This window comes from Dipteris shenzhenensis, chromosome 9 (assembly GCF_047967505.1).
Source record: "Dipteris shenzhenensis isolate YYH24624 ecotype China chromosome 9, Dip_SZ_1.0, whole genome shotgun sequence".
Lineage (NCBI taxonomy): Eukaryota > Viridiplantae > Streptophyta > Polypodiopsida > Gleicheniales > Dipteridaceae > Dipteris > Dipteris shenzhenensis.
In genome coordinates this window covers 15557569-15629657 of record NC_141604.1, presented here as the reverse complement: position 1 = coordinate 15629657, position 72089 = coordinate 15557569, and the positions used below count along the sequence as shown (strand labels likewise).

The window sequence follows — 72089 nt, the reverse complement described above, 5'->3', positions numbered from 1 at the left end:
TTGAAAGCAATGCTCTTTGCAAGATGCTTACATGACTTGATGGTGTTGTGTGTTGAAGGATTATCCAAATTGTTGAGGATGAGGATGCTCATTCCTTGAAGAATGCACAAGATGATGGTTCTTGGTTCACATTTGCCAAATATTTGCAAAAAATACTACTTTTGTTTCAAATTTGCATAAGTTTGTTATGATTATCATTCTTCGTTTGATGATGATTTCACATATTGATGAATCTGATCCTTTTGATGTACCCACTTGAGATGTGTGCTTATTTTTACAAAAGATACCAATCAAAAAGTGTCCCATGTGGATCCAAGTAAAGAGCCTTTCCAAGTTAGAATGCCAATCCTAAGGAGGTATATTATTTGTATAGTTTTTTGCCAACCTCTTTACAATTCAAGAAGATTCGTATTACATGAACATGCCTTAGTAAACAAAGTGATTTAAGTACATAGAGAACATAGTCCTTATCTACCCCCATGTAACGTGAAAGTTAAAAAAAGATATCTTCATGCCACATTCGGTACAAGAGTTATAAGGGGGTTATATGTATAAGGTATGAAAACTTATCAGTGGAAATAAAACACAAATTTATATCATAAAGGTGATATGTTAGGTCCCATTCATATAACCCCTTCCCCATTTTGCGGTTGATCAAAATTTAGCTCCTTCTTTCGCGCTACCTCATTGGCCATTACAGAGACACACAATTCTTCATATGTCTATGTGTGTGTATACATGTATATAAATATTAATATATGCATATGGGCCATGGCTAAGGAAAAATTTAACGAGCAAATTAGGCATCTCCAGAAGATTTGAAGTGGAAGGAAAAGGCCTTACTTTCTGTTTTCGCTTTGAGAGTCGGCCTTTGGTGTGTGGCGCTTACACCCACCCACCATACATCTCATGGAGAACTCTTCCCCCAACGGTGCCACTTGAAGCAATTGAACCCCCAATTACTATTCATGGGAGCGGAGAAGATACTTGGGCCATGTTGGATTGAGGCATGGGGGACTTGCCTTGCTTAAAAAATCACCCCGCTAAAACTCCATTAACTAGAAAGACATGGGGCCGACGGCCGAGGCGCATGCAATGCACCATGGGCGGGCGTGGGATAGATTTTGCGTGTGATTTGTGCAAGGGCTTTAAGTGTGTATTAGGTTACGTGTGATCGAAGGGGTTTGGCTGGAACCGCCAAGCAGGCGGGGTGGGGGGAGGGGGCATGGGAACGGGGGCCTAGGAGGCACAAACGCCATAGCCAGGGAACTATACAAGCTTTTTGTAGTGTTGGAGAAGAAAGCTTTTGTAAGCATTTTTGTAGGCTGTGTGTTTCTCATCCTCTGCTTGCTTCCGAGCTTCCTGCCCTGTTTTGGATCCCCTCCTTTCCTGCCAAGGTGGATCGCACCTCTCTCCAGCAGCATGAGGGTCTCCGTCAAAACCCTCAAGGGCAACCACTTTGACATCGATGTCCTCAATTCCGACACCGTAACTCCTTCCCCCTCTCTGCTTCTCCCCCTTTTCTGTTCATGTTTTCTTTGCCTTCCTTGTTTTGTGCCTGTCGGCTTCCCTCAGTCTCTGTTGTTGCCGCTTTTTTGATTCGATTTGCAGCCCGAGACTGCAAATCGATAGTGTTAGGATATACAGTAGCTCCCCACTTCGTGGCCTTTGCTTCGCTTATGTTCTGCCGGCGAGACATGCCGTGTTAGTACACTTAGCTTAGCTTGAGCTTGTTTGTGCGGTGGATTCGCACTCTGTAGATCGTATGCGGTTTAAGAAATTTAGGGTTGTAGAGCGTCTTAGATACTTCGGCTACGTAGTACGTTTACCAGGGAACAATCGGAGGCTAAGATGGACGCAACTATTGGGTAGAGCGTTCGTTCTTGGAAATCTGTATTTTCATCGAAGAGATGATAGTTCTCGCAAGAATTGCGTCAGGTCATAGTTGTTGAATTGCTCTAGGGATAATGGTTTGTCTTTCGAATGTTTAACCAGCCTATCGTTTATGCAGGTCATGGCAGTTAAGAAACGAATTGAAGATATTCAAGGGAAGGAGTTGTTTCCTTGTTCCCAGCAATTACTTATTTACAAGGGCAAAGTACTGAAAGACGAGACTACGATGGAAGACAATAGTGTGGCAGAGAACGGCTTCTTGGTAGTAATGCTCACAAAGGTACTGCTCTTATTGGGGTATTGTTATTCGCCTTCACATTGTTTTTGTGGGGTGTGATGCATGGTACTGGGTTGGGTAGCACAGATCATGTGCAGGATGGATTAATGGGACTCTTGAGTTATTCTTTTTCAGCAAATATTAGTTCATGGGTGAATTAGAGAAAGCTTCAGTTTTATTTTGGAGGATTCCTTGGTTGAACTCCCTGATCTATATGTTTGATTTATTCCCTGATCTATGCTCTCACAATTTTGGACGAATTTTGAGCTTTATGTCTGAAAGTGTTGGGTTGCTTTCGAATCTTTAGGGTTAATTTGGTAGTAAGAAGACATGCCCTTGTAGCAGTAATTTGTTTGACTTTTTAGTATTAATTTCTCTCCAGAACAAAGCAACACCGTCTGCATCATCCGGAGCTGCTTCGGCAACAGGTGGCCAGGTATGTTTATGGATCTTTCAGTGTGAGGTGGGATGGGAGCTCTGCCAAGGGACAAGTTTTTGTGTTCAGGGGTTGTTTATTGAGACTTTCTGCATGCAGGTATCTGGTGCAACTTTGCCTCCTGCCCCAGCTCCTAGTCCTGCAGCGCCTGCATCCCCAGCAGCCGGTGCCCCATCTTCCGCCCCCAGTCCTGCTCCGTGAGTCTCATTCATCCAAAACATCTTACTCGAATCCTTTTTCAATGCAGCTTCATGGGCCTTCCTTACTTCAGTGTTTTGCTTTATTCTTTTGCAATATTTGATGCACAGATCCACAGTTGCAATTCCTGTATCAGCTCCAGATGTAGCATCTACACAGTGAGTATAACTTCCATTTACTAGTGAACTGTGCTTTTGGTCAGAAGCTGGTGTTAGGTAAATTAAAGTTTTTTGCACTTGCTATCAAATTTTCCATGCATTTCTCGGAACAGCAGAATGATACAGTGCATCACAGTGGATGTAGCGGGCGAATAGCCCTGATCATGAAATTAGTACGCAGTGGTCTTGAAAACTAGGTATTATATGCTGACAGTCTTTCCCGGATTTCGATTGCAGGCCTCCTGCAGATGTATACGGCCAAGCTGCCTCCAATCTTGTTGCGGGTACCAACCTTGAACAAACTGTTGAGCAGATTATAGACATGGGTGGTGGAAGCTGGGACCGAGATACAGTTGTACGGGCTTTGCGTGCTGCCTATAACAATCCAGAGCGAGCTGTGGAATACCTCTACAGTGTAAGCCTCTTCGATTAGAACATTTCAAAGACCTTTGAAATATCAATTTATTTAGCAATCACTGTTGCCATTTTAGGGTATACCGGATTCAGCAGAGGTAGCTGTTCCAGCAGCGTGGCCTCCAGCTGCCGCTCCTGCTGCTGCTGCTGCTGCTGCTCCAACTGTCACAGGGGTGGCTGCTCCTGCTCCCGCTCCCGCTCCAGCACCAGCACCAGGTCTTGCAGCTCCCGCCGAGCCTGGTCTCGGGGGAGGGCCTAATGCTGCACCACTGGACCTCTTTCCTCAGGTGTGAGCCAATAGTATCAATGGAAGCAAACATAATTTTGTGATGTGTTTATAGCTTTCAATGCTCAAGCAACAGATGGTTTTTGCATTTTCATTTAGTCCTGTAGTATGGGTTTCAGGGCATGCCTGGTCTTGGTGGGGCTGCGCCAGGGGCTCTGGATTTTCTTAGAACAAATCCTCAGGTATGCATGGCAGCGTTTCAATCCAGATGTCAAGGATAATAACTAAGGAATTGATAGATGCAAGTCAGTGGTTAAAACAGCACATTCCACTAACACTCCGAACGTATGCCTTTGCAACATAGGAATTGTGTATCTAAAAGGTGGTATTACTTGCGATGCATTGCTAAGCTTTTTACTATGTACGGAGTTTGGTTGTCTGAAAGCTTTTGTCAGTTTGATATCTTTGTAGTCAATAAACTCTAAGGGGGTCATCATCTCTCTGAATTTTGAGGTTTCAGCCTGAAAGGCAGTTGAGCTGCTCATTTAGTGGGAAATGATATACTTCCGATGTATCTTATCAGTTTCATTCAGGGGCATATACTCAATTATAGATGACAATGAGGAGGCAACCTGTTACTGTTGCATTGAAGCAGGTAGAGCCTTGATGATGATTGTACTTGCTACAAATGCCGGGATGTATTTGAGTCTGTTCAACAGGCAAATTTAAGATCTCAACGTATAGGTGCTTGAATACGTGAGATCCTGAATAAACAATGTGACTGAATGTGTTGAAATCGAGAAACAGTTTTTATCATTAGCATTTTTGATGAAGAAATTCAAGTCTCAGAATATGCACCCCAGCTGCTTTTCTATTCATGTTTGATGTGCAGCTTCTGCATTGTTCAGGGGTCTCCTGCTGCATTGTTCAGGGGTTCAGGAGAATGAGGAATCTTTTCACATAGGACATAGGACTGAGAATGATTCAATTGAACCCCATATCAACAAAGTTTAAAATGGAAATTTCCAAGGGCAGGCTATATACATAATTTTGTGATGTGTTATAGCGGACACATTGTTTTGCCCTGTAGTAGCATGGTCTTGTCCAGGGGATCTGGATTTTCTTAGAACAAATCATCAGATATGCATGGCAGCATTGTTAAGGCAGCATTGTTAAGGCTAACAACTAAGGAATTTAATATACATTGGTAACAATGTTGTGATGGGTGACTTAACTGCTGATTAGGAGTCAACAAGTATGGTGGTATTGCTGACAGGCTGTTATTAAATAGAGAGCAGACAAAGGTTATGACTGTGCTTCAAAAGCCGCACCCATCTCTTATACCACAAGTTTTTTAGTTTTCATGGATTTTGAGAGTGCTGGATATAGGAGTCGAGTCCTGGGGCCTACTTAAGAGGAGGCTTGATGGGCTCAGGTATAGTATTGAGCCTTTAGAGTGAGTTGGGGTTACAAATGAAGACAATTGATCCAAGGTGTCTTTAGACATTTTCCTTTGATGCGAATTGTGACTAATGTGCATTTTGCACGCAGATTGGAGTGGTGTCAATTTAGCTGAGGTTCCAACTTAGGATCTATCAGAGCAGGTCGGGATTCATTCCAACAGCCATTGGCAGCTTGTTCAACCTGTTTGGCAGTCCCTGGACCTCTCATTTCTGATGGTATGCTGCTTTTCTTCACACCCGTGAGCGTTTGTGGCCTCTCCGAGCACTTCTGTCCCGAGAACTTTGCATTTGGCGCCCGAAGATCACATTTTGGAGCAGCTACATTTCGAAGGTGTTTTCGTGCTTTCTCGTGCTGCGGGTCAGTGATAGAAGACATTTGGAGATTGCTGAAGTGATCTAGAGGTCCCTTCTTGAGCCCATTCCTCTTCAATTGGCTTCCCTTCGCCTCGTTCATCGAGTTTCTCTCCATTGGATCACCCTGCTCTCATCTCCAAGCTCATGGGAGCACTTTTCTTGTTGTAAATCTCATTTCCAGCCTTTTCTTGGCATCCCTCACTGCCATTTGCTGTCTTTTTCACTTATCCCTCAAGGGTGAAACCCTCTACTCACATTTGGATCCAGCCTTTTCCTTGCTATATTTTCGAGTTACATAATTGGGTAAGCCTTTGTTGCATTGGTTCTTTCCAATTTCTGTAAAACAGCTCTCTCTTTGCTTCATTTGCATTTTGGAAAGGCCTCGTGTTGCCTTTTGGAATTTTTTTGCAATAGGTACATCTTGAGACACCATAGTCTTTTTGCAGTGAAAAGCTTTGAAGCTTGAGCAGTGTTTTACCTTTTGATTTTGAGAGGTTGCCCTTCTCTCATTTGCCTTGCCAGTTGGTGCATTTGCTTTGAATTTCAGCACCATGTCTAGTGGCAAGGATGATTTGTTTGGGATGCTTGGGGCTGAGGACAAGCTTGATGGCACAAATTATCCCATGTGGGCATACATGATGGGGTATGTTTTGGTTGTTGAGAATTTGTGGAACATTGTTTCAGGTGCTGAGGTCAGGCCTACACGTAATGTAACTTCTGGTTGCAGCTCCTGCCTTTGGTACTACGGGTACTGCTTCAAGCTCATCGGTGATGTGTCTAATGCTACTTCTGGAGCAGCTACATCTTCTATTGCTGGTACTTTGCCTCCTACACAGGAGCAGATTCAGTGGGATGGTCGTGATGCCCAAGCACATGCCTTGATTGCTCTTTCAATTAAAGGAGTCACTATCCCTCATATCCGGTCTTTGCAAGACATCAAAGCAATTGTGGGATCAGCTTGCATCCTTTTATTATGTACGGATTGAGGCGCGGGTTGTTTATCTCCGCAAGGAGTTGAAGGACTTGAAGCTTGAAGAGGGTGGTAATATGGATGCCTATGTTACTATTGTGGAAGATTTGAAAGAGTAGTTGGCTAACATTGATGAGGTGGTGCCTAATTCTCAGCTTGTTTCTAATACCATACCCTTGATGGGTTGCTTGACTCTTGTCAGGGCTTTGCTACTACATTGAGGTTGGTTTTAGGTGGCAATGCCAACCATTATTCCTTTGGACAGCTGGTTGCCCTCTTACTTCAGGAGGAACAAAGCCATGCAAATCGCAATGCTTCTATGGCTAGTGATCAAGCCTTTGCTGCCTAGGCCCCAGCATAAAAACAAAGGCAAAGGGCCAATCTATTAGAGCGCTTGTACCCTAACATGAGATGACTAACTCTAACATGAACTACTAGCAAATCTATTAGAGTACCTGTATCTAAACTTGATGCATGTACTTGTGGGGTGCCATTGGTCAGTGGTGGGTGCTCCTTTAGTGGCATGATCTAAGAGCCAATCTATTAGAGCACTTGTACCTAACATGAGACGACTAACTCTAACATGATCTACTAGCAAATGTATTAGAGCACTTATACCTAAGCCTAAGCAATGCTCTAGCGCATGCATTTCTTTGGACATACCCTTGCCACGAGCAAATCTCCCATAATGGCACGCCATGGCACACACTGCTACACCTGTCTACTTACTAAACTCATCGACCTATCCTTGCCCTACTGTAGATAAACATAAGGCCTTATTTAAGGCATACAAAGCACCAACAAAGCGCCACCTCTAGCAAAGAGTACTCGCAAAAGGAGATCGTTTACTAATCGACATGGCTGCCCCACAAATATAATTCAAGATGCAAAGAAAGTGTCCACGCCAAGTAATAACATCTGCTCTACTCACAACGTGACCTCCAATCACCAAATAATGAGGTGACAAAATAGGGAAACGAGCTCTTCGAAATGCCCAAATAAAGGACTTTTAGATGGTTGCAATTTTTTTTAAATGTTTCTATGAGACAAATATGGAAAAGTAAGCACAAATGGAAGAATTAGAGGATGGATCAGTTAGGGCATCTAGGATAGTTAGGATGCCTAAGAAAGCTAGGGCAATTACGACACCTAGGTACTAATAGCACCTAGGATAGTGTTTACTAGTTCAGTTGTAGCCCTAGCTAGTACGCATGCAATGAGCTAGAGCACAAAACCACAAGATGGTAAGATGGAGAACCACAGCATGTGAAGGGTAACAAAGGTGTGTAACAAGCTCTATGGCTAGTCAAGCTTTGATAGATGAGCAGTCCTTGCAGATGACAAGGAGCATTGAGCAAACAATGTAAAACTCCTTCTATAGGTGAAACATAAAGATGGCTGACAGAGTGGGCCACTGAGCTGAGAGCTTAAGGCTCAAGCAAAGTGTAGGCTAGAGCAAGCAATGGAAGCTCAAAATGAAGGAGAGAAGACAAAAACGAGATGCTGTAATGAATTGCTGCAAAACTGAGTGGAGGCTCAAGAGAGAGCCAATATAACAAAACCCTAAGGCTAAGTGCCCTAACTGGACTAAGTGTCCTAATTGGTACATGTACTATCTATACCAACTGACCTAACTGACTGTAAATAGGCCTACAAGGCACATACCAAGGAATGAGTGGCACCTATGGATAGCCCATAGAATGGCCTATGCATGAATTGAAGTATCTTGGACACGGCTCAGAACACCTGAATATCTTATGTCATGGTTGCACATGTTCATCCTATTAAAGGGTAGCCTCAGTAGGGCTGTTCTGAAAGCCAAGTGTAAGCAAATGAGCATGTACCTTGGAGTACCAAGCGTAGGGTGCATGCTTCCATCCATAGAGGGCTTTTTGTAAGCGGCAGGAAAGCTGTCTTGATATCACGCTGATGTACCTCCCAATGAAAGTGTAGTGATCCTGAAGTGGGGGCAAAAGTCTCCTCAAAGTCAATGCCTTGCTACTGAGCATAGCCCTTAGCAATAAGACGGCCTTTGTAACGGTCCATGGAACCATCAGCTTTTTGTTTCATCTTATAAACCCACTTAGTCCCAATGGCATTCTTGCTAGGAGGCAAGTCACATAACTCCAAAGTGTTATTTTGATAAATAGAGTCCAATTCAGCTTGCATAGCGTTCAACCAACATTCATCCTGAAAGGCATCCTTATGGCATAATGGTTCTTCATTGCAAGTTGTAGCAACCAATGCACAAGCAACCAAATTAGCATGCTCTATCTGGATAGCTGCTCTAGTACGGGCTGGCAGAGGAGTATCATGTTTGCTGTCTTTTAAAGTGTCAAGGAGCCAATGGGGGACCTTCTTGGGCTCCTGAATTTCAGCTCTTTCTTGGTCAAGATCCTTGTGCAAAATGTCATGAACAAGCTGAGGCATATCAGGCTGTAAATGGGCTGAATATCATGCTGCACATGTGGCTGCAAATGACCAACAAGTGTAGGAGGAGAAACCTCAAATATGACCTCATCATCAGGATCTGATGGAAACAAAGGCATCAAGTTGTCAAAAGATGCCTTGTCGGTATTAATGTGAGCAATTTTCAGCCCCCTCTCATTCTCAACCAAGGCAATGAAATGCTTGAAGCATGCAAAAACTTCAGATTTGGATTTCAAAGCGAAAATCCAAGTATACTTGGTGAAGTCATCAATGAATGTGACAAAATAATAGAATGTCCCAAGAGCTGCAACCTGCGTGGGTCCGCAAACATCACTATGAACCAAATAAAGCTTGCGTGAGGCACCAACTCTCCCATCCTTGGGAAATGCAGAACGGTGCATCTTACCAAGCAAACAAGGTTCACAAACATGCTTTGAAGACACATACATTTTGGGAAGATCAACAACCATACCATCCTTATGTAGCTTCACCAAAGCCCCAAAGTTGAGGTGTCCAAACCTCTCATGCCACAAATGGGTATCTGCCATGGTAGAGGAATAAACAGCAAAGGCATCTGGCCAAATCGTCCAAACTCTGTCATAGGCATCAAGTCTATATAGCCCTCTAGTCAATGTCCCAGTCAAGACCATGGTTAAGGCATGTGTAGCATCGTAAACCGCACATCGAACACCATGAAAAAGAACTTGATAGCCACAAGTAGCTATGGCTGAAATAGAGACGATGTTCTTGCGAAGGCTTAGAACATAAAGCACATTCTCTAGAGTGACTAGACCACCAGAAATAGAAGTAAGAGCAACTTGTCCAATGCCTTTCACTACATTATTGGCACATTATTGAGCATGCACATTAGGTGCATGCTCAAGTGAGCTGAATAACTTCCTGCAGGAAGTAAATGTGCTTGCTAGCACCACTATCGAAAAACCAAGCATCAGATACATCAGAAACCTGCATCACGAACATCATGTCACATGAACATCAGGATTATACTGACATGCAACAAGAAAATCAATGCTGATCTTGTGCAAAGTTAGCTGACTCATGTCTATCATCTGGTGTGGGAGAACCAGATACTGCAAGACCAGACTCTTTCTTCTTCTTCTCAGAGGCAATTCTCTTCCTGCATTCATAAATGTCATGCCCAGGTTTCTTGCAATAGTCGCATCTCTTCTTATCCCCCGAAGAAGAAGCATCATGGGAGTGACCAGCATGTGAATGAGGGGGTTTATCAGCTGAAAGCATCATGCTTTAGAGCATCTCTTAGGCTAGGTACAAGCACTCTAACAGCTAGGCTAGTTTTCGTCCATGTTGTGGCTTGCTGATATTGTGATAAATTCTTTCTATCTATCTTAAGTGGTGCATTGCCTATCAAGTATTTTTTTGCTTAGATGTAGTTTGGGAGAGACTAAAATGAAATCATATGGCCTTCACAAGCAGTTGTAGCGTGAATAAAGAGAATGTGTGCTACCTTTTTATCCTTTCGTGCTAAGCCTTTGTCATGCCCTTCACTTCTAGAGTGTCGATAGAAAATACAAAGACCTTTGTATAAATAGATGCTCAAGTATGTGTGGGTGTGGGATTGTATGTCTGAGAGCTTTTTTTTATACTATGGTCTACACCCACTGTTGGGCACTGTTGACGCTGGTGGGTATGTCATAGTACTAGTCCTTGCTATGCCTGATGGAGTTTATGGTTTTTAACGCTACGTACGACTATCATGAGATTGAAACTGCACTATGTGTTGTGTTTTTAGAGGATGTGTTTGGGCACATTCTTGGATTCAAGAATGTGCCCAAACACACACACACACACACACACACACACACACACACACATATATATTGCAAAGGAGAGACTTCCATTAAGTATGAATAAAACCCACGAGAGCAAGCTCAAAGTGGAAATACATCATGCGAGAAAATGCCTCATAAAGAGTTGAAAAACAACCAATATGCCATCTCAACCCTGTGATAGACTTAGAATAAATATGCCATCTCAACCCTATGATAGAATATATATATATATATATATATTCCAAAGGAGAGACTTCCATTAAGTATGAATAAAATCCACGAGAGCAAGCTGAAAGTGAAAATACATCATGCAGTGCACGAGAAAATGCCTCATAAAGAGTTGAAAAACAACCAGGGTTGAGGATGAATATGCCATCTCAACCCTGTGATAGACTTAGAAAAGAAGGTGAACCCCTTCATCTCTAAAGAACGCAGCTCTCTTTGCAGGGTTGCGCGAGAGGACCCCTTACATGCTCGCCTAGATGACCATCAGTGTATGTATAGTGTCAGTCCATATACTAGCCAAGGGTGAACCTGGGATCCATTCAATGCCACTTTACATCTTCATCTCTTGTTTCTCAGTTAGGGAGAGAGGGCTTGTATGTGGGTGTGCTGGTCTAGAGAGAGGTGTATTTGTGTCTTTTCTCAGTGTTTTTCTGTAGTTAGATGGGGGTTAGAGGTTGAGTAGTTGGTTTGGGCTTGCCCAGTAAGGGTGAGTCAGGGTCGACCAGCTAGGTCAGGTTTATCGACTAGACTAGGTCAGGTTTATCGACCAGACTTGGTCGGTCGAGTTGGTCAGATCAGTTTGTCTAGTTGGCCATGTCAGCAAGTGCCATGTGGCCCTTGTCTTGCACACATTGTAGGTGTAGTTCCAGCCCACAGTTGGCGTCATTTGAGGAGTAGTTCTTGGGATAGTCTTGTGTGCAGTGTCCAACATATCTTGTGTAAGAAATCCTAGATTTACTATATTTAGAAATGTGCTAAGGAACAGAAAAGAGACTGAGATAGCAGAGAACAAGGAATAATTGTATTGCTTGAATATCTGTAGGGTGGATGTTGTTGTGTCATCCATACAATTGGGCCTCTCTTATATAGAGAGAGTGAAGAGTCACACATGAAAAGGTGTGTACTCCAAAGGGTATGTGCATGAAGAGGTGTGTACCCCTTGTGAAGGGTGTGTCCCTTGATGAGAGGGTACATTACAATAGGAATGTCTCTTCATTAGAATGTCTCTTGTGAAGGGTTATGCCTCATTAGGAAGTGTCCCGTCGAAAGGGCAAGAGTTGTGCCTCTTAGGAAGTGTCCCGTCGAAAGGTCATACCCTTCCACAAGTGTCCATTCATCAAACCATCCATAAGTCTAGAAAGAGAAAGGAATACGTCACAGATCGTGACATCCCCTCCCACTCAAAAGACGACCCTGGTGGAGATAATGAACTGATGTAGAAAATATCATGGGAGATGCTGAAAATACTGCTGTAAAAGATCAGGGTACCGCTGTAAGTCTTCATCAGACTGCCAAGTAGCGTCGGAGTCGTCCAGATCTCGCCAAAGAACAAGGAATTCCGTGATAAGTCGATGTCGAGTCTCTCGCTGTCGATGGTCTAGAATACGCTCAGGAATAAGGAGAACATAATCGTCTTCGATTTCTGGGACATAATCACCTGCAGGAGGAATTGCTTCATCGCCTGGAATGTACGTCTTTAGCCAAGAAATATGAAATGTTGGATGGATTTTACCCCATGATGGTGGTAATTCCAATTTGTAACTTAAGGTAAATTTTTCTTGACGATCCGGAAAGGTCCATAGTATCTTGGTCGCAACTTAGGAAACACAGACTTAACCGTCTTATAGCGATGTGGGGCTACAAATAATAGCACCATGTCACCAGTGTTAAATTCCAGGTGACGTCTATGTTTGTTGGCAGACCGTTGATACCGCTCTTGTGCTTTTCGCATATGATCCCTGACTTGCAGTAGAATGTCTTGCATTTCTTGAACCAGTTGATCAGCTAGGGCCACTCGATGTTGAAGTACAAAATTTGTTGGTACAATCGGAGTGTGTCCATAAGCTGCTTGGAATGGAGTCATGCTGATGGCACTATGGAAAGAGTTATTATAAGCAAACTCAAGGAGTGGTAGATACTCTTCCCAGGCTGCGAGGCGTGACTGAACATAATGTCGAAGCATTTCTTCCAGAACTTGGTTGACTCTTTCAGTCTGGCCATCTGATTCTGGGTGGTAAGCTGAACTGAACAGTAGAGTAGTACCCAAAGATTCGAACAGTGAAATCCAGAAGTGACTGGTAAACTTAGGATCTCTGTCGGATATGATATTCTTGGGTAATCCATGGTGTCGGAAGATGTGTTGTATAAAGAGTTTGGCTATGTCCGGGGCCTGTGCACTGCTTTTGCAAGCAACAAAGTGTGCCATTTTGGACAAGCGATCAACAATTACCATAATCTGAGTGTTACCTCTGGAGGATCGTGGTAGTGTTGTAATGAAATCCATGGAAATACTTTCCCACCTTTCAGTTGGAACTGGAAGAGGCTGAAGAAGTCCTGTTGGAAGTCGTCGACTTGCTTTCATTTGTTGACAGGATAAGCAAGATGTAACCATTTTGATGACATCTCTTTTCATCTGAGGCCAGTAGTATGTTGCACTGAGTAACCGATAAGTCTTATTGATGCCTGGATGGGCAGCATAAGGAACTACATGATGCTCTTTTAACAAAAGACGTCGAACATCCTTGTCATGTGGTACACAGACGCGATCTTGATAATACAGAAGGTCGTCCGTATAAGAATACGATGAGAAAATCTTTTGTTTGGAAGTCGAAGGTTGATCTTTGGAAAGAACCTGTACTGCGGTGCCGAAGTCTTTATCATTGAAATACTTTCCTTTGAATGAATTCGGAACATCCACAGATAATGTAGACCCCACTAGAAAGAGATGTACGGATTGCACGCTTTTCTATGGGGTTGTATGGATGCACAATGTAGTACGGCTATATGGGATTTGCAGGTCTGTGTACGGGCACATGCTGTGTACGGCTGTACGGATATTGTATGCAGTTGTATGACCAGTGTTACCATACGGGCATGGTCATTGCTTGTACGGAGAGTTGCCAGCGTGGAGAATATGTCCTGTTGGTATGCATTAGCTCGGGAATGAGCTTTGTTTGAGGCTCCGGCTGGTTGAGAGTTCACACATGCTTCTCAGAGATGGCTCTTAGTTGTGAGCTGTTTTGGAGAGCCACTACACGCAGGGAGATGCATGGTTGTTGCTTATCTGTCACGAGGACGTGAAAAGAGGACGTGAAAAGTGATGTAAAGTATCTTCATAACTCAACCTATGCTTAAACCGGGGTTAATTGAGGTTAAGTGTTGTAATGGTTTGGCCATGAGGGACTGGCTAGAGGAAGTGCACACTTCCTAGAAGTTCCTAATGGCAAAGTCTAGGTGCACCACTAGGTCCTAGGGGCAAGGCAAAGGCTTTAAAAGAGGGGTCTAAAAGTTGGGCCTAAGCCAACCAACGTTGTCCTGGGTATGGGGGTTAGGACTTTAATGAAGGGGCAAATGGCAAGGAGGAGGTGCCATTTGTCAAGCATGTGTATGCATGCCCTTCCCCCACCTTCCATCTCTCTCCCCTCACTCCCCCAGAGGTGTAGGACGTTTTCAGTTGTTCTTGTGCAGTTTTTGAGCTGTTTGAGCTGTTTCAAGCCTGTTTTCAGTCATTTTAACATTGTTTTGACTGTTCCAAGGCTAGTACACACTTCTAGGAAGTGCCAGGACTCATTTTTGAACTTTTGGAAAATTTTCGTACGGACTGCACGGACGTCCGTACGGTTGTACGGAATCCGTACAGACATGTTCAGCTGCCTCCAGCAGGTGGCCGGGGTTGTCTTTTGCTGTGCTGAACCTTTGTGCACATGTTTTTGGCTGCGTGAAGGTGTGCTCGAGCTGTTCTGGACCAGTGTAGGCTGCAGGAGGAACTTTCCCTGTTGCTTTTGGCACCTTCTCTTAGGAGAACTCAGGCACAGATCTCGAGGCAATTATTTCGGGGCAGATATGTGAACCATCTTTCCTCTATAGCTCTTTCTTGTTCACCCTCCGCTCTCTACCTTCATTTCTCTCTTGTCCTGATTGCTGGAAGACACCTGCACCCTACGGGGAGCTTGGATAGAGGATAGGTGCGAGGAAGGAGCTCGCCCCTCTGCCACAGACAGCGGGAGTTGGTTCCAGGTTCGGTTTTTCCTTGTTCTTTCTTGCTTTGCAGCTTTTTGCGGTGCATGTGTGTTGTGTGCAGTTCTTTCAGGACTCCAACAGGTTCTAGTAAGCACCCAAAGGCAAGGGTGATCTTGTGGAAGGCCTAAGGACAGTGTGGATGCATGTGATAGCCTTGAGGCTGCCTTGAGCTCAGTTTGCTTGTGGTTTGGATGCCTGAATGTTGTGTCAGATCAGAAGTGAATGCCTGAGTATGCCTTGCCAGTGGGAATTCTAGTGGTGCACTGGGATTAGATGCCTTGAAGACAAGTAGAGGATTTGCAGAGAGGAACAGTGCAAGGTTGAACCCTTGTTGTATGTACCAATTTCATTCCTAAAGAAATAAATAAATACCGGAAGGGGCGCCAAGTATTTGGGCCAATATGGTGTCTTGTACTTGGTTTCATTGAGCAGGGGCACTCTAGCCTCCATCCAGTTATTTCTCCAGTTGTTTCTAAGTGGTATTGTTTAACGTTAAGTGGTTGGAAATGATGCAATGTGGCTGTGAGTAATGAAAATGCAATGCAAGTTCTAGTCTACTGCCCTTTAGGAAACTGAAGGCCGGTTACATATCATAGAGAGATTCAGGCTCTCGAGGTTGTGGCTGGTTTTAAATGCTATCATTTATTCCTTTGGGCACATCAGTGGTCCAGTGGGCATGTGAGGTTGGCAAGGGAGTTGTGTGATCCTGTTTGGATTGCTAGTAACAGCTTCGGGCTTCTGCTACTGGGAAGTTTGCCCAGAGACTCCGGGTCTTTAGAAACCCAGTATAGCTGCTTATACTTGGGCACTGATGACGACATAAGTGTTGCTTTGCTTGCTAAATATGTCTTTCTTTTGTTTTTCAAAAAAATTATATTACCCCTTTTTTCTTCTCTTTCATTTTCTGTGTAGATTTTTGGACTTTAGAACAACAAAATTTCTAAATTTGTATGATTGGATAATTCTAGTCGTACAAAGGTATATATGGTGTGAGCAGAGCCAGTTTGTGTCATTGTCTTGAGTAGGAACATTCTAGCTCCCATTCTACTGGTTGTTTATTTGCTGAATAGTTCAAGTAAGAGCATTGGCTGGTTAATTGTCTATTACCAGCTTGTGCGGGATGGTTTTCATGACTGTCAATTCAGATATACCTTAGTCAATGAAAATTTGTGTTAACCATGTCATTGGGTCATGATTTTGAGCCCGGGAGGGAAGTCGGACATCAAGAGAGAACCTGTTGGTACGTGTTTTCCATGCATTGATACATTTGCTTTCTATCTATCTGTTCATATATTTTGCTGCACTTTGATAGGTCAATCACAAATGGGTTTGGTCAACAGCCATGCTTGTAGTGAGGATGATGACGCCATGTCTTTGTTAGTGGGACATTGTGAGGCCTCGTGCACTGTGGTTTCATGACCGATGCCAGGTGCACATTCAACTTCCCACGGCTTGGAAAGTACATACATTGGCTAGTAGATCAATCACCAATGAGTTTGGTCAACAACCTTGCTTGTAGTATGAGTGTGATGATGCCTTGTTTTTGTTAGTGGGACACTATGGGCCTCGTGCATTTTGGTTTCACTTGGTGCACATTCGACTTCCCATGGTTTGGGCGGGAGATCCATCTATCCATTGTAGCCATATCCACTTTTGGAATCTATGCCACATAGCATGGCACACATGTAGGTGCCTCACATGTTTATCAATATACCTCAGCAAAGTTGTGTCGCATATGGGATTCTTTGAAAAAAAAGTTGTCGCATATGGGAGGCGTCTATTCTATCGAGCTTCTGCTTGAGGATATCATATAGGATGCGTGTCCATGAATGCAGTTAGGAGGAGTGGATGACAAAGCTAGAAGACCACTTTTGTCCCAAGAAAGAATGATTAGGACAGGATCACTTATGTTGGGATGCATTTGTAAGTTATGCTCACACTTGGTGGCCTTGTGTGAGAGACTCTTTAGGCATATTAGTTTAAAAGTTTGATGGTGACCACACTCCGACTCATCTTGGAGCAATACTTGGCTTTGTTGAAGAGTACACAATAGTTTTGGAGACTCTTCCTCTTTGTGCAAGACATATCCGAGAGAGGATAGTTGCTATGTTTCATTCTGGGCTTGCAACCCTATTTGGCAGGGTTTATGAGCCTCATGTCAAAGCATTGCATATTGGAATGCATGGGAGACTGAAAAGTAGCCTAAAATGCTTGAAGAGGATGACAAGAGGTTGCAGCAGTTCCATTTTCCAATCAATTGCAATTGCACTTAAACTAAAAAGCAGCCAAAGGTTATCATGGGCAGCAAGAAGGAGCTCAAACTGATGCCTTTGGATTGACGGAGACTTTTTACTCATTGATGAACTATTACAGCCACTTCTATTGCGATTTGTGTTGTTTTTCTTTGATGACATCCTCACATATACAGCAAGAGCAACCATAACCATAGGTTTAGAAATTTTTTGTTGCATCAGCTATATGCTTAAGCGATCATTTTGGAAGAAGTCGTTGAATATCTCGGCAACATTGTGGGACAAAATGAAGAAAGCGGACATCTCACAAAAAAAAGTGTGCTCCGCCATATAAGCCCACTTCTTTGAGGATTTTTGGGTCTTCAAAAGGGCAGCTTGTTTGTTAGAGATTGCTTAAACAAGGTGCTTTTGAACGTGTGAAATTTGCCTTAACTCATGCCTTGTGTTGATGCCCATATTTTTAGAGACCATTGGATATGGCAAGTTCTAGTGGCAAAGAAATAGGAGCAAGAGCATGGTTACCACTTGGATGACGAGGAAATGCTGGCAATTTTCTTACCTTTCAAAAGTGGCACCATTGCGTGCATGGGAGCAAGATCAAAGTCAAGACGGGCCACATGAATTTATTTTTGCTTACAAAACCCCAATTTGTCTGTCACTTGAAGAGGTAGTTGACTTAGGGAGTCTTGCGCGCTTTACATGGAATGCAAGAATGGCAAAGAACATGTGGTTGTAGAAGCCTTGTCTAGCACGTGTGGTTGCACGTTGTCTAAGTGTTTCGTCTCTCGAGTCTCTATCAACATGGGATCGATTGCATGTAGGAGTAGATTGCAGAATTTGAGGGTAGCAGCCATATTTGTAGACTTCCATGTCTCAGATGCCATAGTTCAAGCTGCATAAATGGGGAGAGGCTTGTTTAAAGCACTTTTCTGTGACACTTAGAATTCTTGGACCAAGAATTTATCTATAGGGATGAGCCCATTTGAAGCCATGTATGGATGCAAGCTAGAATGCCTTCCACAATGGTAGACTTACTAATAAAAATTAGTTGACTTGGAAAAGATTGATGCTCTTTTGCAAATGGCCCAAAAGAACTCCAAGATGGCTAGGCTATGCAAGCCAAGCACGTAAGTGAACTTGTGAGCATTTAGAGTTGAAAGTTGGGAATTTTGTCCCATAATGGCTCTCATGAGAACAGGTTTGCCTCCTTGAAGGGTAAAATTAACACCAAGCTGGTCCAAACGTCCATAGAGTTGAAGAAGTAGCATATCAGCGGGGGCAGCGAGGGAGGACGGGGGCGGGGGGGAGGAGGGAGGGAGGGAGATGGATGTGTCTTTATAGGCCTTTTAATGTGCTTTCTCCACATTTATATGCCTCTTGATGTGCTTTCTTGCAACCTATGGCTTTCTCCCAACTCACAAGCAACTTATGGCCTCGTCTTGAGAATCGCATGGTGCTGAATGGGGCCTTCTAGATAATGCCTGTCCTTAGTGGCATCAGCCTATAAGTACTGTGCGGAGTGCTTGATGCATGTGACACCTTGCATATAATTGTAGGTTTATAAGGGTCTTGCGGTGCCCAATCTAGTAACAAGGACATTGAAAACATGTCAAGATTGATTAGGATTTGAGAGTTTAATAAGGATATAGTGCCCGTCTCATTCACTCCTAAGATTTATGATGAGATCAGATCAAAGCTTATTAGTACTTGGTGGATATGCTGCTTATTCTGAAGATAATTTGCTGTCATGGCTCAGATTGCTATCCAATTTAGGAATGATCTCTGTTTTTACCATGTCACATTTCCAGGTCCTAAACGTATGTATGGCTGGGCTTTGAAAGATATTGTTTTTTTCTATTTCATCATGCTGCTATTTCAGGTTTTAAGTGACGTGTAAGATTATCTTGCTTTAGGATGCGTGAGGATTATCTCCGCTAGTCCCTGCTATACATGATGGAATTCATGGTTTTTAGGCTGTCATAATCTAGATATGTCTACTTAATGTGGCAGTACTAATGTGATGTCCGTGTAAACAGTTCCAAGCCCTCAGGAGCATGGTTCAAGCAAACCCCCAGATTTTACAGGTGATAAGTTGGGAGGCATTTTCTTCTGTATTTTAAAAGTTGACTTGAGAGAGGGCAGCACCTTTTAGACTTCAGTAGCGTGAAATTTTTTTGGGGGGGGGTTGTGCAGCCGATGTTGCAGGAGCTTGGGAAGCAAAACCCGCAACTGCTGCGGTTGATCAACGACAACCAGGGAGAGTTCCTCCGGTTAATAAATGAACCAGGGGCTGAAGGTGCAGAAGGGTATGTGAAGTCGTTACAATTGGTTTTATGAACCAGAGAGGACATGCTTCCTTGGCAGCTGATTTATTATGCTTACTTCTTGCAGAGATCTTTTCGGGCAAATTATGCCTCAGTCAATTAATGTTACACCAGAAGAAAGAGAAGCTATTGAACGGGTACTACACATTATTCTTTCATGAGGTTTTTTATGGGATTCACATTTGTGTAGTCAGCTGTGTTACAGATAATACGAGATTCAGTACTTGGTATATATAGTTGCTTTCTCTGCAGTATACCTATTTGCATTTGGATCTCAGATGTCAACGACGCAATGGTGCAGTTCTGTGACGCATTAGCTAGATACGGATTTTGTCTGAAGGGTAGTGCTGAACTTTTTGTGAACATCCTGGATTTTGTTGTCCTTAAAGCTGATGTATTTTTCTTGATGTGCAGCTTGAAGCCTTGGGGTTTGATCGAGCTCGGGTCATAGAAGCCTTCCTTGCTTGTGATAGGAATGAGCTTCTTGCTGCCAACTATCTTTTGGAGGATCCTGGTGAGAATGAGGATTGATGTGTGGGAGGGATACATGCACTTGAAGTGCAGTGGCCAGCAGAAGTCTTACAATTTTCTTAAAACACTATTGAAGGGGGGTCTTGGCGGCGAGGAATGATTCTTCTAGTCACTGTCTGTCTTAAGAAGGGCTTTCTTTAGACCTTGAAGCATGGAAGGTGTTCAGAAAGGCTTGATCTGCCTTTAAATTTGGAAGGTCTGATTGCACAGCAAGCAACTCATTTGGCCACCCTTTATAGGAAGAGACTGGGTAAGTGAGGCTGCTCTTTCTTTTGATGTTTGATATAGATTGTGCTTGTTTCATGTGTCATAGGTAGGGTTGAGGTCAAGGGGGCATATCTTGCCTGTCACTTCCTTGTGATTGTGGGTACTCTAATTGAGATTCTAGCAAGCGGAACAGTGTTCATAAACCTTCTCTAATGAAATGAAATATGGAAGGCTGAGTTGGCTTCTACATTGTATTCTTTCCAAGCTGTCTAGAAATTTTGGCCTTGAAAGGAATATTATGGTAATTTGGGGAACGCTGAATGATAAAGGTGCTGGGTGGTCAATTTTTAAAATTTACGTTTGAATGGACATTTGTGATTTTGCAATGCAATGTGAGATGTAGGAGTCCCAAGTTTAAGCTCTGGTTTATCGAATTGTCAGGAATATGATTTAGGTCTTACTCTTTTATGTAGCCAAGGCCTTGCGTTTTTGTAAATTAAGGTTTGCTGTCTGTGGCCTTGGGCCTGCCTGTTTTTTTTTGGCATTTCATGCAAGTCTATTGACAATCTGGATGTGTTCTATTCCACTGGTGTCGGGCACAAGAAGAGTTGTGGGTTTGACCTGACTGATAAGCGTGGAAATGCAGGCTTATTTCTTTTTTCTAACTTTGAGCTCCAAGAAATCACGAGCTCCAAGAAATCACAAGTCAACACCCGTATGAAGCTCCTTTTATTTTAATAGAACGCCGGAGTGTAATTCATGATGTATGAAATCTCAACACAAACATGAACAATTTTTTTTAAAATAGTGAAATATACAAAGAACAGTCCCAGAAAAAGAACAACCAGTTACTAGCATCAGAACATCTCATTATATGACAAGAAGGCAGGAGAATTTATATCCCCATGCATGTAGACAATCATAAAGAGATTTCCTTAAAGACATGTTCCACTTGCACATGAATGTTGATAGTTCTTTTGTTCTATTGTTTGAATTGTTGTAGTTGATGTTGAAGTCTTCAACAATTGTTTTCTTTGTGGATGTTTGTATATCGGTTAGAAGTGTTTGAAGGCAATAGTTAAGTGTTTTGGTTGTTGTTGTAGGTGAATTGTATACATTGATGATAGCAATTTCATCATTTTCTTTAGTTGAGAAAATTGCTAGTAGGCATTCACAAATTTGTTTTTGGATATGTTGTTCTCTTATCAAATTGTTTTCTTTTTTGTAACATGTTGCAATTCCGATTCCATTTGTTCGCTGTAAACATATGAATTCTGGTAAGTGGAGGACGTTGGAGGAATTGTTATGCAATTCTTGAAAACAAATAATTGATGCATTTAGGAGGCTTTTGCAATTAATTATATCTTTAAAGTGTGATTTTAAAGCTCTAGTATTGAGTGATTGAACGTTATTATTATGGTTTGCAAAGTCAATTTGTTTTGTATTCCATAATCTATTATTTATGAAGCGTTCAATTTCTTTGAGAACATTTGGATCAACTTTTATATGTTTGTTTTCTATTGGTTTGATGATAAATAAATTTTGGGGGTTGCGAATGCGGGATAGGGTTGTGTATACAAGGCCATGAGATTTGATTGAGGAGAGATCAAACGCTAGTGAGTCCATGGATAGCATTTGTGAACGATGGATTGTTCTTGCGGCAATTAGTTGTATTGGAAATTGAGTGCGAGAAATCGTGTTCAAGTGGTTCTTACCTATTCGAAATTCTCGAGTGATTGGATGTATTAGTGTCCAAGTGGAAGGGATTTTGTCATTGTAGATATTTTTGTTGTTGAGACATGTTGTTTTGCCTAGTAGTTGTTGTTGAAGAGGACCCAAACAAAGAACATGTGGTTCATTATTTTCACTAGAGCCTTTGAATATTCCATCAGTACCATTGACCAAACCATCTAAGATATCTAAATTTTCAGAGCATATTTTGACTATCATCCCAGGTTTCAAGTGCAATTAATTGTGTGGTCCACTAGTGTTTTTTGGGTCTACTGGTATTGCTACTTTTTTGCTACATGTTTTGTGTTTTTTGTCAGTTGCTCGAATAATCTATGGGGTGGTGGTTAGCAATTCAAATACTTCTTTGTTGTGAATGTCTTTTGCTGCATTCGTATAGAAAAGGTGAGGTATGTCTTCTTTGACCATAGACTTGGGAAAGTAATTTTTGTTTAAATATGCTATGTCATGGTCAGTATGTTCTCCCACTCTTAATCTATTAAGCGTTTGTAAAAAATGTTGATTTGTTTGACGCATAGGTGTGGTTAGCTCATAGAGAAGTACATTTTCTTCCCAATAGGTCGAAATTTTTGAATTGTTTACTAATTTTTTCATAAAAATCCATGAATCCTTTGTGGGGCTAGCTTGGCATAAATCCCCACACAATAGTATGTCTACTCCCCCAAATGGTAGCATGTGGTTGTGTTTTATCTCCTTGAGGCGCATATTTGCTGCAATTAGTGTGCTATGACTGATTAGAGAGACTTCATCAAAGACGACGAGTTGGAGGTCTTTATAAAGTTGCGATAGTTCTTGTAGCTTCTCTGTTGAAAGACTTGTGTAATGGGATGCCATTAGAGGCAAATGGAGAGCTGCATGAATAGTTGTTCCTCCAATATTGAAGGCAGCCTTTCCAATGTAGGCAAGCAACAAAACTTTTGGTGTGTCTATGTTTGTAGTTTCTTTGTGCGAGTAATGCCTTAGTAGTGCTTGTACAATTACTAGTAGTAATGTGAATGTTTTTCTTATGCTTGCGTTGCCAGTTAAGAAGAGATGTATATTTTGTTATCAACGGCAATGTTGTACATATTGAAACATTTCTCATGGGATTGTTGTAGTACTAGAAACATTTGTATAATTTGGTGATATTGATGTAGTAATTTTGTTGAAGTGCGCCTTATTTTTGTCTATCACTTCTTTGTTATTGTTGTATTTGTCATGCCATGTAGAATTCAACGCATCAGTAGTTGTTTCAACTATGTGATATGGTAGGAACAAAGTGCGTAGTTCTCTGTAGTGATTTTCAGGATCACTGTTTATATTGTAGTTGTTGAAGCATATAACTCTTTCCTTCTTGCGTTTTTTGGGGTTTTTTTTAAAGAGGGTGTATTGGCTTGCAAAGGTTGCAAGGCAAATGTTTCGTAGATTAATCGAACGTTTCAAATATTTAGTAATTATATCGTCGAAGAAAATATTTGTACTACTTGGGTCTAGTTGCTCTAGTTGTTGTCAGCGCTTCAATAGCAAAGTACGTTTTTTTGGTGGACTTGTATTTATGTATTGGAAGCATCTAGAAGATGTTAAAAGAGGTACTGATATGGATAGGTATACTGCTTGTTGTGAGCTTATGTGTTAAGTGTTTAAAATTGCATTACCTATTCGTCTGATGTGTTCATTGGGTTATGCATTTTCTGCCAGGCTTTGTGCCATGGTTGCCTTGACTACTTCTGTAGTCTCTTTGTCTATTTTTGTCATGTACGATGTGTAATACGTAGTTGCACCATGTGGATTTAGTATGAATTGTAAATCTGTGTTTGCTCCCCACAAATTAGACAATGTTGGATTAAAGTTATTTGTATATATGTCTTTAGGATCCCTTTTAAAGAATATTGTAGGTTGTGATATAGAAGAACGTAGACTTTGGATGTATTCTTGTTCTGATAATTTTACAGTAGCCAAGAAGCAAGTGTAGTCTATTGTCAATGTTGCATCTTCTAGTAGCAATGACTTTATTGTTTTCATGTTTCTCTTCAAAGCCTTATTGTTTGAATCAAGATCTAATGGATGGAGGATTTTTGTTGCGCTCATTGGGGGTCTTGGAAAACCAAATCTACATTGCTTTTGTTTTTTGTAGCACGTCTTGCGATGTTTATGTGTTTGGATATCTTTTTGTGCACATGGAAACAAAGATATGTTTGTGGTTATGTATGTATCGACAAATGCTTCAATTTTATCATTTGGTGAAATTCCAAAAATAGGTGCATTATTGATCCAAAGGAGTCCGTGGTCGTGTTGGCTTCCTCTATTTTGGAACTCTATTACAAAAAAGAAGTCATTCATTTTGCCAAGAATGGATGGGTCATTACGAAGCAATGTTTTAAGAGCTTGAAATTTATGAACATAATATCTTGCTGTAGTAATCGGGTTAGAACGTATTAGATTTCTAATTTCGTTGTTTGGATTGTTGTGGTTAGTTGTACATGAATTCGGGTTTAGTTTCTTCAGGCATTCTACAAGTGGGCTCCAAAGTTTCTCTGCAAATGACAAAGTGATGAAAAAAGTTGGTGTTCCCAACTGTCTAACCATTGCAAAAAGATTTTTTTAAAGATAGTGTTTGTAGTTTGATTATGTTCGAAGGTGTGTGAAGTCACGATAACCTATATTTGATTGTAAGAGTTTTTCTATGTTAGTGTTTATTATTGCATCTTTTGCTTGAAGTGACTTTCCTTGTGGTTGTCCTTTGCGCATGCGAACCCAAGATGAAGAAAGTGTTTGTTTGACAAGGATTTTCATTGTTTTGAAGAAAATATTGTCTATTGATAGTGTAAAACGTCTATCTACGTTCATTAATTCCCATTTAACTATGGTTTGATAGGATGTACATTTAGGAACATTGTACGATCGCGGTGTGCCAAAGAATAGCTTATGATATGCTAGCTCTTCACAAAATTTGTCTTTGAAAATGCCTAGTGGCGAGAAACCTTCAAATGGTGCAGTAGCAAGTGTCTGATTCTCATAGTCGACAACTTGCTGACTATTGTAGATGCCGTGAACTAAAGTGTCAGGCTCATCATCAGCAAAGTCATTGGTATTGGGATCTATTTCATTGTTTATTGCTTGCACAGCTTGAAGATATCTTACATGTTGTTCCCAGGCATTGTTTATGCATACATTGTGTTGTTTGTATAGTGGAGTATCCAATAATTCTCTTAGGGCAAGCATTGCAATTGTCGGCCGAATAATCCCACTCATATAGCTATGTTGATATAATAACTTTCTTTTGATTGCTACGGCAACTGTGTCATTCTCATCTAGAAAACGTGGTAGAATTTGTTGTGCTCTATCAACTTCAGCAAAAACATTGACTACACTTCCACGAAGACAAAAAATTGCCCTTCATATGTTAATTCTCTGATTTGTGCAAATGGTATTCTAATAGCAACCAAGTGTGCTTCAATATCATTTAGTTTCTTTGTGAAATTCTTCTCGTCGCCATTTTCATATTTTTTGTAGAAAGCAAGGGTACTTTGTCATTCTTGATGTCTTTGTAGCATGGAGTACATAAGAAAGCTTTACTTGATTGGGACTTGATTTAGATGTTGTCTCGTGTATTCCATTAGTTGCAAGGAAAACAGCCAAGTCCTCTTTTAGTAGTTGTAATTTTCCTCGAAATGTTAATATGCCACAAGAAATGCATGGAAAACTACGAGTATCGACAATCTTCTTTTCATATTTTTGTGTATGAGATATTATTGTTCTTTTTCTTTTCAAATGTTTAGTATGATTTTTAGTTGTCTCTGTTGTTGTATTTTTTGCTTCTAGTGAGATGTTTTGTTGTAGTATTACTCTTCTCAGCTTGTATATTTTGTTCAAAGTATTTTGCATTGTAAAATTTGTTAAAGACGGATGTTGAAGAAAGGCACATGCTATTTCTTTTGCTGGAGAGCTTGGAAATTGTTGAATGAGGTTATGTCTTCTTCTTTACTCCTTATGTTGTATGTTCACTTTCCTTCTAATTGTTTTAGCGGAGCGATTGTGCAAGGAGAAGTTGATTCATCGAGAAGTAGTTCTCTCACATTTATTTGTTTCTTTTTGCCTATTGCTATCTTTCTCAACAGTTTGGTTTTATTAAAGACTACCAAAACGAAAGAGGACTTCAAAATAGTATGAAAACATTGGAGAATGTCTACTACCAAGGCACGATAACTCGAAGAGTTCTGTACTAAATGTTGGATTGTTTGTATAGACACTATTGTCTTTTGTGCAATTGTTGCAAATGTATGCCATGGTGTTTTTGTTGACTCAAATGTAGCAAGGACGTTTTCAAATAGAAGTGTTAGTAATTGTTGATATGTTATGGCGGGGAAAAACTCTAGAATACAAATAAGAAGATTTGAGTTTAGAGGGTTTTTCAACATGAAATCTTCATTTTGCGACAATTGGTTTGTCTTAAGAACTTCTTCGATTTTAATGGTGTTCATTGTAGTGCTTGCAAAATATGACAGCTTAATGAAAATATATATAAACTTAAAAGACAACAAAGAAGGCAAATGATCAAACAAAAGAATGGTAATCAAGACAATTAAATTGAGACAATTGAATTGAGGCAATGATATTATGCATTTGCTTCAAAAGCAAATACATATCTTGAACTATCCATAGTGAAGCTTCCACTAGGTTTACAGCTTCTAAGCTTCTCTCGAGCCATCATGAGATCCTGCTCATACAACTCCACAAAAAGAATACCCAAGGAAAGAACAATGTCGACACACAGGCCTTTGATATGAACAGGCACTTGGTCACCCGTACATTGAACAATATTTCTGGTCAAGCAAGGGACCTGGGCAATAAGCTGAGGACCCTTGCAAGTGAAGCAATATGGACGCAAAGGATCTCGACTAACATGAACACCTCCGCATGACTTGCAAATGAACTCAAGCAAGTTTGCATTGATGTTTGTGAAGTGCATAACCCCAAACACCTGCAAAAGGGCAAAGGTTATTATGATCAAATTTATACATGATTAACATTAAATTAAATTCAGAGGTGAAGTTACCTACGTGCCATATCCTAGTCTTGCAACTTGACTAACAAAAGCTTGTTTCAAGCCATCTTTGATTGAACTGTCGGGCAACTCCGCTAAAATTGTGAAGTCAAAGATGCAAATCATTCCTTTTGCTTTCAAGAATGACACATTCTTGAGCACATACATAACAACACCTTCTTCATTAAACTCTTGGACAAGCTGGGTGAGGGTATTTTTTCGTTCTTTGACAAAAGATAGCTACAACAACAAAGCAAAGAAACATATCCAAAAGTTTGCCAAATTTGAGGTTTAAAAAAAAACACTAGTGCTAATCAACTAGATTGAGGACAACTGCTACTCTATCTTCGTCTCCTGGTACGTCAGCAACTATAATTTGATATGCCATCCCTTCATTACTTGCAACCTTTATTATGACAATTGCAAGAGTTCCCATGACATTGGAAACACTTAACTTTCCAAAGTTTATATTTTTAGCAACCCAAGGAACTTATGTGCAAAGGAAATGATCTGGCAACAAGCGAAGATTTCCCTCAAAAGGCTCCCCCCTAATGATGCAAGTGGTTGCATCAACAAGTAGAGAGAATTTTGAAGTTCCACCTTCTGTTCGTCCTTTTGCAACTACATTTGCTCCATCCACTCTATAAAATTCTCTAATTTGTAAAAAGTTTACAAATTGTTGGATATAGGTTGAAGGAATGAGCAAAGTAACGGTATGAGAGTAGAATTTATCGGTGAAATCGCCTTTCAAAAATGTAGGATATTTGGGGTTTAAAACTTTGTAAGTTTTGTACTTACAAAGTAGTTTGCCCTCAAATGCAAAATCTATGTGGTGTGCAATCTGACAGGCAACTTATCGCTAGTGATACTAGAGAATTACTTCCTCCCACAAAGTTGTCTTTTGATGCAATTATGGCTTTCGTATTGGGTGGACAATTAGGTGTTGAAAATTGCATGTTCTTGAATTCATTAACTCCATTGTATGAATTGACTTCGTCATTAACTTCTTTGGAGAAAAGGTGCTTGCTTGCTGCCAATAAAAATACAGAAAATATACAAAGAAATTCAAGTAAGCTTTAAAAGTACTATAATGAATATAAAAAATATGCAAAATTAGAACTTATGAAAAAATATATTAATTGGTCTTATGCAATCAATAGTACTATCTTAAATAAATTGACTTTTATAAAAGAAGGTATTTCAATGTCCATGTACTAAATAGTCAAAGTGTAACATATTTTATTCAAGACAACAATGTTTAAAATGATGACACAAAGTTTGCAAAATTAATTTCTTAGTACTTTAAAAACTTTGAAATTTCAATAAAATAATAACATTTCCAAGTTCATTTTCCAACTAATTGGACTCAATGTTTCTGACTTCACTTCCAACTTTTCTTGGTGGGAATTTGTTTCCAAGAGGGGGTTCCACATGTGTTGTTTTATGGGAGCGGCGCACATAAGAAGTGATCATAGACTTGAAACTAACATACTCCAGGTTTTGTCGTACGAGCTTCTTCACTGGATTCAAGAAAAGTGAAAACTAATCAAAAAATAATGACAAATTTGAAAAACCAAAGAACAAAGGTTTACCTTGGGCATACGCCTCTTGGGCCACCTCATGAAAAGAATTCTTCAACGACCGATGTGGTGATTTTCTAATTGGAGAATTATTGAGAAGATTTTCCTTAGGGGGTTGATTTGGAGAAGCAAGCAACATTAAATTTGCTTTAAGAGAGGGGGGAGATGATGTCTTCTCTACGTAAGAACACGCTGATATAGCTGTCGCAAATAAAATGAATACCAAATAAAATTTAACAATAAAACAGAAAAAACCTTATGACATTTGAACAATAGCTAAGGACTTGTTAGGCCAAAAACTTCAACCAAGTGTAATGAAAGTTCTGCTTCATTTGAATGCAAGGAAGGGGGGGGGGGGTTGAATTATATCTCTAGAAATCTATGGCCTTTTGTAATTGCAAAATTAAAACTGAAGCAGAATACTTATTCGAGGTAGCGAGAGAACCAAAATACAAGGAATGTGAGCACAGATGCACTGGTTGGAGCAAGCGAAGGAATGAATATATAGGCACACTGGGCGGCGGACGAACGATGAAGAAGGTAAGTGCATGCAATTGCATGAAATCCTCCCATCTGCCACATGGGAGGTCCTTAATGCTGCCACCATGCATGCAATACCACCCAACTAAAACATGACATGTGGATAGTCCACAAAAAACGATTTTCAAATTTCAATAAATCATAATTTGTGCTTTCTTGTTTTCAAACGAATGCTATAGCTCCCCCCAGGGCAAGCCAAAAATCTTTATTGAAGTGAAAGTTTGGAAGCCCAAATATACTCCAATCTTTGGTGCCATGTTAGAGAAGACTGTGTCACAGACCAGCACGGATAGAAACTTAGGGCGACGCAGCAAGACCTTATACAAAGATGGAATTGTGATATCAGCTAATGGTTGCGCATGTCAAACATGATCATCTGATTGGATAAGCTAGTCTTTGAGACGGTCACAAATCTCAAGATGGGGTGCATGTTGAAAATCATGAAGCATCTGCGAGAGTAGATGGCCTATAATGTTGTCCCAAAGCATATTGTCTGGCAATTGACCATACTAGTTGCACCAAGTACATCATGCACATGGCAAATGCCTTTGAATTGAAGAAAATAAGATTCTTGTCATTAAAGCCTTTGAGCAATGAATACTCTCAGCACGTGTGCATGTGCACATGCACGCACTCACGCAATTAAATACAAAATTAATAAAGAAAAATTAAAATCGTAATAATAAGTTAGCTTGTATTAAAGTTTGTGGGAGACTTTAGAATCTATGGGATTGGATCAAAAGCATGTAAAAAATATAGGGTCCATAGAGTTTTAGACATGACAAGAACAACAACAATCATCTGCACTAAGGGTAAGTTAACCTACCCAACTTAGTCTAAACTTTTTGAGACAATGAAGAACAAAAAACTTTGAGACAATGAAGAGCAAAAAATGAAAAAACTAATAATAAAAGTATGGACATAGGGTCTTAGAGAGTTTGCATATTGTTGTGAACACCCCTCATTGGTCCTAGATGCTAGGAGTATCTTCCTATGCATGGCCATTTGGAGTAATGTAGATCCAACCTGTTGTATTGGGAGGAAGAAAAAAGTCATTAGATCTTGTGCTATCCGACTATTTGCCTAAAAAATTTCATAGTCTCTCTCTTGCTTAGGGTTGTCTATCCATCTACCTCTAGGTTATGTGAGCTAGCTTTAAATTCACAAATTGCCTTTCACTTGTACATGGAGATATTGTCCTTGAGCTATTGTTGTTCATTCTATGTTAACATGGGGTTGATCTCTTTCTTGTAAAACTCCATTTTACCCTTCCATCCTCTACATGGAGATATTGTCTCATTCTATGTTAACATGGGGTTGATCTCTTTCTTGTAAAACTCCATTTTACCCTTCCATCCTCTACATGGAGAGTCCACCACTTTGTTGCACAAAGTCTCTTGTGGCCTCTTTCTTAGTTGTCTCTAAATCTTGGCTGGGGGTCACCTTTCTAATAGATTATGTGCCTTTTTTAACCATCCTTATTTTGTTGTTTCCATCACATCATAAGCTATATGATTGTCATCCAAGAGACATATTGCTTCATTCTCAAGAGGTAACATTTTGATTTCTGCCCAAATCGTGAGATACGGAGTTTCACTCTCACCCTAGCTCTTCTATCAAGAATATTTTTTGAATTTTTAACATGTATTAAACAAAGCTTTAAGGCCTCCAAGTATCCTCTTTTCTATATGACTCCATTTGTAGTAATCCTTAAAATCTAGTCCTAGATACATATAAGATTTCACTACTACTAGCTTGCTTCAATGAAACAAAATATATTTTTTCCCAATGATCATCACCTTGGTCTTGTCAATATTTACAATCATACGTGTGTTTTTGCAAGAGAACATTGAGATGCTTTTGAAGCTAAGTTGTATTTGGGCAATACTTTGGCACATAGCTATAAAAGAGAGAGGAAGCGAGTATAAAAAGCTGCTTCCAATGATCATGGTGCATGCTTTTGAGTTTGTGCTACAAGACCATTCGAGGAGGGTGTCCCCCTCCTCCCCTTACATAATTTGGCACACCCCTTCTCCTTTTCATATCGCTTCCCCTCAATAATCGGTTGCATGGATAGTGATATAGGGGACACATTTTGTTTTAGTGTGCCTCTATCTTTGATGTCGATCCATTGGGTTTGTGGTATGCATTTCATATTTTTGGGATCATGACCATATGTGGACATATTTTGAGCTTACTATCGATCGTTTGGTTTGAGCATATGGGTGTGATGATATATCATTGTGATTGGGTTTTGTTCACTTTTTGTATACTTATTCTATGGGTTTTTATCACTTTTTTCATATTTGCACTATATATTGAAAAACTCATGTACAAGGCATATTTTTTAGAGGCAAACATGGACCCCCCCTCACTTCATACACACATGTGCGCATGCGAGAAAGAGAGAGAGAGAGGGGGGGTGGGGGACATCTTGTCACCCCTTGTAGTGTCATATGTGACAATCAACTATGTTTGGAAAGAGGTTTGCATGAAGTTATAAGCATATCCATACCATGGCTTATAGCTCAAAAAGTAGGGAAGCTATATCTCTCCTAATGGCCAACACCGTACTACACATTTTATGGTGTGTGATTGTATTTATTGATTGCTGATTCATTCAAGAATGATTAATCAAGGATAGACCTAAGGCAATCAATTGTTAGAACTAACCAACTACATTCTATCTTTGGTCTCATTTGTGAATCTCTAAATTGAGAGTTCAAGGTGTAAATAGTAGCTATCTAAAATGTTACGTTCTAGTTAGAATGTAGCATGACCTCATATGGGTTAATGACAAGTCCTTAAAGAGGCCAATGGTAATGTATATACATGTAAATAGTTGGTAGTTATGGTGTGTTATAAGGATTTGGTCAAGGATTTAGGTGTAAAGGCCTTTGATGATCAAGGAGGCCCTATCACCACCTTGCATATTGAAATGGATTAGTTCATCAGCCATGCACCTAGGGAAAAGTGCCTAGGGCGAGACTATGGGTAATGAGCTAGTTAGACCAAAGGGCCTATAGTGATATAATGCATGGGGGGAGAAAGGTTTAGAATCTAGCAAAGGCTATGAATTCTAGCTTCCTATAGAACTGCGGGTATGGATTCTACATATGGGAGTGTGTGCCTAGTTGGGCATTTCAATGCTGCAGAAGTGTTGGGGCTCTATGCATTTGGGTGGTGGAGAATAAGACCTCAGGCTCCTATGGGTTCCTTGTTCTGGTAAAGGAATTGGTTTATTTCAATTGGTATTAGAGCTGAAGGTTAGTCATTCGAAGGATTGCATTGCATGTTAGTGTAATGGAGGTTGTATTGGGGTATGCTATATTAGCATAATCTTTTTCCTACTAACACTACTTAAATCACTAGCTACTTACTGCACAACTTCTCGCTGTATTCCATAATAGATCCAATAATACTTCAGCCTCTAGATTGCAAGTGTATTGATGAAGACACATGAAAGGTTGCTGATTGGAATCCTTAGAGTGCATAATACTACTAGGAAGTTTACAGGGGAATGATGTTTGTGAGCAAAGAGTCTGGTCGATGGAAAAGGGGCTCTATTTTTGAGTTGAAGATTTGGCGATGACTTGCCATGGAGATTGGTTATGATGTTATGTGATGGGGTGTAATTGTTTCGTTGAGTTTTTCATCAGTTGGTCATCAGATGATAAAGGATGCATAGTTTGACCAAGACAATATTTGTTTGAGAAAGGAAGAAGCTTGTGTAACAAAAAGAAAAGCCAAGTTTTCAAAAATTTTGAGTCTAGCCAGGTCATGTTATGGGCTAGTTGGGGGAAGATAGTGTGCTATAGTAATAGTTGTGGGTTCCTATATCATAGTTGTATATGCTTCATTGGGGTATGAGGTTTTCCTACAGGACACTTGTTCAATTGAAGTAAGAATCACTCGTCCAAGGACTCATACTCCAATTGTTTTTTGTTGACTTGTTCAATTCAAATTAAGAACCACTTATCCAACGACTCATACTCCAATTTTTTTGTGTTCACATAGCACATTTAGCTATACTTCTAATAAATTCCACCTTGTAGGATTGATAACATCCATTTACATTATAGATCACTTGTTAGATGTCCACTATTTGCTATAAACTCAATGTTATAGTCATTACATTCCTAAAAGTTTCTAGAGAACATGATGATACAATGTAAGCCCATGAGGAATTTCAAGGCTAGTTATCCTTAATGAATTTACTATTCTATACCATCCCATTTCACATTATTTCATTTCAATATTAGTAGTTCTACAAATTAAGTAGCTCTATACAATTCCATTCCATAGTATTTAAGTATTAATCACAAGGCCTTATTTGTGTGATTCCCTATAGTTTAGCTCATATTAAAAATGTTTTTCAGCATTTTCTTTCACATAATAGCATGAAATCTTCAAGTTTTCACCTTTTTATTGAATTGGAAATTAAAGGTACAGAAACAATTGGTTTTCCAAAGTTGCTAAATAATGCTTACTTTTTTGCACTACATTTAGGGAACATGAAAACCTCATAATTACATCAAGCTCATCAAACTTGCTAGAAAATGCATAAAGAACACTTCTTGCTTTGCTTTTGAAAGTGTTAGGCTTTATCATTATATGAACATTTTCATCTAGGCCCAAGAAATTCTAAGAACCAACTCCTTTTATGCCTTTCTGGGATATGATACCTAGTGATGACATTGAGGTTCCCTCTTCGTCTAGGTTATTTTGCTTCGAAATCCATTTCAATTTAGTTCCATCCAACTATATCTGATCTTTTCATCCATCTCCTTGGTGTATGTTGTGCATGTATCTCATGGAGCAAGGTTTGTGGAAAATTTTAGTAGATAAAATCTTGTGTCACTAGACTCCTCAGCTCAAACTCAAATGCAGACTCTCTCAACTCAATCTATATCATAGAATATTAGCATTGCATAAATCAAATTATCTAGTCATGATGCCTTATTTGTTGATTTTAAGCCTCTTCCTTGTATATTCCTTGTAGCTACCATTTTGAGATAATAAAGACCTATAAATACAAATGAGGATGTTGTTAAATACCAAATAACCTAAATTTATTTGACCTATAACAATTCCATGATGTCCTAAACCCTCGACCATTAAAAAAGGTAAAAACGCTTGGGGTCATTGCATGTACTTCTTCCACCATATTTCTAAAGCTTGGATACTTTGCTTGAATAATATCAAGAAGTTTGTCTATGTGGAGGTGTAATTGAGCCCAATCTAGTGGCAGTTGTAGTGTTAGAGCCATAGCCTCAAGAGGTGATGATGGATGGAGGGCATGGGTCACCATAGTTTTTATAGAAAAAGCTATATTCAACAAAGATAGTAGTACAATCTAAGAATGCAACAAGGGTACCACAGTGGTGGAGCCTCGTCGATATTGATCCAATGTTTGGCCATTTGGATTGGGGAAGTGCTTGGTGTGCAGCCATTTCAGCTTTTTTCTTGTTTCTACACCTTCAATATAATACAAATATCACATCATTTTCAAGTTTTTTCTTTGCTGGTAGACTTTATTCATATACAACTGCTACATTTTCATTCATGGCTTAGTGAAACTATTTATTTTGTTTCAAGACACAATGATTTAAGTGGCATAAATCATGAATATGTTTTGAAGCTTATGTCTTTTTTTATATAACAGAGAATAAAATATCATCATAACATATGGAAACAAGTGGCATAAAGCACTAACATGTTTTCAAGGGGATATATTTTTTTAATATGATACAGAATGAAATATTATAATAACACGTAGAAAGTACTAAAGATCCTCTTCACCTTGCAGTATGTGGAATTTTTTTTTGTAAGTGGAGCTTGTGAAACATAACTTTATTAAAAATTGTATTCTAAAATATGCAGCAGTCTTTAAGAAAGAGGCTTTGGAGAGATTTATTTGTTTAAAATGTTGATGAACATGCGCAAAAAAATGTCACTTGGCATAAAGTCACCTCAATAAGAATCGAGCTAGTATTATAGTATAATAAAATAACTTGTGTATATCAACTGGGTTGGAGTTCTAGAATTTCAATCTTCTAACTACAATGATAAGAAGAGACCCTAAATCAACGTGTATATTTATTAGCTACACCTATATAAATGGTCAGATTCTCAAGAAAAGAAAAAAAGTTTTGCTATTTTAACACTAAAAAGTACACATTGCACCTTTGTGGTTGGAATGAGGTAGCAAAAATAAAATTCCTTGAGGAAAAAATGACTAAAAATATAAGTAAACTATATCTAAGTAGCATTGCCATGATTATATTAAATGTTCCATCTTTTGTATTTACAGATAGACATAGGATTTTGTATGCATGCGTGGACTAGTGAGCTACCATTTTGGAGTGTGAAGTGTAGGAATAAAGCAACTTAAATGAGATTGTTGTGTTGCAAGCATAGTTGTTAGAAAACCAAAGTCCCACCAGAGGGTATCCCATAGTGGAAGACTGATAGGTTACCCTAGGAATTATACGTGAAAGTGTCTAACTATGGAATCAATGCTTCATGACGTGTGTGTACATGTCAATGCAGATGCTCCAGTAGCTCCCTGGTCATAGCCCTCTAGAATAGTTTGGTGTCTTCATAGTCTTTCTCTAGCTTTTCAACCATGGCTCTTGCTTTGTCAGGTCTACTTTCAGCTTTCGTACACCAATGTGGTACATAGGACCATATCTAGCAACACTTGATGGCACCACCACCTTTAGTCATGAACCCACCTCTAAACTCAAGCTCTTCAGGTACCAGTATTTTCCAACCATCCCCCTCATGATAGGTGAATGAAGTCCTCCAAGCTCCAAGTTCTCAGGCTCTGGTTCCAACCCATCCTCCATTTGGCTAGGTCTGCAACCAAACAACATACTCAAGGCGTCGTATCCCAGGCACAAATCCAATTTACCTAGATCCTCAAGCTCCAATTGTGGTTCTATAATGTTGTCCCCCTCTAAGTCACAACCACCATTAGACCCTGAGTCTTCAGGTCCTATTGAAGAATCCCTCTCTGCTTTAGTAACACCAGCCAAGCACCCAGATGATTCCAGGCACTCATCATTGTCCATCACCTTCACAAAGGATCCTGACTCCTCTTTTGACCAATCCTCAATAATGGCTGAAATCTTGACAGTAACACGAGGGTCCATGTACCTAATTTTAGCAACACGCAGAGTGGCCACCAAGAAAAGTTCTCCTACCACCATCTGAGCTAACTCCTCTCACTCTAAGATGGCACCCTTCTTCTTTTGATCAGCGTTCTTCTTTTTGCAATCTTTCACAAAATGTCTTGGCTCATCGTCACTGTAGAAGCACTTTCTCTCTTTTTGTTCTTCTTGTTGTCTTCTTCTGAAGAGTCCACTCTGTCATCACTTTTGGGCTTGTCTTTGCTAGGCTTACCCTTGCCCTTGCTTTTGCTCTTGTCTTGAGCTATTAGGGCCTTGTCATCCTTGTTGGTACCATTGTATTTCTTTTCTCGAGCTTCTTGCTGTAGCAATAATGGTGCTGGTTCCTCAAAAGTCATTTAAGAGATTCACTCAATGAACAAGTCGATGATTTTATTGGAGAGTGGTTGCATATTGAGGATGCATTTAAAGGTATTAAGGGGACCACTGTGTATAATCCTTGGAAGAATATATTTGTTGATCTTGAACAATTACAAAAAAGAATAGTTGAATTCTACAGAATCACATTTGAAGAGTGTCAGGGACGGCTTATATTTGTCATAAAGTTGGATAAATGTGGAATTATTAAAGAGAAATATGTTGAAGAGTGACCATCACACTTATAAATAGGGCACTTGATACATCAATCACAAAAGAAAACTAAAAGTATTTCAGTGTATTAGAGAAGCACATTTGATGGTTGGAAGCATTTCAAGTAAGCGTGAACTTTCATTTTTCAAATATATGGCTGTTTGATTTCATTTATTATATCTTGATGCTTCAATAGAGTTTCATTTCTCAATGGCAGGTAAAGGCAGAGGACCACCAAACCTTATTTTGGGTGTTTCACCATACAAAATAACCAAAAGTCATCAAAAACCAAGTTCAAGGAGGGCAACTTCATGTTGAAGGCAAGGGCAATTTCCAAGTTGATTGGCATATGGCAAGGGATGTCAAGACCCTCAAATGCATGTTTAACATAAGCAAAGGAGGTAATTCAAAATCTTCATGCCTTTATTCCAAGGAGCCAACCAATGTCATGGATTCTAAATAGTGGACAAGAGCTCCTAATAGGGGTAAGATTGATCCCGAATTCAAAGCAGTTCTTGATAATCCTTTGTGTAATGTACATATATGCACATTGCATGCTTAATGTAGAATCATAAAAAAGTTGGTCTTTTTATATGTTGGATTTGCTTGGAAGCTTTGACTAGAAAAGCATAGGAAAAAAACAATTATTGCATTAGAAAAAGTATTATTGGACACCGACCTCCATGGAGGAGATGTTCATATCATAACTGACGTTAAGAAGTCCTCAAATGGAAAGGATGTTCCTATCAAGTTGTCAATTGGTGGAGTCAAAGCAAAAATATTTTTATCAGAACCACAAAGAGAAGGGAAGGTTGGTAGATGATCACGATATGTTTCAAGGGTGAGATACGGCCTTTGGAAGCATGTGCATAATGCAGTTAAAGATGATATGGCAGTTGGTGTTGCTCGAAATGCTAAAGTAGATGTATGGAAATCCTTAGACAAGCTTTTCCAACTTTGTGACAAAAACACATGGACCAAGAGCAATCATCGCACGTTAGAAGAGAACCTTAAAACTTTTGGAAAATCAATGAAACAAGCCTAGACAAGTTGCAACATAACACATTATATGGTAAGTTGAACTAATTTGTTTTGTATGCATAGTTTGTACTTTCAAACATGGTCTACAAAACAATGACTTAAATTTTTTTGTCATTGTAGCATATTCTATATAATCACCTTCCATATTTTGTTAAAAAGTATGGATGCCCTGCAATATGGTCCACACAAGGAATGGAAAAGTCTCATTACACAGCAAGAAATGCTTTTTTTTGACATACATAGCATTTTGGAGGAGCACATAAGGCAAATAGTCTCAAAGAAGTATTTTAGTGGTTTTTTAGAGGTATATTTCAAAGGTTGCAAATCCATGAAAAAGTTAAACTTGCCTATAATATGGCACAAAAAAAAAGAAGGCAGATCCGTGACAATTCAATAGCTGCATAGAAACATGCAGAGTGGAGCTCGAGTGGAGGCAGTCAAAGGTCTTTGTGAATGACAAGTGGATCGATAGAGTTGGAAACCTTTTTGAGATTTATAACAATGCATCAGAGAATTTGTAATATTTTCCAAAAAAATTTAGTACGAAGTCTGAGTTGACTATTTTTTCTTGTAGGACTTTGTGTCCTTTGTAACTTTTGACAATACAATATTTGAGTTTACAAGGTTGCAACCTCCTTGCTCTCTTGCTCAAGATTAATATCCTCCTCTTCTAGTCCTTGTGCCTCTTCTATATTTCTACCTTTGTCTTCAATATCGAGTTCTTCCCTAGGATCTTCCACAACCTCCTCTGGCATGTCTTTAGTACCTTCATGACAAAGATTTAAAAACATAGCAAAAGCAAGGCTTACCTCCAATAGTCTGCATCCTTCACTATGAATATTGCAAACCACTTTGTATTTTTATGGAAAGCTATCAAAGTTCCTATTGATGGGAATCTGAAGCTTTTTTTATGTAATCAAATCGTTGGCATGGACATACGACTTTCCAGATATGGTTACCTTCTATTTCTTTGAAATCTTCTGAAATTCTGCTAGCTCATCTGCTAAAAAATCTTTGTGGGTCTCCAAAATGGCAGCACAATCGAGCTCTTTATTCCACATCTCATAAAATGGATGGTAATCCTATTGAGCATCACAATTCTCAAGAAAATAAAAAAGTAACAAATCTATAGGATTTTGCACTTCTTTTAATGTCTTCCCCTTGAACGGGACTATTTTTTTAACAAAAGACATGCCTTGAACACTTGCTAGCTCAATTTTATCAATTCTCTCCTTCTTGCTTAGACTTCCCTCTCCCTGATAAGGGAAAGCTTGTCCCTGCAACCTCCTTTTCATTGACAGAACTAGCGATTTTTTCGGTAGCCCTTACATAAAAAATTGAACTATCCATTTAACTTTACTATCTTGAATCAAAAAAGCAATTTTGATAAAGTTATACAATCCAAGTTATAAAAAGCAATTTACTATCTCTATGTCTCTCTCTCTCTCTCTCTCCCCCCCCCCACCCCTCTCTCTCTCTCTCTCTCTCTCTCTCTCCATTTTTACCTTCCATGAACAAGAGGATTTGGATAAACAACCAATGAAAATCAGTGGGCCTAGATGAAGCACCAACAATAAAATTACCCCACAATCTAAATTCTAAAATGTAGATTTCCATAACTTTGATTTATCATTGGCTTAACGAGAAGAAGTACAAAGGTAAGCCCATGCATATTACACAAAATGTCATAATGCATAGTCCATTAAAGTATTTACATTATTATTTTTAAGTTAAGCATGGAAGTTATTTAAATTATGAAAAGCATAAAGAAAGCATACTACTACATGCCTATAGATGTCAATTACTAATGGTAAACAATAATAGGAAATACATTCTCTTTTACATCTCTCAAATACATTCAAAAGTGCTTCTTTTTAGAGCTCTTTCTGCTTCTCTTGCTTGACTCTGCTTATATGCAGGTGGATTCACATCCTGGAAAGTGATTCTCCTCATTTCCACATCCCTCATGGGTGCCTTATGCATCTTCTTCTCATTGAAGACTACATCATGGCTGCATATGATCTTCTTTGCTTTTGGATCCCAGAGACGATAGCCCATCTCTCCACTTTCACCATAACCCAGAAAGATGCATTTCCTAGACTTAGGATCTAGCTTATTTCGAAGCTCTTTTGGCACATGTGCTTATGCCTCACACCCAAATATATGCAAATGAGAGTAAGAGGGCTTCTTGCCACTCCGTGCCTCTTCAAGAATACCACCATCCAAACTCTTACTAGGTGATCTATTGATCACATGCACTGCAGTCTTCATTGCCTCAGCCCAAAAACCACCAAAAAGACTTGCATTGGAAAGCATGCATTGCAACCTTTCTTGAATGGTACGGTTCATCTTTTCTACAACTGGATTTTGCTCTGGAGTACGAGGGGATGTGAGCTCCCTCTTAATCCCACGTGTATCACAGAAATGCTAAAAGTCATGAGAGAGATACTCTCTACCATTGTCAGTCCGTAGGCATTTAAGCGTTCTACCTGACTGATTCTCAACCAAGGCCAACCATTTCTGAAATACCTGGAACACATCACTCTTCCGAGCTATAGCATAAGCCCACACTTTCCTAATTGCATCATCAATGAATGTCACATAGTATTCAGCCCTGCCTAATGACCGTGTAAGCATGGGACCACATACGTCTGAATGCACCAAATCAAGCTTTTCAAACTCTTGCTTTCCCCTTCTTTTATGGCCTGATTTAGTCTGCTTCCCACAGAGACAGTGCTCACAAAATTCAAAATCAGAGAAACTCAAATGTGGTACATAACCCAAACGGCATAAGAGTTTTATTCCATTCTGGCTCATGTGCCCCAACATGTAATGCCATAAAGAAGTGCTTGGCTGCTCGGTTATTGAAACAACATGATCAAATACCCCTGATACATGTAAGGGATACAAAGTCCCACACGGCACCCCTGGCCAAAAGCATAGAGCCCTTCTGAATTGTCCAATTCTAAAAGCCAAAAGTGGTGTGAAAATCAGCATCATCTAGCTGACCCACTGAAATAAGAGTCTTGGTCAACTTAGGCACATGTCTCACATGTTTCAAAACAAATGTAGACCCATTTACAAAAGAAAACTTTATGTCACCTACTCCCACTATGTCACATGCATAGTCATTTCCAAGATGCACACAACCTGTCTTTCCACTGTCATAAGTGGAGAACCATTCCCTATGGGGAGTAACATGGAATGAAGCACCAGAATCCAAAATCCAATCCTGGGAATATGCATCATCTGAAGTGGTAAGCAAATCTGCAGATAAACCATACATGAAGAGAACGTCATTGTCACTATCATGTGTGACTGCATTGATCTCCTTGATCTTCACTTTTCCTTTGTCCTCCCTTGGATTCTCTTCCTTTTGATTTGCACCCCAATTTGCATTCTTTTTCTTATCCTTTTGCTCTCTTTTCAGCTTGTAGCAATCCTTTTTCATATGGCCCTTCTTGCCATTGTGGTAACACTCAATGTTCTGTGCCCTGGATTTGCTACGGGACTTCCCCCTGAACTGTGATCTGCCCCTTTGCACATTTAAGGCTACATCCTGCTTGTTGCCGTCAATAGACTTTTGTCTAATCTCCTCGGCCAACAAGCTATCCACAACATCATCAAATTTCAGTACTCCACTAGGTGCAGAGTTACTGACAGCTGTACGGAAAGTATCCCATGAGGATGGCAATGAACATAAGAGAAATATTGCCTTAGTCTCTGCATCAAAATTCATCTTCTGAGCCTGAAGCTGGCTAAAAATAATATTGAATTCATTCAAGTGAGAAGCAATGGAGACCCCTTCCTTCATTTGCAGCTCAAACAACCTCTTCATGAGGTAAACTTTATTAGAGGCAGTTTCCTTTTCATAGGTGGCACACAGTTTCTTCCACAAATCTTCCGTAGTTTGCTCATTTACTACTGTGAAATAAACTAACTCTGCAAGATGAAGTCTAATAGTAGATTTTGCTAATGCATCCAACTCATTCCAATCATCCTCAGACATATTTGCAGGCTAGCTTCAATCCCTGCCAAGGGTTTGATCTGCTTCTTTTGAATAAGAACATCCCTTATTTGTTCTTTCCACAAAGAAAAGTTTGTCCCATCAAACTTTTTAATGCTAAAAAACTCCTTTTCAGACATGGAAGAGGATGCCATGATGCAAATGAAGCAAAAATCCCAAATGCTAGTGCCTACAAGAGAGAATCACACCAAATACCAAGTGCACCAAAATGCGTATACCACAATAGAGTGAAATATCACCAAAACTCATGTCTCAAAGCATCTAACTCATGTGCATATACTATGCATCCATATGAGCAAATCTGGCCCAAAAGAAAGTGCCAACTACAATGGCAATCCAAAATGCCAATAAGTGCCAAATGACTCAAGCATAAACACCGTCCACTGGCATATGCATTAATAATATCTCATCCAAGAGAGCATAGCACTATCAGTGAATCACCTGCAATGTGTCAAAGCTATCCCTCAGCATAAAATAGCATCCATGTGCAAAGCGTCCATAAAAATAGCATCCCACAAGGCAATTTAGGCCTATAAGTGCATCCAATAAGGACCGCAATGCATCCAAATGGCCTATAAATCATCCATGCAATCCAATGCACACCATGAATGAGCGCACACTACTCAAAGTGCAACCAGAGTGATCTGCATAAGGTATGCTCAAGAAATCATAGTCCTATGGTAATGACCGCTGCTGAAAATAGAACCTAAGATGCCTCAAAACATGGGTGCCATTGCATAATCGGACTCAGCAAGAAAATCTGCAAATATCTCTCTTCTGCCAGAACTCCAAAATCCCAACCAATGAGTGAGAAATGGGAGTCAAACTTATCCACTGCCATGTGGCATAAATCTAAGGTTTCAAAACCTTAGAATGAAAAATGCATAACAGAGAGACGAAATCGAATACACAGAGATCTATAACTCTGAAAATCCTCCACCGAATCACGTAGGAACTGACAGGTAGGGGTTTTTGGGTGTTCGGAACGCAATGGGACAGACGATTTTGGAAACCGTGGTCTCAATCACTAGGTCCAACACACGGACTGAAAAACGTTTTTGGAAACAGAGCTGTTTGTAAACTCCACCGGAGTGCAAATGATGAGCAACATAAAAGTTTTAGGACCTCCTGAGTCCACCGAAACTGACAGATCTGCAAATGGTTGCTCCAAACTTGAGTTCCAACACCCGAGTAGAAAAACGCAGAAATTGACATAGTGAGTCAGAAATCCAATGAAATGATCCCAGATTCAATAATGAAGGTGTTTCCAAGATCCTGAAGTGAAGTGGACACCAAAAGCAAGCAATAGTTGCCTCTACAAGTCAATATGAAGTCTCTATCATCGAACGGAATAGGGAAAAGCTCAAAAAATGACTTTTTCTTTGAAAACACTTAACAGGCTCTCAAAACCACTTCGCAAAAGCAAAGTGACTTTTCCAAAGGTTCCTCCAAGGTCTCTACACACTCAGATGCAAGTAAAGTCACCCATAAAGCTTTCCACAGAGCTTCTCCTTCCTCCCATAGAGCTGCTGAGCTTCAAGCATTCACACATGCTCAGCTAGATCACCCGGGCTTTGATACCAGTTGAGAGTGCTCTTAACGGAGGCAAGAACGAAAGAAGGAGAGAGAGAAACAGAGGGCCACACAAGTTTTGGTGGTTGCAGAACCACCCTAATCTTCTTTTTCATTCATTTATATATGTGTTTGAGTATTGTACATAACCGAGGTAAAGGCACAACTTGACCTTTAACCCCCACAATACATAGTGTCGAGGGAGTGTTGTTCTTCTTTACTTCTTCTTGAAAATTGACAATCTTGGTGAGAAACCCATTATCTGAGAAACAAGCGAGTATTGTTTGGATCCCTTGAGTAGCTAGAGGATAAATGTCATTCTAAAAGCCATATTGTGAGAGGACCTTGTTCCGGAATCTTGCACAACCTTGGCAAAAAGTTAGAGTCAATGAGGCAAATGGTTAACTCGGCCAACGGTGGTTAACGAGGTTTTCATGTATGTGTGTAGACAAAAATAGCCCAAGAACATGGCATTCGAAGCTCTTAAATGATTATAACAAGAGATCATTGTATTGTATTCCACTAGTACATAAATCTTACAAGTACATTAAGAAATCAAGGTTGAATCTTTCAAGTATCCAATACTCCACGGTTGAGGTCCATAACTACATGCTAAATGCTTCATGGTATAGTTGTCAATGGTAGTCAGATCAGTATGCTTCCGTTATTGCTTCCGTTATTCACTAGTATCTTTTTAGTAACTCATGTCGATATATTTGTGTAGTCTTGTCGATTTGTAATCGGTCTATGGATTGATATCTAGGGCATATCATTTATCATGGCAAGGTTGACACGGACCTTTCTTATCATGAAAGCTAGGCGTCGCATCCTTACAACTACTCAATAGTCTTTATAGACTAGTCTTTAGCGTTATGGAAATGGAGATGGTAGAAATCACATTCTATTCTATTTAACGTTTAGGGGAGTCCAGAATGTAGGGTAACTCTGCTTTCAATTTTTATTTGTCACTGGTTGTATCTCTGGGTCCATTTTTTGATATCAACTCAAGATAGAAATGAGCACAAGGCCTTACATAGCGTTGACTGAGTGTGATCTTCTTCGCAGGATAATGAACTCTTTTTTTGAAATTACATGATGATTGGATACCAAAGGAACCATTCATATTTGTTTTATGCTAAGGTTCCTTAACTAAACGTTTAAGGTACTAGACATCAAGAGTTAGTTAGGAACATTTCTTATCCTAGTTATATTCATTGAATAGGACTAGCCTCAAGATGGTTATGCGTGGTCATGTCCTTTGGGTTCAGCTGTGTATCTATGCAGGTTTTATTAACGCAAAGCCTTATACAATGAGATGCCACGACTCAAAATATGTAGGAATGAGCTGGTTAGCAATGATTAACGTTCATTTTAAGTCTTCAATAAATCAAATCCCCTTGGTTTTTGTAATTGGCTCTGACTGCGTGTATGGCTAAGTCTAATCGGCTAAAGTAAAGGGTCAATAAGTGAATGATATGTAAATGGCTGTCTATCAAAGAACGCATGAAGGAGTATCATCTGACCATTGTCTTATGGACTGAATGCCTTTCACATGTAATACATGTTGTGATTGTGGCTGAAGATTTACTGTGAATGCCTAAGTTACCACACTCTGTCTTTAGATCTTAACCATGATATTTACTCATTTAGGCCCAAAATAATGGTTTGTAGTGGGCATCTCCTTAGTCTCATGGGTGTTTGAGGTCTTTAGTGCTTGGAGCTATGATTGCATATTGTTTTCATGCATACCAAAGTCCCTAAAAAAATGGGCTAGGGCCTTGCCTATGTCAATGCATAGTATGTAAGTCCATGGCCGAATTGTGTTTGTTGGTTTTTCTTTTTGATAGTGTTATAAGCTAGTCCGTTATGTACATGTAGAATGTTTGTCATGCTTACCACCAAATAATGGTGGTTATGCATACCCATCCCTAGCCCCACAGTCCACATATATCCCACAATTCTCCATGTTTTACACGTTTTAGTCAATGCAGCTTGTGACTAAATCTAGCAAGATGCTCACATTTTCTAACATGTCACATCAAGAAACTCCCATAATGTATGCATGGTTTTTGTCATTGTAGTGTAAAAAATAAATAATGGGTTAATCATGCTTCAAAAGTTCTTAGCCATGATAATGGAGTGGCCCAAAAGATAGCCCATGGGGTTGTAACATTTTTTTTTCAGTCTTTGATAATCCATATTGGTTCCTCTAAAAGTTTCTTTTCAACAACCTTTGGAATACAATCATGTTTCGTACAACCTTTGTTGTAGGTGGCTTTATAAGCAAGAATAAAATTACTTTATAGGATGTGATGTCTTTTAAGCTTGCCATCTCTACCTAAAATACCTCAATATTTTGTCCAAGAGGCCCATCCTCCTACTTCAAAATTTATGTTTATAGCTTTCAATTCATGTCTTCAAAAATGTTAAATCTCTTGGTCAGCTTTGGATGAATATTCCTGATTGCGATAATAAGCAATCGAGGGTTATGACACCTACAGTCCCAAGGTGAAGTTATGTCTTTACTGACATCTCCTCTCTTGGATAGATGCAGGTGGTAGTCCTCAACACTTGAATACTTCTCATCCCAGTCACTAAGAGATCCATCATGTTGGAAATGTATTGTTGTATTAATAAAAGTTATATTTCAAATAATTGCAAATTCAGTTTTCTATAAACCAGGACAGAACCACTACCTATTTCCAGGAGTGAATTCCTAGTGCTAACACACACACACACACACACACACACACACACACACTCCTTCCCTTGGGGACCCTTGGGACCCCATATGTGCATCATGGGTCCACATGATTTTATGCTATGGCCCCGCATTGGTATGGGAGATGAATATCCTGGCACTTGTCCAACACGATGATGACCTTGGATATTATTATTGAAAGTTGGAAAGAAAGGTGTTTTCACTTTGTGGTATATTTTCTGGTCCTTTATATGCACTATGCAAACATTTGGATGTGCCTATAACTGGTAGACTCCCATAGCTTGAAGGAGGTATGGGCTCTAATTGACCCCCCATATGCATCGAACATATGGATGATTTTTTGATACAACTCATATTGATGTGGTTTGGATTAAGCCTTTTAAGTTGCAGTACATATGAACTGGGTTGTAATGATAGTAGTATGTTGGAATAGTGGAGACCTTTAATGGTTATGAGCCGTCCCCCTAGTCGAAATAGGGATGCAAAATGCACATTGAATGTGATGGCCACTAAAAGGCTTTGTACAAGCACATGTTAAGCAAAAAGAAAGGAGCACATTTGTAATTGGAGGTTGATATTTTACACTTCTAGCATATGGAGAGGATTCCATAGTAGTAACTGACACTCCCTTATTTATACCATGGATGGAAGGATACCGTTAAGGGATAGTGACCTCATTAAAGGGATAGTGCTTGGGAAGTACATCTTCCCTACCTTCCCACCCTTGGAGTTCCCAAGAGCATGCTCAGAGCGTTGCCCAAGTGCCTTTTCCCCCTTCTTCTACCTTAGAAATCATGCCTGTTGCCCATGACTCCTCTTCTTCTTGGCACCCGAAATCCTCGCACCCCCTTCCCTATATTATGAGCTTCTCCATGCTGCTGTCTAGCCTGCTTCTCATCACTCTCCTAACTACGTTTGCTAGTATTGTGGTTGAGCAACAAGATTTTCCTTTGCTGGATGCCTCAAGTTTGAGATTGGCAAGCAGCTCTAGACTCAAGGGAACAGGAACAAAACTAATTCAAGATTCACACATAGCTCCAAAGACTTAAGGGAGAAGCGAGGATTGTTTTCCAGTCATGGAGCATTCTTGTGGACTAGGTGCAACTTAATATTTTACCTTCATAGGCTCCCAATACCACTTTTGAATGAGTAGGAATCCAATTACCATAGGAATGTGGTTTCATTGAATCACATAGGCTACCAACATGATTGTGCATGGCTCTCTTTGGGAAAAAAAATCAGGTATCAAAGTTGCTTCCCTGGGAAGAGCATGAAAATGAATACTAAGGATATTGACAACTTTTGGATGCATTTTTTGTGTATAGAGCTTTTCAAATCCTAGTAATCTACTATATACTTTAATTGGATTCCTCTTCCCAAAAAGTTCCATCACTTGAGACATAAAGGCATCAATTACTTTGGTTGTCCGTATGAATGTAGCAGTATAATGGGATGCAGGCTATAAGGATTTATTGTACTATCTTGAGCCGTACATGTAGGGGCCAAGTTGAGAGTTTCCAATACTCAACCTTGCATTTAATCTTCTTAAGCACTCAGGAATTTCATCTTGTAATGACACTTGCTATTCAAGTGGATAAGCCAAATATTGGACTATTTGACTTGGTAGTAAAATGTGTCCAAACTAAAGCAAAGAGTGGCAATTATGTGTAGTTAGTGGCAGCACTGTAGACTTAGCAAAATTAATATGTAACTCGACTGCTACCAGCCCAAAAAGTATAATGGCATCGATCAATGCCAACTCATCAGATCTGTCATCCCTAGGCAAAAACAAATCATCTGTGTAAGCTTACGCCACAAACTTTGTAGCATTTCATAGCCTCAAACCATGTAGCAGACCTTCATCAATGATTTTATCCATGTACAATAGCATTGGATGAGTGGAAATGGCACACATCAACTCACTTAGAGCATAAACTTGTACCATGTTTGTGATAAATCTTTCCCTAAAGCGCATTGTGTGTGGTTCCATCTTGGTACAACCCATGGATTACACTTGCTAGCCTTCTGGCAAAACCCATTTTGGACATTGCTTGCATGATGAAATCCCACTGAATCAAATCAAATGCTTTTTTCATATCTATGTGCATAAAGAGTACATCCTACTGTGTATTTAGCATACTCGATGGCGTATATAGGAATTTGTAGCATTATTATGCATGTGCCTTCTTGGAATAAACTGTCATGATGGGGATGTAAAATTGTGAATAGGGAACTTAATTCTCTTGGGAATAGGGCTTTTAATTCTCTATACCTCCATTGTTGTTACTAGTTTATAGATGACGGCCACCAAAGTAATAGGCATCCAATAAGAGAGAGAGAGAGAGAGAGAGAGAGATCATACAGTACACATACACATGTAGATACATGTACACATACATGCATACATACATACATACATACATATATACATACATTCATACATACATACATATATACATACATAAATACATACCTACACACATGCATGCGCACGCACACACACTCACACACACTCTCACGGGCATGCATGCATGCATGTGCACACACACACACACATTTGTCTGACACTTGGACTGACACACACATATACACACCCACCCACCCACCTACTCTTTGAAAACCACCCCACACACACTTACACAGGCACAGAATAACCTTAACCCCTTTTTTTAAATGCAATTTTTTCTCTTTTTAATTAGGAATTAAAACACACACAAACTAATCCAGTTGAAACTATTGTTAGAAAATAATATGTTATTATTAATTAAAAAAATTCCTTCCTCCTCCCCTTCTCATCCCCTATGCATCCACATCATCACCTATGCATTTGACCCCCCCCAGATTTGGGTTCTCCCGCATGGTGATTAATTATTTTGTGCAGTCTTAGTTAATGGTTATCTTCCTCCCATGTGCTCTTACCCTCTTGTGCCCAACCCTTAATCTTTTCCATTTATTTCTCCCACACTCCTTGGTTGGGTTTCACTAATCCTAACCAACCACCTAGCTAACCAAACTGCCCTGACTTATCTACTTGCAACACATCATACATAGGTAATATTAGTCCTCTACCTTTCTTTAAAAACCCTAGACCAAAACCCCTTATTTACACCTAATTTCCACATTGCCTATAGTAATTAACTACCTTTTTCTTACCTAACTAACCCTTTTTATAGATTATTAGCACATTTGTTTCTTACCCTCTTCATTGTTAAAATCTTCTTGAGAGAATTGTTATACATACAAGAATTTAATGGTTTGCTTTCCTTTATTGAAATCCCCCTGTTCGTGTAAAAAACCCAAGATCCATTTTGCGATCACTTTATTAAATATTAACCTTACCCTTTCTTAAGTGTGGGTTTAGTTTCTAACCTACTCTATCCCTACGCTATCCACTAATCTTGTATAACTGCCACCTCCCCTCTAGCTGTCATCTCTATCCCTACACTATCCCCCACTCCCACTCACCTCTAATCTTGTATAACTACCACCACCCCTCTATCTGTCTCGACCTTATCTAATACTCGCTCAGCCCATAGTCACATGGCTTGGTGTTACATGCACCAGTTCTCTTTTAACGGCTTCAAGAGCCTTTCCCACCTTCTTTATAGAACACACACACAGAACACACACACAATGGAACTACGTCCTCAGATCGCAATTGTAGCCTCTTTCTCCCTCGTTGTTTCGCTCATCTTTCCATTGCCTCTCCATTATGAGTTGCAGTCTCCTCTTTTACTTGTTTCCTTCAGAGATAGTCGACTCCCTAGCTCTTACATTAATTCACGATACATCCCTACTATGCTTTAGTCTTCTCAGTTTAAGCACCTAGCATTGGTCGTAGTGCTTAAGTTCTTGTCCTCCCAAAAACTCCAAAGATCCGTCGCCCTTGCGCTCTATGGCTCCTTCTCTTGCTTTATGTGCGAAGCTAGTTCTGAGATACTCCTCTCGGTCCCTTTTGAGCTTGTAGTGCTGGCTGTGCGTAGCAATTTAACACTATACCTCTCTTCCTTGTTACCTTGCAAAATTGGTTACGCTTTTACTCTTGTTGTTAGTCTACGGTGGTGTGACACTTGTCTCCATGCTCCTACAGCTTCACTACCTCGCTGTGCGTTGCTTTGGCCTGATGTGGCTGCAAATTCTTCTCTTCCTGTTGCAAGCTCATTGCGTGAGTGTTCATCGTACTCAGCCATTTGAGGTTGCTGTGACTGTTTCATCTGCATGGCGCTATACGCTTGCTTTGGTTTTGGTGTACCCTTTCTCTAAAGCTCTTAAACCCAGTCAACCATACAGTTGACTTAACCTTGTTTTTTCGCTCCTTCTTGCTTAGTTTATTAAATTTGCACTACCTTGTCTAACTTGTAACCTAAGTGCTGTATACATTTCATTTAGTTGCTCTATCTTGGTAGTCCTTTGCTTATATGGTCTTTATCAATTACTTAATGCATTATTCATTTTAATCAAACCTTTAATGCTTAATCTCTGTCTCTCTCTCTGTCTCTCTGTCTCTCTCTCTCTCTCATTCTTTTTAACCTTTACTTAGCTACTTCAGTTTGTGTGTTTCCTAAATTTTATTGAACACTTTAACTATTTGGCTCCCCGAAATTACTTTATCTAACTTTTCCTGTCTACTCTCCTACATCCTTCTTGGTTGTATTCTATATAACTTATAGATAATTAATATGCTTGAGTAAAAATTTAAGGAAGACTTATATGCTAGATATAGTCAGTTTTTCTATCATTTATTCCATACCTCAGTGTTAGAATGAGTATTATTCAAATTGCTTCAAGTAGTAGTTTGATGCACTTTTTAAAGCTTTCTTTTCTTTTTATTGGTCTAACTTACTTCAAAACTCTTTCTCCCTCCTTAAGTACTGCTAGGTACAAGAAGGAAGACTCTTGGATATTGTAGTGGAGAACTTGAAAAGGAAGACCTTTCCAACTTGTCAATTAGGTGTGTGCTTCCTCTTAGTGGATCATGGGCTTTGGAATATTGTTTTAAGAGCAAAAAGAAGCAAATAAGTGAGAAAGCCTATGTTTGGGACTAGCAAAATGCAAGGTCATCCGAATCCTTCGTTGTGCCTTAGGTAAAACTATTTTCACCATATAAATTTCAAAGTTTTTTTTGGGCTGATAATTGGCTAATATTTGGAACAAAAATCTATCTCAAATAGGAGAATTCTAAAGTGGCATTGAAGCAAGAGATGTTTCCTTTGAAGATGGCCAATGGTGATTCTTTAGGTACACATTAAATTGCATGTAAGCTTTGATGTGATAGTTGGAAGAGTGGGGTGTAAGAGTGGATCATGATGATTCCAAAGCCATCCTCCTAATAAGCTTGGTAGTCAACTATGAAGATATCATCCAAATCCTTTGGTTGAATATATAGCTTAGGTCATATAATTATTCCTAGACTTTTGGCAAATCTAGAAAAGCCATTTACTAGTTTTCACACTTAACATTAAAGGTGTGACTAAGATTAATGTCTAAGGGGGTGCTTTTGGTCCTCATTGTACCTATTTCACATATACACACAAAAATGTTAAATCTCACTCAATACCTTAAGTCTTGTTGAATCTTTTAGAGATTAAGTGCGATTGTTCCACATGGAAGACAATAAGGTGCAATGCTTATAGCATGCGCTATATGTCTCTCCTATATTTTAAAGAAGATGGCACGACCAAGACTGATGGATAAAAGTAGAGGGAAGGAAAGTAAGTGAGGGTGAATGCATATGGGGAGAGGAAGATGCATGAAAAGTAAGGAGAGGAGAGAGGTAAGAAAGGGTGACGGGGCCCATGAATCTGCACGAAGAAGGTCCCATTAGTTAGAGAGGAAAGTCTATCTCCTTGTCATATATTTGAACACCGTATCATAGTTTTAATAAGGATGGGTGTTATACATTTAATAAAGGATCAAATGAAACCCTAAAACCTAAACATTAAACTTTAAACCTTAAAGCGCTTATCAACATCATAAAGGGATATAATGTATGTGGAGTCTTTGGATCATCTAGCCAAAACCACCACCATCACATAATGTCCCTTACAAAAAGAGGAAGTTATTATCTAAACTATCACTAGGATATAAGCATGAGAATGTAACATAAATGGGTCACTAGACAAAATCGACAGTGTAATAAATTGCCCCTGCACATGGCATCAATGCATTTTGTGGTTGATCTCCTAAGCATGATGGAAGTGACACCTTGTTGAATTAATGGAGACATAATTGTCCTCTTCCTAAAATTATGAGGTTTTAAGGATTACACGTATAAGAGTAAAAAGCATACCTTTTTTTTTCAGAGAAAGTAAAAAGCATACCTTCCACACATGGTGAATTTTAATTTTTAAATTACCAAAATCATGAGTACCAAGTATTGCACCCATAGGAGCAAGAATTATTGCTCCTTAAACACAATGATATGTTTTTTAAGGGGGGGTTGGTCTATGGATTTTTGTAGATGTATATTAATTTCAATTGTTGAATTGATAAAATTTAAATTACCAGATTCATGAGTATCAAGTATTGCACCCATAGGCGCAAGAATTATTGTTCCTTACACACAATGATATGTTTTTTAAAAGGGGCGGTTGGTCTATGAAATTTTGTAAATATATATTAATTTCTATTCTCACCTTGTCTTTTGTGTGTCCTACCAATCTTACATTGTTTTGAGACCAACTACCTTGTTGTCAAATTCTATTTCATGCTTCTATGTTAGATGTTTCCCTTTTCTTGTTAGATTCAAAAGCCTGGTAATATAATATAATGCTAATCAATATGAGAATATTTTTTTGCTATGACAACTAGTATGCCTTACTTTTCTTTTGTCTTGAGCTTGATGACTTGTTTGCTATTCTCAATTTTAGAGTATGGGCATTTGTTTGAAAGGCTATAGGTAACATGTTTGATAAATAGACGATTAGGTACAACTAGAACTATCTTAAATTGCCATGCACATTATTGTCATGTAAGTTTCTTATCATGCCCTGGGCATGATGGAAGCCATACCATCTTTGATCATTAAGTACTCTTTGTAAACTTTCGAGGTATACTCACACTCATATAGAGTAAGAAGTTTCTCATGTAAAATTGATAAGGTCTTAAATTTTGGACTCTTAAATTTGTGAGATGTTAGGCATTGCACTTAAAGGGGTAAGAATGGTTAAAATTGTGAGGTGTTAGGCATTGCACTCAAAAGAGTAAGAATGGTTACACCTTCCACTTGATAGTAAAGTCATGATATGTGATATTTTCTTAGGTATATGGCTTTTTGTAAAGCATAGCAATGGTGATTACGATGTGTCGATCGACTTACATTGTTAGAGGGCATTAAATTTTTTCTTTATTTTTTACCATTATAAACGTGTTTCAAAGCCAAACAAATAGCTATAATGCTCATTTCGTGTGAGGAGAACCTTTTATATGATAATAAATCCACAAAGATGTCTACCTTTTTTGTTTAGTATTGTCTTAAGCTTGGTTAATGTTTTCTTTTGTCAAAATTTGAATTTTGGATGTAGGCACGCATATATTTCATTGAAATGTTTAGAGCGTAAGCTAATGAAATTTGATGTGGGAACTTGTGCAACACTTTTATAAAAAGCAAGCATGTGGATAGGTAGGAAGCACTTGTGAGAATCTGGAGTTTCTTTTACCTTTCCTCGACAGAGCAGCAAGTACAAGCATGTTATTTTGATTGAGAGGTTATGGCAAGAAGTGGGCGTCGCTTTCTACTTCTTTACTGCAGCATCACCCCTTGTTGTGCTTGTTGGAGGCAAAGCTAGTGCCAAGTGAGTGAAGAGGGGGGGGCTACATGTGTGTCAGGGGATGCCTTTAGTTGTAGCCTAGTGTGGGGTGGCCAAAAGGGAGGGGGTAAAGAAAGGAAAGGAGATTGAAAATGTTATGATTTTTTAGTTGACAAATGTCTTTAGCATAGCCAAGTGTGGGGTAGAGAAAAGATGAAAGGAAAGATAGCCAAGTGTGGGGTAGAGAAAAGATGAAAGGAAAGGAGACTGAAAATGTTATGATAAGTTTGTTGACATTTGCTAAAGATGGAGGAGGACGTGCCTTCACTCAAAGCCAAAAAGAAAAGAGATATTCTTGTCTCGATCTAAGGGTTACGGATAATGAAATATGAAGTGGGTCCCCCATGGCCTAGGGTGGGTCTCAACCCTAGACCCTAGCTTACGTATTGAAAAAAAAAAGGGTTTTTCGATTTTACAAAAAAAAAAAGAACTTATGAGGTAGGCATACGTGGCGGCACGGCGGGGGATTTCCCAGGCACGGAGCGCCACGCAAGCATCTCGCGGCTTTGACACGAGGACGGTGATGCGGAGTTGGGGGGGGCACGTGGGTCAAGTAGGGCCACACTGATGACGCGGCGAGCGGGGATTGCTCGCAGGGAGCTTTATTTTTGTGGTCGAGGCTTGCGTGGCGAGGGGGACCCGCGCGTCCAACGCCGCAGGATTTGGGGGTGTACACGTCATCGAGCGGCCCAGGCATTCCACGTGGACACCCAGGATTGTACAGGATAAGGCGAAACAATATTTTAGAAAAAATGCCCAAATAAAATAATAATAATAAGGAAGGGGAAATATACTTGAAAATGTGGCCCTTACTTTTTTCTGATTTTACGAGATATGTTTTTGGGTTTAAAAAAGGGGAAAAAGAATTTCGAGGATTTGTTATTTAAAAAAAAAAAAAGATCGTCTTCTTCATCTTCTTCATCTTAAAGCTTTAAGTTTTTGAAGCTCTGTTTTCTGTTTCTGTGTTTCTGAAGCTCATCAGCCATAGCCAGAGCTTGCTCTCGTCCGCCATCCCAAGGTGATCTGCCCCTCCCTCTCCCCCTCCCAGTTCTTCCCCCCCGCCCTCCCCCTTTCCTCCTTCTCATCCCCCTTTTGTAGTTTCTTCTCCGCTGTTTTCTCCCTTCTCTGACATGCTTTTTTTTGCGTTTCCAGGAACTCGCCCCCCCTCCTCATGGCTCGTCTTGGTGGCATCGGCGCTGAGGCCTTCGATCACCTCTCCGCCTCCTCCGGCCTCGGTAGCATCTTGCGTGACCCCAAGATCTTGTCTGGCACCACCCGTGCTAATGTGCTTCTTGGCCTAGCCCACTCGCCTGCCCACTTCGAGCCCAAGTCCCCCGTCCGCTCCATCGCGTCCTCCCCCATCGAATCCTGCTTACTGGAGGCGGACGACTCGGATGAGTTCAAGGAGGAGGATGTCTGGGCAGCGGAGTCAAGATCCTGGCTAGATGCTACTGGCAAGGTGGCAGGGTCGGAACTTAGCAAGAGCGAGTTGCATTGGCAATCTGCAAGGGAGGATCTGGGCCTTGGTTTAAGTGAAGCCGGTAAGCAGAGGTTAAACGCCAAAGAGGTGGTGAGGCCTTCCAGACGACGAGCTGGGCTTGATAAGGTGCCTGGGCTGACCGATGCCTTTGCAAATGTTGGGTTCTCCCCTCTGTCAAGAATGGCAGAAGCTTCATCAGGCCAAGGCTCAAGCCGTCAGGCATCGTCTCGCCTAGCTACTCCATCTCGGATGATACCTCAAGCTGGGGCAGTGCATGACTCCATGAGGCATGCAGGGCATCAATCTGCACCTGTGAACGTGCCAGATTGGACGAAGATTTTGGGTGCAGAGATGAAAGCCAAGAGGGTAGGGGCAGTGGACGACGATCTGGATGTGGAAGAAGAGAGGCTTCCTCCACATGAGCTTCTTGCCAAAGAGTATGCTCGGAGTCAAAGGACCACGTTCTCTGTTTGTGAAGGGCAAGGCCGGACTCTGAAGGGCAGAGATTTGAGCCGGGTACGCAATGCAGTGTGGAGCCAGATGGGTTTTGCCGATTGATTTTTGTCTCTTGATCGAGCATAACCCCCATTTTCCTTCCTGTTCAAAAATTGGGTGATCGGCAAGATGGATAATCTGAGTGGCAGCTTTCATCTAACAAGAGCAGCCCCCTCTCCTTCTGGACGATCATCCTCAAAGAGTTACTATCTAAACTAGTTTTGAGAGACGCCATAGCGAGTTTTCCATTTTGAACTAACTTCTCAACAGAGCTCTGCCTCGTGTTAAATCACTAGCCATAATAAAGTTTCTTTTGTACAGGATAACAGAGGCGTTGGAAAAATTCTGCCCTGTTACCCTTTTTCATGAAGAAAATGCAAATAGAACTGTTCAGTATCATCCTCTTCGGGTATTTTGATATTTTGAGGGCTATCTGTTCTGCCTTAATGAAATCAGGGATGATGCGAGTGATATGATACATAAGAAATTGCAAGGGGCTCTTCGTCCTGACTATATCTGACGGTTTGCCGACTATGTTATCAGATTGCCTTGATTTAGTCAGGAATTGATGTTGGCACCTGAGCAATGTTCACAATGATTAAGAAGAGCACTGCAATTCAACTGCATTTCACCTGAGTAATGTTCACAAGGATTAAGATGTGCACTGCATTTCGATGGCAAGATCTTGAGTGTGAGCAAGCCTCCACCTCTCACAAGGAATTATCAATTGTAAATGTGATCACGTCTTCTAACTTTGTGACATCGGCAGGAAGCAATATGTGCTCTCTTTTCCCAAATGCTTCTTATCTAGGTTCAGTTTTTTTTTTCAGACAGAGGATCAGTCTTTGTATGGGAATTTTAAAGGAGGCGAGGATCTGCCATCGGTTTAAATCATTGTAATATTGCCGTTCAGATCTCCCGAGTCCCAAACGTACAACCGCAAGCCGAGCTAGAAGTGGTCCAAATAGTTCATGACAGTCTGGGGTAAGGAGGGCTTCTTGCCTTCTCGAAAAGGCTCGGTTTAATTGTCATCAGCAGAATCAGGTAGGTAGGGGGTGGTCCTAATACTGATAACGAGAGGTATGAATTCTTCTCTCTGGCTAAGATGGCAATTGTCCCAAATAAACAAGGCTATTCAAATTTCAATTTGAATGTGTATGTTTTGCTAGCCTTAGAGAGATTATTTATAACTTTGAAATTTTGAGATATGTGTGATTTGAGACATGATGTTCTTGCTTTTCCTTAAGAAATAGAATAGAAGAGAGACATGATGCCTCTCTTGCATAATTTAGCTAGCCCCTCCCCTCACCCCCCCCACTATTTTTAAAAATAAAACACCTCAGGCCTATTGCTACAACCCTAAAAAGAGAAACACCTAAGACTAGCTTTTGATTCAACTGCTACAATCTTGCTATCAATGTTGTGTGTGCAGCGTGCACGTGTGCGCGCGCGTGTGTGTGTGAGAGAGAGAGAGAGAGAGAGGGTTGGGTATACATAGGGATGTTGTTGAAGATACCATGCACTCAATCATAGAGAGCACATAAGGCCTTGCGTTGTTGGGGGGTAATGGAACAAAAAGGATTCGTGGAAAATAACACCCACAATATTTTTGATGCCGAAATATAAAGGATTTATTGGAAACAACACTACGTCTAGAGAAATATACCATGTGGATTGCTTGCTTTTCCTACTTGATTGCCACCATTGGTTTTATTGTTGTTGCTATAACTAAGGACTACAAACATGAAATGGCCTTGGTTGTAGTTGATGAGATTGCATAGAACCATTGGCAGCCCTTCTCATGCATCACTTGCTTCTCCTCCTGCATATAGGGTTGTGTGTTTTGGGAGATAATGATGGTGATCTCCTCATGTATCACCTCCTTCTCCTCTTGCATATAAATTGTTGTGCCTTCTCTCATCCTCCTCTAGAGGATGCATCCTCTTTTCTAGCTACCAAGCAAGTCCTCCATGACCCCTTGATTCATTGCTTCGATTGGACCTCCTCCAATGTCTTCTTTGTATGTAGCTCGACTTGCATCAATTGCCCCCCCCCGTGCCCCCTCCCTCCCCGCAACCACTGCATCTCCTCACTTCTCCTCTCCAACTACAACATCTCTGGCCCCATCCCCCCTCCTCCAACCTCACCTCCCTTGACTCTCTGTGGACTCCCTCTCTAGGCCTATCCCCCTCTCAATTGGTCTTCCCTCTCCTCTCTCCTCTTCTCTAACCTCCTGTTTGCCACCTCCCCCCCAACTCTCTCGCATCTCCACCTTCCAAGTCTTTTGCCCTAGTGGGAATTTGTCTTTAAAGCCATCCCCCTAACTTTGGAGCCTAGAGCCAGCTTCAAACACTAGGTCTTGCTTTGTGTAAGCTTACTGGAACCATAGACCCTCTAGAATTGGGCAACCTTTCCAACCTTGGTTCCTTACTCAATAACAACTCTTTGGAGGGGATCATTCCTCCGAAGCTTGCAAACTTGAGTAGCAATCACCAACTTGACGTCATTTCGGTGCAAATGGCTTCTCTAAACTTCTGTTAACATTAACTGCGATTGGGTTCCATGGTCCTCTCTATGGTAGCCACACTATTTGACATTGATAGCTCCAATGGTCCTCTCTAAGGCAGCCACACTATTTGCTCATATGGAAATCAATACTCTAAAGATTTTATAAATGCCAATGACATAGACTACTTTATTAAGAAAGTTATGGATCCCTCTAAAACAAAGGGGAGAGTAAACTAGAATTTGAAACAACACAAATTATATGTTGCCTTTAAATATCGATACGCAACTAGAAAAATAAATCATGTATCCTCATAATAAAACAAGCTGCATTAAGTGTACAATGCAAAATAATAAAAGCCACTTAATCTTGACAAAAATTATACTTGCAATAACAAGCAAGATGGAACAACGCTACACAATCAAATAAAGTAAACATCTATATATACTACATAAGAAGGATCCTATCATACATCTCATAACAAACCATTGGCAACTTGAGACAATAAAGCAAATATAGTGAACCTAGTAAAAAAAACCATTACAAGCTCCAACAATAGAACAAGAAAAACACAATTGTGCTACAAAAATAGATATCCAAGATCAAACAAATAATAAATTAAATAGTAAATACAAGAAAGTAGAAGCAATAAGAATGCCAAGTATCCTCTTTTGGACATAAAGATTAATTCCTCTCTTTTGCACCCCCTTAGTAACACCTCTTTGGACCTAAGCATTACCTTGTGATGATGTATCCTTACAACATGATGTTGTCCTTGAATGTACATTGTTAACCCCTTGTCCTTCGCTACTTTGCATCATTTGCATCTCCATCTTGCTAGCATCATAATCGTTCTTAGTATGCAATCCATTCCATAAATATGTAACAACCATCTCTAAATTTTCTTCTTGACTTTCTTTATTGAAACCATCTATTGTGACCTATTATTGAGTAGCATTTTAATAGATTAACTTCTTTGGTAGGCCTATCCACATTCTTGCACAATCATGGTTTTGTTAAGGTCTAGTTGCTTTTGAACTTCAATGACCTCAAACATCTCTTTGTGTGCACTTTCATCATCACGTATTACCTAGAGGCCTTGGTTCATTACAAGCATTACCATCCTATGCTTATTGAATAGAACAACTGGAAGCCCCTTCTTGAAGTAGAACATCGCTAGCCATTTTGCTAAATCCTTTTCTTTTTTATTGAACCCTGTATAAGAGTTCTAGGGGAACGAGGGCTGTGCAAAAATTCAACAATGTGCAAACTAGAAGCTCTTTGTTCAGAGGACAAGATCTTAACTTATCACGTCCAATGCTTATCCTTCCCCTTGTTTGGGATGAATGAGACCCTTTTTCATCATGCTTGTTGCATGTATCTTGTCATGCTATCCATTTTCTCGTCTCTTTTTGGAAGCCAATTTCTATTGCCACACTAGGACTTCAAAAGAAGGGACAAATCATGAATAAGCTATACTGTTAAAAGCGCTCTCGCGTTAGTCACAATGTCTAGCAAGGGAGAGCAAGAGCTAATTAAAAAAACACTAGATCCATGCAAGGATGCTCTTATATTTGTACCTCTCTTTTGGTCTCTTTTTGCATGGGCTGCCTACTTGTAGGTTGTAGCTCTCTTAGTGGGTCTAGCTTTTGTCCTTTGCATTCACCATTGTCCGTCATCCTTAGGTTTAATTTGTTCTTATGCCTCATTAGTGTTCCACCCCTCTTCCACCCTCTATCAGCAGGGTGCTGACTAGATGTGAATCCCCCTGACACCCAAAATAGAATCTCCTACATCCATGTGGCACCTTCAAAACACTCAGCCTACATTGGTCTCTTGGAGCTTGTGTGGGCTTTGTAATGGTGTTGGGCAAACACACCTTCCTACCGCTCCCTTGGATAGCCTATCGTAAGGAAGTCTTTGCCCTATTGAACCTTGATCGCCTTTCTACTAAGTCGCATGGTGAAGCACAGATTATGTCCTTCCTTGCTGATGTGTAGGTAGCCAATGATGCAGCCCTTCTGTTATTGTTCTTGACCTCCTTGGTGCAATGGTGGCAGTCTAGATTGAGGCACTAGGAACCCTAAATGATGGAATGTGGAATGCCCCCTTTCAAATCCCTTTTATAGGGTTGTAGCCTCCAAAAATACTAGACTTTCCATAGACCTGGTCTGTGGGCATCACTCAACCCTAAGACATTTGGCCAAGATGTTGGCCTCTACACAAGGGAAAGGCCAAGCAAGGGTGAGCAGAGCATTCGCCCACTTGAGCTAGCTATCCAAGTTTGAATCCCTCAAGATGCCTCCCTGCTTCCTGCTAGCAAACAAGCTCAATACCATAAGGTGTGTCTGCTCCTCGCGTATGAATGGCCCCAAGAACTACCCCTTGCTACTTGCCTATCTACTACATGCTTCTGCACTCCTACACTCCTGCATATGCTTCAGCCTTTGCCCTTTTCTCTGCGTAGTCTTTAGACCCGTGGGACTTTTACTTCAGATGTTGCAGGTCTCCAATTGTCATGATTAGCTCCTAGCTGCTGCATAGATGCTTGGTATAGGTTGTTGTAGGTCCATCTTTGCCTTTTCCTGAGCATCCCATTCTGCTAGTCCTAGTTATATGGTTTGCCGATGGTACGGGCCCTTCTTGGTGCACCTCCCCCATGCTCTCTTCATTTGAAATGGGGAGGTAACCTTCCAAACTCCAACAAAAAAAAATCAACATTGTTTTCCTAGAGAGTATAAAAATTATAAAGCACACATGCATTCATGTGTGTGATATGACCCATTGATAGTTATACAATAGATGCCCAAGATGCATCCAAATTTAAATATGGTTTGTAAGGCCATACAGTGAATATACACAAAATGGATTCAGTTTTTGTGGAATATTGTGAATTTAGTGTTGGAAGATTTACGGTTCTCATGAGTCCAAGCTTATCCATATTGCTCATAGTTGTTTCTTGCCTACAAGTACATATATGCCTTGCCATGAAAAATGAGTTTCAAAAGCCATGGAAGATTTATGTTTGCTAGCATTGCCTTGCAAGGCATCAGTGCTCTACTCTGACTTTTCAAAAAAGTGTCCCTCTTACCACGTGGCTCCTCTCCCATACCCTTCTGTTTTGGTTTTTAGCTGCTGTCTTCTCTCACACGAGGGTGGTGTGTTCTGGCCTGACTAGAGAGGTAGTGCTTCCAGGCACACTTCCAGTACACCCTAGTGAGAGCGACGGCCATGTATGTAGCACCTTTTTGGGGGAGTGACATTTCAGCGACAGAGTGGAAGATATTTGAGAGGCTACAAGTGACCATGGGATCTAGGATGATTTGGAGTAAGCCCTCGGTCCCCCATCAAATTATATAGGTAGAGTTTTCCATGACCCCTCTCCAGGTTGATGCCATCTTTCAGACAGTGACATTCCTCCAGTGGTGGAGGTTATCGAGGCTAGCATTGGAGTCTTCCAGGCAAGTGTCAGAGAGTGGTGTTGACACAGCATGGTGTGCATGGGTATCCACATGGCTTGGTAGTCATTGAAGATGGACAGACTTTCCCCCCTTTCAATACAGCATGGATGCACCACCCGAGATGATCCCACAAGATTAGATCAATTGTATCACACGGTTGGACCTCCACCAGCTTCATACGTCTAGGGCTTGGGGGGAGAGGAGTTCCCCACCAAGATCCAGTTGTACCAGGACCACTTGAAGGTCTCGGAGTATGGTCTCGTCATCAAACCTCAATATCTCGAGGATAGGAGAGTCTCACATGTACTGAGGATTGCCATTGGACAGCCGCGAGTCTTGTCAAATCAGCTTAGGATTGAGGTAGGGAGAGTTGCAAGCATACCCAACGAGCAGAGGATCTACAGACTATGCCCGATGGGGGAGGTCGAGACAGAGGAGACTTCCTATGTGTCTGCCCAATCTAGTATGAGATCCGAGGGCGACATCACTGCCTCTTTCAGGAGAGGCATGGCTTTGGTTCGCTCACACAGTTGATCCATTTTCCCCACCAGGTCTATGTTGGGCTCTATTTAATTGACATGCGACGACATAGAGATATACTGATGCGACAGAAGACAAGAGAGCAGCAGGAGGCGTTGTCACGGTCACTGAGATCGATTGAGCACAGACGTGTTACAAACTTCTATACATCTAAGTCAGCTATTGAGGAGGCTGAGGGAGAGGAGCTTGATGAGATGAGAGCATCATGGATTAGAAGTGACATTCACTGCCACGATGTTGCTAGGATGAGAGGCCACATGCGGCACCTCCTACCGACAGAGACGAGGCATCATCCTTGACGTAGCCCATTGGATCTAGAGATCGAGGAGACCATGCCTTCTGTTTCCTTAAGAGACAGCTCGACAAACACAGATACGAGAGCTCCTCACATCAGAGAGCCACTAGGGCACCTGGATATGTGGAGGCTCGGCGTGTACTAGGAGCGTTAGCTCTAAACACCTGATACTATTTTGCTATTTTGCTACTGTGCTATTTTGCTCACTAGTTTAGCACTTTAGCTTTTAGCAAGGGCCTTAGTGAGCCCCTTTTTTCTGCCCATAGCGGCTTTTGGTTTTGTAATTTGTCTCATAGGCCCGTGAGGCCTCCTGCAGACGTTAAGACATCTCTCTCTCTCTCTCTCTCTCTCTCTCTCTCTTCTTTTTTAGTGAAATAAACAACACTAAAATGGTTCTACGCACATGCTTCCATCATCGGTGGTGCAAAGTAATCATCCATTCATCTTAATGGCAATTTGCATTTAGCAGAACCGTCACAAGTACTTGTACTTACTTGTTGTGCACCTTCCTTATCTATATATGTTTCTTGTTCTCATTTTCTATATTATATAGAGCATGTTAGCTGAGATATTGATGTGGAACTCCATGCTTTTTGTGAGCTGAAGCCCTATGTATGAGTTCAACAAGGAAGTAAGGGGGCTTTCACAACCATCCACTCGTATTTTGACAAACTTGTTCCCCTCCAATGCAAATTCTCGATGAGTCACACCCTGGCGGGGAATGAAATTAGTGGCCTCACAATCTCACCCAAGAGATTGTACAATAGAATCTAACCAATTATCAGTGGATTCAAACCCCAGGTTAGGGTCTCAGAATGTCGTTTATTAATGAGATTTTTGCTTGGTGAAAGGCTTGCAACTATTCGGATCTTTTACAAGTTAGCACGGATGGACAACCTTTTTTTCACAAACAATGTTGCAGATAGGTAGCTCAGTAGAGTCCGCGTCCACAGCGGAGGCCCCTTAACCCTTGGTATGCCTCTTAGGTTGGGTTCACACCATGTCCAAAAGATGGTGTGAAGGGTTGGCGTCCTAGTTGGCCCAATAGGAGGGAGAGAGGTCTATGAAGGCCGCCACTCGAAGGCCAACTCCTCTAAGCCCTCCAACCGCAGCGCCAATCACACAGTGGTGATTAGCAAGATGATGGCCGCCGGATAGTGTGAAGCACCACACCCGGGGCCCATTCTGCACTGCTATGTCCTTCTCCATGGAAAGATAGGTGGTGTGAACCGAGCCGAAGCATCATGTTAGAAACCCTAGCATTAGGGTTTTGGGATGTATCCCATCCATGATGAGAAACGGTGTTCTGTTCTCATTCATGGATTTCTGGCATTTGATCTGTTCTGATTCATCGATTCTGGCATTTGATCGGCGACTATTGTCTTCCTGATCTGATTCTTTGATCTCGGGTATTTCTGATTAGATTCACTCGTCCATCTCATCTGTTCTGGCTTTTAATCGGCGCGAAATTGTTGAGTTTTCAATCTTCTGATGGAGCAGTGATCGGCTTCTTCCCTTATCTGAGTACGTCTTTCCCTTCTCTGGATTGGAGAGATGAGAAAGGAGGACACCATCAAGCTCATCAGTGCTGAAGGTTCCGAATTCATTATCGATCGCGCAGCTGCTCTGGTTTCCAATACGTTGAAAAACATGCTGACTTCCTCGGGTGTGCACCCTATTTTTCCTTCTCTTTTGCCTTGTCTTCGGCGCTATATTCTCGATTTCGATTACGATGGTTTGGTGTTCTGCGTCGGGTGATTTTCTTATATGCCTTTCCAGGAAGCTTCACGGAAACTGAGTTTGGTGAAGTGAGATTTCCTGAAATCAGCACTCCCATCCTCGAGAAAGTTTGCCAGTATTTCTACTGGTCGTTACAGTTCGCCAGGTGAGGGTTTCCTGTTCTACATCTGGAAATTGCGATGTGATGTCGTTGGCGAGGTTCTTCTGTTCATATAACCCAGTCCCAAGAAGGAAGCAAAACTTGTTAAGAATTCATAGGTGTTTTGAGTTGAACAAGAGCGATGACATTTTTCCTCGACACATCGTTTTCGTGCCATTGTTATTTCCGGGAGATGAAAGTTTCGTGCCATTGTTATTTCCGGGAGATGAAAAGCTTCCGATTTGATTGATAAAACACATTGTGATATTCTTTGCAGCGGCAAGGAAACCGAATTTCATATTGAGCCTGAAATGACATTGGAACTAATGATGGCTGCCAATTATTTGCACACATGAGAGCTATTCTAGCCTCAAAAAAAGCTAATTTAAAAGAGATGAGAGGCTTGAAATGAAGCCACTTGTTTATACATTTAAAACTGTCCGAATGTTGTATTTGATATGTACCAACCCTACCTGGTTGAACGACTGCTGTTTCAATTAGCAAGTGAACTCTGAAAGTTTTATCTACAAGGTGAAAATGGTAGGGTTGAAAGGTCATAAATAATTCCTTCCCTGCTGCCTTTTTAACACACACTAGTTGGCTGCATGTCTATCGCCTGAGCTTTAATGTCTATATTGATGCTCATGTTTAGTTATGCATACATCAGACTCTCCCAGGTACAGTTTGCTCTGTACACTATGGGGGAAGCGGCCAGACAACCGTAGGGTTTCTTCCACGGAGGGTGGCCTCTCAATGCCTTCTCTCTACTATTTGGAAACTTACAATTAAATCATGAAATAAATGGAATTTTTTGGGGTTTTCTGCTTTGATATACATCGGTAGAATTCTCTTTAATACCTGAACTGTGTTCACAGAGAGTATAACGGCTGAACTTATTTTTATGATTTCAGTAGTGGGGATCTCAGTGTTATTGAGTGTGATTCCATGATTTGGGATGAATAGCAGCGGACTTCATAGGGGTAGGCAAAATTTGGGATGTTAGAATGCTTTCAGTTCATTGTTTTATGACATTTGAAATATTTGAGGCATATTTGAGACTTCTTCAATCTATCCTTTGTCACTCTTCATTAGTTTTTTAAGATAATTATTTTTCTAGGCGTCCAATGGGCAATGTCTGTGCAGCCATCTACATTTCTTTGACATGGTGAGATATTGCATAGCATTCTGAAATCATACGCACAAACTTTGATCTTTTTGAACCAATCTTTGGCTACCTCAATGTAGATTTAGGTAGCAGAGACCACAAAGTAATGCAAGTGGGCATCTTCTAGAGATGGTCAATCTGAGAGCTCTTGTGTATTCAATGTGTGAGACCATGAGGAGACTCAAGAATATAAAAAAACCAACACGCCAATTTCTTCTCACTCTTGTCATTGATTGATGTATTTGAAGAGATCTTCTGTACTTGTCATTGCCTTCATGTAAATACATGCATGGATGTATCACATTCATACTAGTGTTCAATGGCACTTTGAAACTAGATGGTAAACAAGATCAGCAATGTCCTCACAAAAATGCGGCATGGTTAGTTAAGATCAGCTTTTTATGTAAGTGAATGGCATGGCTTTTGAGCTAACTAGCAACAAGGCCCATAGGAGTCACAGCGCAACACAAGCAAGGATATAGCTGTTCATCAACAAAAATTGTTGTCATGGACCAAAATGGCTGCCTTGATGGTAGTGGACTAAGGGCTTCTCAAGGAAATTCTGTTTTTTTATATGCAGCAAAAGAGAGATCTTTCATCACACATGGCTGCTTGCATCCTTTGAAGTTTTTGTTATTGATCTCTCTACTTAATGTTTGATCCTTAAAAAATGAATCAATGAAGAAATAACGTTTTGCATCTATCTTTTAGCTGGAGTGTTAAAGGAAAGTAGACTAAACTTAGGTGTTATTTATTTAATAGTTAGATTTGATAGATTTGTGCAGTTTTGTTAATATAAGACTTCTTTAAATTGTTGTCAACCCGGTATTATATGGGGTTATGTAAAATATAAGACTTCTCTAAATTGTTGTCAACCCGGTATTATATGGGGTTATGTAAAATATAGCATGATTGTAAACATAGATCACATATAAGAGCTAGCAAAGAGAGTGACATTCTTGCCCCACCCAAGCTTTATAGTCATTTGTCTAATGAATGCTTGTGAAACTTTGGACTCCGAGGTAAGGAAGAGGAGAGGGATTTTGTAACTCTTTGTTATTAGAGTGGGTGGAAAAGAGGCTCTACATCATTTGTGGGGGCTTTTTTAGCTCAGCCTCCTTAATTGATTGGCGAAGGATGTGAAGCTACAAAGGTCCTCCTATAGCTCAAGGAGGCTCATGTAGGTCACAAAGCTCACAATGCTTGTGTATTTGAGTTGGTGTGGCATTTAAAGACACAACAAGAGCTACAAGCATCTTGTGGAAAGCTTAAGAGCTTGACTCGCATATAAGTGAAAGGAGGCTAATTAACCTACAAGATTGCCACAACAAGGAAGAGATAGAACAAATAAATGGTCAATGGGTGTGCTTTCGTAGTTTTCTAAGTTGTAGAAATTTCCACAATCATGTAGTTTGATGCAATTGTGCATTTTGCATCTATTAAACATAAACTTAGGCTATGTCGACATAGGCCAATCTTGAAAACATTAACAAATCTATCTCACCATCAATAGTGTGTCTTAAATTGGATTCTTTGCTAGTTGTATATATATCTTAGTAGTTTTATAAAGCCTTTTATTGTTTTCATTCTTTGGTTAAGGAGGATATCTTATATAATATGTTTTACAATTTCATATTGCACAGAAGTATTGTAGGTTCTCTTGCAATAATTTCAATTGTTGAAAGAAGTCCTCTCAACCATGCTAGCATTTGTGGATCCTCTTTATTTCACTTTCATGATAATAATGGATGGAGTGAGTGAAGGATGAGAGTGAAAGGATGAGAGAGAGAGAGAGAGAGAGAGAGAGAGAGAGAGCTTCTAATAATTGTGTTTTGTAATACATGCTTGAAAGTTGTCTGCACCTTTTCATTGCTCTCCATTGACCACTAGGCACGTTCAGGTGAAAGATTGGGTTTTTGGCAAGGCTTCTGCATGGGATGGAATACCCATAATATTTAGAAGGACAAGTTTGTGACATATTTGGTTGGCAAAGAATGCTTTCATACTTGTTGGAAAAGTTGGCATTAAGCTCACATAGGTCGTACCAAAGGGCTACTATTGTGGCAAGTCTCTTCTTTAAGGTCGGCCCATTTGGTGGACAATGATGGATGAGGGTACTTGGAGTTACCACAGTGGATTGCGCATACAGAACCACACTCAAGGTCAGTACAGGAAATACACCTTTTCAATTGGTGTATGGCCTTAAAGCTGTAGTCCCATTGGAATTTGTAATACCTAGTCTATGCATAATAGTGCAAGAACGTATGGGAGATCATGCATCGCTGAAAGAAAGACTCTACCAATTAGAGAAGCATATAGAGACCAGATTAGTTGCCTACCATGCCATGACAATAGAAAAATGAAGAAGGAAGGCATGGTTTGATAGAAACCTCAAAGACAAAGACATCAAGGAAGGTGACCTGGTTCTGCTGTACAATACCAAAGTCGATAAGGGCAAGCTCAAATTTCTAGGTTATGGACCTTATAGAGTCCAAAAATGAATCCCATTGGAGCTGTGCTGCTACAAACACTGGATGGAGTCCAGTTCACAACAACAATAAATAGGAGCTGACTGAAGAGTTCTTAGGGATGGAAAGCTTGGACATCACTCATGGCCATATGGCCATTTGTAAAATAATGGTTTGGATATATAGCTGTATGAGAGAGAGAGAGAGAGAGAGAGAGAGAGAGAGAGGGTTAGGGTTTCAGAGTATTGGAATTCAGATTACTACGTTGCTTATCTCTATGAGAGAGAGAGAGAGAGAGAGAGAGAGAGGGTTTTAGAGTGTTGGAATTCATATAGCTGTATGAGAGAGAGAGAGAGAGAGAGAGAGAGAGAGAGAGAGGGTTTTAGAGTGTTGGAATTCAGATTACTACATTGCTTTCAACTCGGACATATGCTCACATAGCATCATAACTATATCAAGTGAAATCCACACTGGTATGTCGCTTAGCCCGATCAAGCTCTTTGCAACTTACAAAGCTTGAAATCTCTAAGCCACAAAGGCTTCTACAACTTGACACAAGCTAGCAAAAGACACCACATAGGGTCATATAAGAGAGCTATCACAATAGTATGAAAAAGGCAAAGACGAGCTACACAAGCTCTGCGTCCCCAAAATTACTCCAAGCTAGAGTGGAGCAACACATCCAAGTTGAGTTTTTGAGTTGGATCTAGAACCGAGTGTTTAGAACGAAGCTATTGGGTTGTGATCTCGGTCTCAGCTAGCTTTCTCACTTGTCACATCTTCAAAGAAGTGACCCAGATAAAGATTTTATTGTTTGGTTAGATTTTTGTCCTTTACCTTATGCTTAAAGTCGACATCTACCTAGAATACGTCGATTTCTCCCTCCCTTGGTCAAGACTCAACATTCTATGGAATTGCTCTTTGACTTCCAAGCCCTTGGGTTGAAAATTGCTTGATATCTTGCTTGGATTGTGGGGATTTTTGCTGCAGTATCCCTAGTTTTGACTATCATAATTTGAGAACCCCAACCACGCAATACCTTGGCACTTTGCGACAATGGTATTCCCAACAAAATGGGATAGGCCTTCATTTCTAAGGAAATGATAATCAAACTTACTATGTAATGCACTCATCTAATGGTGATGATGACATCTAGGAGCATAAATTTCGGTTCTACTTGTTGGCTCAGTTGTCCATGTGCACTTGAAAGGGAGAGGGTTTCAAGTTCTTGAGATTTAGCTACTTGGATGCATCTTTAGATCCACCATCACACTAGGAACACGCCGATTTTTTATCTTGGCAGTAACAACTAGAAAGTCCTCATCCACTACTGATGTGTCAATGACCAGAATGTTAACAACAAAGTCTATGACCTGGGGTGGGTTCTCACCAGCTCGGAGCTATTGCAACTCTCTACAATATAGATCAATTTTCAACAATTCATCAAAACGTGAGGTTGAACTTCATAGTTTTCCATGTTTGAGTCATCTTCGAACTTGGGTACTTAGTGTACTTGGCTTGCTTTAGGACTTGTTTGATGAGGCTTTGTCTGGCTCGATTGACTGTAGGACCAAGTGTGGATCAGATGGCATGTCCACTATAGGTGTCTTCCCTTTCACTTCTCTGGCAAGCTTGGATGCCACCTATTTTTTTGAAGAGTCACTACTCAACGACTCGACCAACAAGCCAAGAGACATCATGATAACTTTGAAGGACTCTCATGAGCCAAGGGACACGTACCGCCTGGGAGAAGAAACGACCCTTCAAGAACCTTCATAAGCCACATTATTTGTTGCATGGCCATCTGTCGTGTGGCAATCATCATGTGCTTCCAAAACCATGTCCTATCCCCCTACCATGTTTCATAAATTCATAGAAAGGCCAACACAGAGGATGAAGTGTAGAATTTGGAGGGTTGTGTGAGAGGTTGAGATAAATGACTAAGAGCTTGTGGAAGTAAGAATCATGTGCTATATACAATTGGGTGCTAAGATGGAGTATAAGAGGAGAGTGGAGAGGAGTGCACAATCACAAATGTGCCCATGTACATTCGATTGTAAATGAAGGAAATGGGATGTTATGCAAGTGAGTGGATAGGTTCTTTTAGTCCCCATAATCCTCTTGGGGTTGCACTGTTAGGTGCAATTTACCAAATGCTCTAAACCTCCTCTTCAACGACATAGACAAGTTGAGGGTGATTTACAAGGATGTTTTTGGATTATAAATAAATAAAAAGTTGCATTATGGCAAGAAAGGTTATAAATAAATAGTCATAGGGTACAATCGAAGTATGTACCTACAGTATAACATAATCATCAATCTCCAATCTTAAGTTGTAGCTTGTTCTTGCAAAAATTTTTGTCAAGGGAGAGTGGCTTGGTGAAGATATCTGCAACTTGTTCTTGTGTCAAAACATATTAAGGTCATTTCTCTAATGGCGCCTTAATGTGCTTTGTCTTGGCATGAAAAACCAGATTCTTTGAGAGTTGTATGCTTTTCAAAAGTAATGTGTAGGTTCTCTTGAAAAAATGGTAATCTTTGAAATAAGTCTTTTGAACCATATTTCTTCACATGCAACATTTGTGGATCCTCTTTATTCTACTTTGCCATGACACGGTTGCTAAGCAAAGATTGAATGAAGAACTACTAGAAGCAAAAACTACTAGTATATTTTCTATCGTCCGCACTACCTATCCAATCTAGATGTGTAAAGCCATAAAAGTCAAGATCTAATGATTCATCATATTTTAGTGTGGATTTCATCTTCTAGATAACCATTTAAGAATGCATTTTGGGTATTCATTTGGTAGACATGCCAATCTAATAGTTTTGACTGTAATGATCTCTGTAATTGGTGTAAAGGTTTCTTGATAAGCAATGCCATGTCAAATCCTCAGAACACATAGGTTTCTGCAAAACTTCTTCATCCAAAATCTCTCTTTTCTATTGTCTCTAAAAATGTGAGTGAGAAATTAAATATTAAGTTTTTCAAGCACATGAGAAACATGAAAAGATATGTGGTATTCCTCACCAACATGAAAATATAGTGCCTCACTGGTAGGGATTGCAAGTGGAAAACAATGCCCTCTTGGAAGGCATCAATAGAAACACTAGCTCACCTTAAGTCCAACTCTCAACACAAGCATATGCTCTAGTGGGAGAGAGGAGAGGAGTATACACCACAAAGTGGTAGGCAAGGGCCAAAACTGCTCAATTAGATGTGACAATGCTTAGTTTCCATTTACAAAAAAAGATTCTAATCTCTAAAGTAAAGATTGGATAATTCACATTGTTGGACCCTTTCCCAATTTGAAAATTCACAAATACCACCTAGGAGGACAAGTGGAAGGTTTGCATAAAGATGCCTGCCATCTCTCACCCTACTTTGCCTATTACATGCTTGGGCTATACATAACCTCCTACAACAATGCACATAATCATGCATTGTATTTTTTGGGCTATTTTTATTTTGGATCAAATTGATTAATTGATGCCCAATTAGTAGATTCCTTGTGCACCAAGCAAAAGCATTAGTAAACATTAATGCTAATGAAATTGTTATTTATACAGCTCAATTTAAACAACTCCTTGATAAAGCCAGCCTATGTTGCTTACATAACAAGTTCGTTCTTTGAAATTTGGTCAAAAATAGTCTATTGGTTAGTTATGTGAAAGCTACCTCTTTGGAAAAGGTGATGGTTGTCCATGTTTGAAATTTGAATGGATGAGCCAAGGTTTGCTAGATTCAAAACAATCTACCTTACATTTGTAATAGTGATGGAATCA

General features: G+C 40.2%; 3 protein-coding genes across 4 annotated transcripts; all 3 read left to right on the top strand.

Moving 5' to 3' along the window:
- The first annotated feature begins 1259 nt into the window (after positions 1-1259).
- LOC147898268 (ubiquitin receptor RAD23b-like) lies at positions 1260-20436 on the top strand. 2 transcript variants are annotated; one of them, XM_087378734.1, is made up of 12 exons: positions 1260-1488; positions 2012-2173; positions 2553-2606; positions 2706-2803; positions 2915-2962; positions 3200-3377; positions 3454-3663; positions 3782-3844; positions 19164-19211; positions 19321-19433; positions 19519-19588; positions 19866-20436. In XM_087378734.1, the coding sequence occupies exons 1-12, from the start codon at positions 1423-1425 to the stop codon at positions 19980-19982; spliced, it is 1227 nt and encodes a 408-aa protein (XP_087234860.1). In that variant the 5' UTR covers positions 1260-1422; the 3' UTR covers positions 19983-20436. The 2 variants fall into 2 exon arrangements, with proteins under 2 accessions (XP_087234860.1, XP_087234859.1); XM_087378733.1 differs by having other exon boundaries at positions 1261-1488; positions 19321-19442.
- A 34657-nt stretch (positions 20437-55093) lies between these two features.
- On the top strand, positions 55094-57079 carry LOC147898267 (uncharacterized). The gene has a single exon (XM_087379771.1). It carries the CDS (start codon positions 55186-55188, stop codon positions 56050-56052), a length of 867 nt encoding a protein of 288 aa, XP_087235897.1. The 5' UTR covers positions 55094-55185; the 3' UTR covers positions 56053-57079.
- A 6911-nt stretch (positions 57080-63990) lies between these two features.
- LOC147898266 (uncharacterized) lies at positions 63991-65038 on the top strand. The gene is made up of 3 exons (XM_087379440.1): positions 63991-64457; positions 64571-64676; positions 64948-65038. Exons 1-3 carry the CDS (start codon positions 64346-64348, stop codon positions 65024-65026), a joined length of 297 nt encoding a protein of 98 aa, XP_087235566.1. The 5' UTR covers positions 63991-64345; the 3' UTR covers positions 65027-65038.
- Positions 65039-72089: the final 7051 nt, after the last annotated feature.

Excerpts from the sequence above, each read along its gene's own strand:
- LOC147898267 (XM_087379771.1), top strand. The coding sequence starts at position 55,186 with ATGGCTCGTCTTGGTGGCATCGGCGCTGAGGCCTTCGATCACCTCTCC.
- LOC147898268 (XM_087378733.1), top strand. The coding sequence starts at position 1,423 with ATGAGGGTCTCCGTCAAAACCCTCAAGGGCAACCACTTTGACATCGAT. Across the intron at positions 2,174-2,552 it reads TGGTAGTAATGCTCACAAAG|AACAAAGCAACACCGTCTGC; the intron begins GTACTGCTCTTA and ends ATTTCTCTCCAG. Across the intron at positions 3,845-19,163 it reads TTCTTAGAACAAATCCTCAG|TTCCAAGCCCTCAGGAGCAT; the intron begins GTATGCATGGCA and ends CCGTGTAAACAG.
- LOC147898266 (XM_087379440.1), top strand. The coding sequence starts at position 64,346 with ATGAGAAAGGAGGACACCATCAAGCTCATCAGTGCTGAAGGTTCCGAA. Across the intron at positions 64,458-64,570 it reads AAACATGCTGACTTCCTCGG|GAAGCTTCACGGAAACTGAG; the intron begins GTGTGCACCCTA and ends ATGCCTTTCCAG. Across the intron at positions 64,677-64,947 it reads TGGTCGTTACAGTTCGCCAG|CGGCAAGGAAACCGAATTTC; the intron begins GTGAGGGTTTCC and ends TATTCTTTGCAG.